The 72,089-nt window shown below is 44.4% G+C and overlaps 1 long non-coding RNA gene across 1 annotated transcript; it reads left to right on the top strand.

Annotated features, from left to right (window-relative positions):
• Window positions 1–18,468: 18,468 nt before the first annotated feature.
• LOC113893657 lies at window positions 18,469–50,294 on the top strand. Its single transcript, XR_003511328.1, has 3 exons — window positions 18,469–18,544; window positions 32,565–32,678; window positions 49,401–50,294. It is a non-coding gene; the product is annotated as an uncharacterized LOC113893657 (long non-coding RNA).
• The last annotated feature ends 21,795 nt before the right edge of the window (window positions 50,295–72,089 follow it).

The raw sequence follows: 72,089 nt of genomic DNA, 5'->3' as shown, positions 1-72,089 counted from the left end.
TGATGGATGAAAATTGGATTACGTTGCTCTCTGAGGGAAATCATCCAAAGGGTACCTGCTACTCTCAGAAGGAAACCCCAAATCCTTCACCTAGTCCACAGAATCTCCCCTCATGTGCCACCTTTCTGTTCTGTGCACCTGTGCTGCCCACTTGCGCTCCTTTCCCACCTGTCAGTCCCTCTCTAGGCGAAGTCCATCTTCATCAGAACCTTTGCTCTACTCCTCGCTCTGCCGGAAGGAGGCTAACTTCTGCAGAATTGGTTGAAATGTCATTTCTTTAGAGAAATCTTTTTACACAGATTTCAGTCAGAGCTCATGTTATAGGCCCCTCTCCCCTCCACTTTTCTTTTTATTGCTCTGATCCCACTTTGTTATTCTTTCTTCCTTTGGGTGATCATTTGCTTACGTCTCTCCCTCCACTCTCTCTTAAGTTCCGTAAGGGCCGAGGATAGTGCAATTTTCCCCCCCAATTTTTAAAAATGTTAAATCCCTGATATCTGGCTCTCTCTCTTTCTATGTATCTGTATTCACTTGTATTTGTAGATGGACAGCCATAGATGGATATAACATGTGTATTTATTAAAATAAAATATACATAAAGTTCACAAATTAATACATTTTTACAAATAGATGGTCTCATGTTGCCAGCACCCAGATCAAGAAGCAGAGCATTCTGAACACCCAGTAGTTTCTCTTCTGCTCTTTCTGGTCACTCCCTTAAGACAATTATTCTTTGCACTCTTCGTTGTGCATTAACTTTGCCTGTTTTTGAGCTTTGTATAACTGAAGCTGATGACATGCACTCTTAAATCTGGGCTTCCTAGGTGGTGCTAGTTGTAAAGAACCTGCCTGCCAATGCAAGGGATGTAAGAGTCGTGAGTTTGATCCCTGGGCCAAAAAGGTCCCCTAGAGGAGGGCATGTCAAATCACTCCAGTACTCTTGCCTGGAGAATCCCATGGACAGAGGAGCCTGGTGGGCTACAGTCCACGGGGCCCACCGTAAAGAGTCGGACACGACTGAAGTGACTTGTGCATGCATGCACTCTTAAATGTGGCTTCTTTTGGTCAAAAGTATGAGTGAGAGATGTATCTATGTCGCATGTGTCCTAGAGACCTTTTTCCTTATTATATCACAGTCTATTGTCTGAATATACCAAAATTTACTTAGCCATTGTGCTATTGATAGACAGCTGGGTTGTTGACTGTTCAGGGTATGACAGTGCTGCTATAAGCATTCTTTGGCCTGTCCTCTGGCAGACATATGCACTGATTTCTCCTGGGTATGTAACCAGGAGTGCAATTTCGGTCACTGCAACAATTTGGCAACGATGGATTTGACAAAACATATGTTTTCTCATACGTTTGTCATATGTTTTGTCAAGTCCATCGTTGCCAAATTAAGGAAAAAATTCAAGAATTTACATAGTATAGGAGGAGCCCTTTCCTCTATTTCTGATGAGGAGTCTGCCAGAGTTCCCAGCTTGACTTTAGTCTCTTTTTCACTAAGTGTTTATGGACTGCAAAGATTCACAAAGATAGATGGATACAAATTGGCTGTCACAGAGCGTGGAAGGAATTTACAGGGAGAAGGGTATCCAGAGGTGCAAGGGTTCTTTGCTGGCAGGGCACTGAGAAGGGCTGATCTCAGCCCCAGAGAGTCTTCTGGGCTGGGACCTGTCCAGCCTGCTCCCACTGTCCACCCCTTTTCGTCTTCTTCTTGGCCCCCTGCCTTTCTGCCTGTCCTCGTATTCTGGAGGGAATAGGTTCCACAGATGAGTTTGCAAACCTCTCCATCATTTGTCTCCCAGGACTGAAGGTTCTCCCCAGATCCTGCTGCACTCAGATCAGCAGGGTTAGAAGGTGAGAGACTCATTCACAGGGGGCTGATTGTTATGTATGATTGAGGGCTAGCAGGGTCACTGGCCTGATTCAGAATTAGGATTTGAGTAGTGGCAGAAAGAGCTATGTCCCCTTTTGGTGGGACAGTGACAAACTCCACTCTGACTTCTCTTCTCTTTCATTAAGCTGCAGCCCTGCTATCACACCAACCCTGGCTGCAAAGGTGTCACTAGCACCAGAGCGTGTAGATCCTAATTGCTCAGAAGCCAGGATGGAAGCCCCTGCAGTGGTCCAGCTGAGGGATGAGCAGCCGTGGAGGGAGGGGTTAAAAGTGATGGACTCTGGGTAGATGTTTAAGCAGGGTGGATGGGATTTGCTGAGGGATTGGATGTAGAAAGGGGTCAGTGATGAGTCCAAAGCTTGGGGTCCACACAAGTGCCTGCATGGTGACCACCTCCTGGGATGAGAACTCAGCTCATTCAGGAGGCTGCTGAGAGATGGTCCAGATGAGGGGGGGCCACTGAGCCAGGGAGGGGGAAGAGGCGGAAGGGATGGATTTGAAGGGAGTCAGAGGTCAATTGGACAGCACTTGGGAGGGGGGCAGATGGACTCAAGGGGAACCAAGTCAGTCCAGCATGGAGCATCATGTTCCCTTCCTGCTGCTGACCCCTCAGCCCCACCTTTATCTCCCCAGATCCCATGTGAGGCTTTGTCTAGCTGTGCTGATGGCTTCCTGGCTTTCCTAGGGCATCTGTAATGTGGCTGCAAGCAGAACCCTGAGGGGCGCTGTGAGCAGATGGCAGGGAGCTTGGCTGGCACCTCATTGCTGAGGGTAGATCTTGTTATTCCATCTACAGATCCAAATGCTTAACCTCCTCCAGAAATATTCTTGTAGAAACACTGGGAAGAATAATTTTATCAGCTATCTGGGCATCCCAGACTCAGTCAAGTACAGACATAAAATGAACCATCTCAGTTGGTAAGGACCTATCCCCCAGGCTCTCACTGCTTCCAAGAGGACACAAGATAAAGACTGGTGGAGCTCCTGTTCAAGCAGATGGATGCCCTTAAAGCACTGCTTGAATTCATTATCTTCCAAAACACTCCTCCATCATGCTTGAGGATTGGTTGGAGTGGTAGGAGAGTCAAATAATGAACATTGGAGATTTAATAATTAAAATTTTAAGTCTGATCTCTTGAAGCATACTTTATATTCAGTAAAATGTACCCTTTTCAGACCTATAGGATGATACATTAGGACAGTTGTATAACCACCACCATAAATGAAATACAGAGCATTTCCTTCTCCCTGAAAAGTACCCTGGGGTCTCAGCACAGACAGTCCCCTCCCCCAGCCTGCAGAAGGCTCTGCCTTAAACAGTGCAAATGCCCCTAAGATGACCACACTGGTGGGTACTGAATGTCTGACTATGAGGACAGTTCTCTTCTAGACGGGAAGCACTGGGTGAGGGCCAGTTGAGGATGGAGTGGTGGGTCCCTGAGATAACTAAGTCCCTGGGATGACTGAGACTGGAGTCTAGAGGGGAAATGGGATGAACCAGAGCTGGGTGTGGATAGGGGATAAGTAGCGGTGGGTGCAAAACCAGAAAGCAAAGGAAAACTCAGCGTCCAACATGGAGTCCCATGGGTTCTTTGGGCTGGGCACTCACTGGCCAAAGTGTCAGCAGTATCTCCTGACTGAAGGAATATGGACTGGGATCACGAAAGAGGGGACACAGTGGGGGTGGTCTGATGGCATTGCCAGCTTGTGGATCCCAGGCAGTGTGTGTGTGTGAGTATACATATGTATTTGGAGACCATGGCAAGGTGCTTGTCCATCTCCAGACATCCTAGCTGACTCACACTCTCAGTTGGTGGAAAGCCTTAAAAGCTCCTCTCTTTGTGCATGTGGGAAACCACCCCCCCCACCCCCAACTGCAGCCCCTGCTGCAGCCCAAGCAGCGGGTGCCGGGGGCTGAGATCCCAGCCGGGAGCTCAGCTCATGCGTCACCCAGGCTGGGGCAGCCGCGCATTCTTAGACACTCTATGTCATGGAAAGAAAGGTGAAATGCTCCGTCTGCTTCACTCGGCAGGCATCACCACTCCAGCAACAAAGGTGGGGGCTTTGCTGGTGGTGAGAGGCTCTTTCTCCTCTTGGGGGGTGGGGAGAGTCTTTCAGATTCCAGAATCGATGGTGGTATTAAGTTCGAGGAATTTTTCTAATCATCGTCCTGCAGAAGCCTCTGCGAACCACCCTGCAGTACACGATTCTTGTAGAGACTTAGTTGGAGGAGAGGGACACACTTTCTTCCCATCGCTGTCTGCTTTAATGGATGAACATGCTCAAACCTCCAGTGTGTGCCAGGTGTGTGTGAGAGAGAAAGAACAGGGGGCACAGCTGGCAAGGTCTCTCCACGTGGGAGCTCACAGCCTCACAGGAGTGGGTTCCCAGGGAGTGAACAGCGGGCTAGGCGCTGGGAGGGGCCCTGGTGGCCAGGACTGATCCCTGCTTCCATGGACCCAATTCCTAATTTCTCTGAGCCTGTGCCCTTTACAAATGACCATCTCAGCCTGTTCAGGCTGCGGTAACAGAAGTTCCATGACTGGAGTGGCTTGTAAACAATAAACATTTCAGTTCTGAAGGCTGGAAGACCAGGGTCACAGAGCCGCAAGGTTGGGTGTCTGGTTAGGTTCAGGGTTGGAAGCAGCTGGGAGGTCTGTGGGACCTCTTTCTATAAGAGCACGAATCTTATGAGGGCAGAGCCTAAACCCCATCTCCTAAAACCGTTGCCTTGGGGGCTTGGTTTCAACATGTGAATTTGGTGGGGAGGACACAAAATTAAGGTCATAGCAATGACTTTGCAATGCTGCCATCAAGAGGCGGAGCCTGCTTGCTTGGATCTGGGCTGACCTTGCAGTTTGCTTTGGCCAATAGAAGGTGAGGAGTTGAGAGAGGCTGTGCCTGTCATGAGGCTGTGTGTACAGCTCTCTTCTTTCTTAGAGCTCCGCTTGTTGGGTGTGAACAAGCCTAATCACACCAAGGCCTAATCTGCTAGAGGATGAGAGTCCAAGTGGAGAAGAGCTCAGCTGTTCAAGCTGAAGCTGTTCTAGACCAGTTAACAGCCAGCCAATCCTGGACACAAGAAGAGTCGATCCCAGATCAGCAGCAGAGCTTCCTGTAACCACAGCTGAGCACGGACTCACGGTTGTGCCCAGCCAAGAGCCACAGGGCCACCTGGCTCACCTGTCTTCCTCCTGAAAGACCAGTCTCACCTTCCCTCACCTTCCTCCAATGGGTCAAGCTTCCCAAAATACCTCATTTCCAGAAACTCTGCCAAAAGCCCCATGATGACAGCCCATCCCCAAAATAAAGCGTGTCTTTTACTTTCTAGTTAGTAATACTGCTATCAGCCAGCGTTATTGCCTCTTGTCCTGTGCCAGGCATTGTTTCAAGTGCTTTCTGTCCATGAACACATTTGTCCTGCACAGCAGCCATACGAGTGCCCATGTCATAGGGAGATTGTCCATGCAGGCCCTGAGTCACATGTTCTGCACTTGAGTCCTGACTCTGTCCATGTCTTGGCTGTATAATCTTTTGCAATTTACTTCCCCTCTCTGTGCCTCAGTGCCCTATGGATAATGAGAGCATCTACTTCAGAGTATTGTTATGAGGAATAAATGAGTTAGTTCATGAAAGTCTTATGCCTGATGCATAAAGCATGCAGTTAAGTGTTGGTATTATCACTCCCATTTTTAAGATGAATTATTAAATAACTGAGGTGCTGAGAGGTTAAGGAACTTTCCCAGGGTTCCACAGCAGGTCAATAATTATGATATTGTTTCTGCAGCATATCACAGTTAAAATCTTGTGTTGATTGGTTCTCACTGCAGCCTGATGAGGTAGATTGTTTCCGTCATTTTATGGGTGAGACACCTGAGGCTCAGAGAAGGGAAGTAACTTTCTCAAGGTCACACAGCTGACTTGAGGGAGAGCTGGCTCTCTTGTCTGACATGGTTTCTTTATACCAAGAGGTTGACCCTACACCTCCCCTCAAAGCTGCTGTTAAGTCAGACTAGTGTAATGACAGAACCCCTGATCATAGCCTTATGTCTGAGCCCTGACCAAGCATTTTCCTTCCTCCCTGCTTTCTCCCCACCTGCCCTGCCCTTCCCCCACTGCCCCCCTCCCCGCCAGGGAACCCTTGGGTGTAGCTCTCATGGGCTGCAGCTCCCCACCTATAGTCTTGGTCCTGTAACTCTAGATTCAGCTCTCTCTCCTCTACACCAAGCAAGGCCTTGCTGGTTGGCTTTCCCATGCCATTTCTGAGTGATTGGCAGTGGCTTCCTAGAGTTCTGTGTTAAGCATTCTGAGGCCATGTGGCAAAGAGGTCTGTGATTGATTTGTTATGTCTGTTGTGCGGGCAAGAAGGGCAGGGGCAGTATGTATGGCATGTGTGCTTGCCACTGATACCCAATCCTCCATGAGTTTATTGTGAGCTACAGAACATCTGTTTTCACTCAGTCTCTTTCTCTAAGTCAAAGCGTTGTTGTCGTATCTTCCAGGAAGCCTTCCTTGGTTACCTGAGTCCAACAAAATCGCCTGCTTCTGTGCTCCTGTAAGTGTCCTCTCCTCTTGCACTTAACCTTGTTGGACTATAACCATCTGGCTGCTCGTCGTGTTTACCATTAACCTCGAGCTCTGTGAGCAGAGACCATCACTAGCTGCTTCACTGTGGTATTCCCAGCACCTCAGAATGATGCATGGTGAACACACAGAGTTAAATAAATATGCAATGGATGAATGCATGCATGAAGGAATGAATATGGTGCTGAATTCAGAATGGCTTTCCATGTCTCTTTCTGAGGCTTGGTTTCTCACTGAGCCAAGATTTCTGTGTTTGTCATTGGCCAGAGCAAGGCTCCTGACTTTCTGGAAACACAAGAAATACTTAATGCCCAAAAGGGCCCCCTTGTAGCAGCTGTTCCTCCCTTCCATCCCCCTGGCCTCAAAGCATCACCTGTTGGAAGCAGCAAGAAATAGTGCAGTGATGTTTATAGCATTTCACTGACCATTTCACGGGGAGAAGCATATAGCCATATCTCTACTGTGGACATTTGTTTCCCTAACACCACTATAAGGGGCTAGTCGTGGAAAGGGCTCGTCTGTTGGGCACCTCTGCAGCTGAGGAAAGGATAAGGCTGCTGAGAAAGATTTGAGGAAGAGAGAGATGCAAGGTGCTTCTCCCATCTTGCAAAGGGGAGGAAAGGCAGTTGGGGAAGAGTGGGTGGCAGGGGAAACGGGGAAGGAAACAAGTCTGTCCAGAGATTAGTGTGTCTGAACCTTTGTTCATTCATTCTCTCATCCATCCACTTGCCTTATCTTTCTTTTTTTTTTTTCATTGACTTTGAAGTTTAATGACTAGCTCAGGGACAATCACTACATTTTCATATTTATAGAAAATCAGTACCAGCTAGATTCATTGTGCATCAAGTAGCAGTTTATTTAACATAATGATTTTTCACTTATTACTTTATCTGGTATTTATCCATTTAAATTTTTAGTGAAGAGGAGATGAGGAATTCATGAATAATGCCCCCCACTCTTTACTCTTCTTTGGTTTTTTAATTGTTTATTTTTAATTGAAGGATAATTGCTTTACACATTGGTTCCATTTCTGCCATACATCAACATGTATTAGCTGTAGGTGTACATAGGTCCCTGACACATCTTTCTTGTGTACTCACTGTGTGCTGGGCACATGCTAAGCATTCCTGTTACCATGGAGAACAAGGTGAACATCATCCCTGCCCCTTGCAGCTTACACTCCATCCAGATGGACATCGCTATGTAAAGATAAATGTGAGAATGCTCCCAGGAGGGTTTGGGTGGGTGGGGTGAGTGCAGGGGGATCAGGTAATGGAGGTAATGCAGGGGATGCAGGAATGCAGAGGAGACAGAAGTTGTGGCTAGTTATGGTTGCTCAGCACTTTTTATTCATTTTCCAGTCTAGCATCCTGCTTCCCTTTAGGGGAGGAATCTCTTTCCACCCTTGTGCAATCATGGTGAATTAAACCAAAGTGCCTGCCCCTCCTCAGCCACTCATTTCCTCCCTCTCTTGGGACTTTGAATTTTGAACCCAGTGATGCAAAAAATATAACCCAGCAGTTGGGTAGCCTTTATGTCAGTGGCAGAGTCCTGCTGATGCTGTGAACCCTTTCTGCTATTTAAACCCATAGAACTCCCCTGGTTACTATGATTGAGAATAAATTGCCAGGTTTTCCTTTGATTCTGTGAATTATCTGATAAGCTTTAAGAACTTCCTTTCTTGTGTAAGCTTAGCCACAGTCAGCTCCTATTGCTTGCCACCAATGACCTCTGATTGCTTCAGTTGCCCTCTTAGGCCCTGTTCATATATTTCCTGGTGCCAAGGTCAATGGTTCTGAAAATGCTGACCCAGAGCAGGGCCTCTAAACATTCTTATTACTTCTCTCCACATGTTTTTAAAAACTCCATACACTCCTCATAGGATTTTTTTTTTTTTTGAATTGTGCTTTAGTGCAAGGATTAGCAAAATTTTTCTGCAAAGGGCCAGATATTATGTATTTGAGTCTGGGAGAGCTGAATGATGTTTTAGCTTTCTATGCTGAGTAATAGCTTATCACAAATGTATTGGCTTTAAACAACACATATTTATTATCTCCCAGTTTCAGTTGACCAGGACCTGGGCATGGCTTAGTTGGGACCTCTGCTGAGGGTCTCATAAGACTGCAGTCAGGTGAATGACTGGGCTTCATTCTTATCTGGGAGTTAAACTTGGAAAGAAGCTACACTCAAGTTCACATGGTTTTTGGCAGAGTTAAGTTCCTTGTGGCTGTAGGACTAAGGCTCTCAGCTCCTAGGATCACCTGCAGTTCCCTGACATGTGGCCCTTGCAATAGGCAATTCACATCATTGTTGTTTTTTCAAGACCAGTAAGAGTCTAAGTGTCTCTCTTTCTCCATTCTGTTTAGACAGAGCTTTACACAGAGTAACATAACCAAGGGAGCAATATCCTGTCACCTTGGCCTTATAATGTAATCAATCAAGGGAGCAGCATCCCATCACCTTTGCTGTAATTGATTGGTCTGGAAGCAAATCACAGGTTCTACCCACATTCAAGGGGAGGGGACTCTACAAGGATGACTCATTGAGGGGCAATGTCTTTGGGTGTCTTGACTTTGTAACATCTATTAAACTCTGCCTTTATAGTACAGAAGCATCCATATACAATATGTAAACAAATGAGCACACCTATGTTCCAATAAAATTTATTTACAAAAACAAGGTGAAGGCCAAGTTTGGCTCATGAATTGAATTACTCTGATTTTTACAGTAATATTGGTGGTCTTCACCAAGAGTTTTTTTTTTATATATAAAAATATTATTCACTATTTCATTTAACATTCTTTTTGTGATAAATCTTTAGTAGCTGTGTTTTTCTGTAGCTGTGTTTTTTCTTTAGTAATTGGCTGGTTTTAATCTTAGGAACACTATGATTTGTAAGAAACAATATTGAAGTAAAATATGATGGCAAAAATATGTGAAACACTGATTTTTGAATTTGATCAGGTTTCCTTCTTCACTGTGGTTGCTAGGAATCTCAGAGCCAAAGTACAACCTTCCATACCAAATATAAAGGACTCCACTATATACATTTTTTTCTATATTTTCCTTGGTCCTAGTGCCATTTATTGTTCTAATCTTGATTTCTCTTCTTTTGCTGACATAATCTGTGTCTTCTTGCTGCGTTGTATATGCAAAAGTCTTAAATCATCTCTGTGTAAGGTGGGGAAAATGTTTTATAAAAGCAAAAAGAATCATCCTTTAGTATACATGTTTCATTTAAATATGAATAATCTCTGTATCCAGACTAGGGTGAATAATAATTCAGTGGAAGGACATTCAGGTTCTCCTCTTATTGATATTAAGCCTGAGGAGAGAGTTGAAAATTTTCTTCTCCAGGGAATATTGCTGGTTTCTTCTTATTTATTCTAAGCCTTGATTTGGAGGAGATTAATACCAGCTCGTGGACAGTGCAGACTGCCCTGTGCTGCACCTGGGTGGGGCTGGGCTGAGGCAGGGATACTGGCTCTGTTTTTCTGGACCCATGAGATCACAAGCTGTATCCTACAAGGGTGCCATTGTACCTGGCGCCTCACTGGTGATTTCACATCTGGGCCGTCTCCCTCCAAGATTTCTTGCAGTCCGGGGAAGGCAGCTGTAGAATGGTTCTCTGGTGAAATCATCAGGCCCAAATGGCAGCTATCAGCCTCAACCTGCACACTCAGGTCCCAGGCTCATCTCCTGGGGTGGAGGTATTGAAGGACAAGACGGCTGCCTCAGTCAGCAGCAGTGATGCTGGGCCTCCTGGCCCAAGAGGCCTGAGGTTACTTAGCTCACATGACCTTCCAGAGAAACCTGGCCCTTAGAACTGGATTATGAGACCAGCTTTCTGAGGCCAAAGGATTTTGGCTTCCCTTCCAAGCCATGAATACCCCAGAATCTTGGGGTTTTTATTGGGGGCAATGTGTGCATCCAGCAAATATGTACTGATTGCTCTAGAGAGGTAGGGTAGCATGATGGTTAGGAGAAAGTGCTCTCAAGTGCTCTCAAGCTGCATGGTTCGAACCTTACCTCTGATCCCAATTAGCTATGAGGTCTGGACACATTTACCTGGCCTCTCTCTGCTTCCTTAAATGGAAAATGGGGATTAAGACAGATCTTGACTCTGTCTTAAGTCCATGCTTTCTCCTCCCATTTGCCCTCCCTGGGAGAAGCTAGCTGACATGCCATGAAGGTACTCAAGCATCCTAATGAACACATGCATGTGGTAGAAAATCTGAGCTTTCTGCCAATGGCCATTGAAGTGAACCAACCTGGAGGTAGGTCCTTGAGCCCCAGGCAAGCCTTCAGATGACTCCAGCCCATGCCTGCATCTGGACCGTAACCTCATGAGAGACCCTGAGTAAGAATCTCATAGTTAACATATTCCCTGTTTCCTGATTCTCAGAAACTGTGCCAGATGATGAATATTGGCTGTGTTAAGCCACCAAGTTTTGGCAATAATTTGATATGTACAGGGCTTCCCTGGTGGCTCAGGTGGTAACGAATCTGCCTGCAATGAGGGAAAACTGAGTTTGATCCCTGGGTCAGGAAGATCCCCTGAAAAAGGGAATGGCAACCCACTCCAGTATTCTTGCCTGGAGAATCCCATGGACAGAGGAGCCTTATGGCCTACAGTCCATGGGATTGCAAAGAATCGAACATGACCGAGCAACTAACACTTACACTTTCACTTGATATGTACTGATAACTAACATGGATTTTTTTTTTTTTTTTCTGTCTTCAAGGCAGACATGGTTTCTGCCATCATGGAGGTTAAGTTCTAGTTCAGTTCAGTTCACTTCAGTCACTCAGTTGTATCTGACTCTTTGCAACCACACGAACCGCAGCACGCCAGGTCTCCCTGTCCATCACCAACTCCTGGAGTCCACCCAAACCCCATGTCCATTGAGTCGGTGATACAATCCAACCATCTCATCCTCTGTTGTTCCCTTCTCCTCCCGCCTTCAATCTTTCCCAGCATCAGGGTCTTTTCAAATGAGTCAGCTCTTCACATCAGGTGGCCAAAGTACTGGAGTTTCAGCTTCAACATCAGTCCTTCCAATGAACACCCAGGACTGATCTCCTTTAGAATGGACTGGTTGGATCTCCTCGCAGTCCAAGGGACTCTCAAGAGTCTTCTCCAACACCACAGGTCAAAAGCATCAATTCTTCGGCACTCAGCCTTCCTCACAGTCCAACTCTCACATCCATACATGACCACTGGAAAAACCATAGCCTTGACTAGACAGACCTTTGTTGGCAAAGTAATGTCTCTGCTTTTTAATATGCTGCTAGTGGGGCATAGAAATGAGAAAGCTAACAACTACATTGCAGAGTGAAAAGTGCTATAAAAGCCTAGGATGGGATAGGAGTATATGGGAGAGCTGGATGTGGTTTGAGGCTGATGGCCATTGTGGGAGGGGCCTACAGCCAGCAACATCTAAGTTGTGTCTTGAAGAAAGAGCAGAGTTAGTCAGGCGAGCAAAGGAAATGGGGAAGGGCATCTAAGGAGAAGGAACAGCATGTGCAAAGGCCTGGAGGTGAGCAATGGCAAGTAAGGGCAGGGGTTGGAAAGGGGCCAGATGACATTGGTTCTGGGCTCCAGGATAATGAAGTTTGGGCTTTGAAGGGTTTTAGTCAGGATAAGATTTGCACTTCTTTCTTTGACTGCACTTGGTCTTAGTTGCAGCACTTGGGATCCTCAGTCTTCGTTGTGCATGTGAAATCTTGAGCTGTGGCACGGGAACTCTTAGCTGCAGCACGTGGGATCTAGTTTCCTGACCAGGGACCAAACCCAGGCCCCCTGCATTGGGAGTGCAGTTAACCACTGGACCACCAGGGGAGTTTCAAGATTTGCATTTTAAGGAATATCAGTGTGACTATGCATGAAGAATAGTTTGGAGTAGGATTAGAAAAAAAAAATGGAACCTAACTGTTATTTCTATTTACTTGTTCTCTGATGGCATTATGAATTACCACACATGTATAGAGTCAAAAAAAAAAAAAATAGAAATCACTCTGAATACATTGAATATGACTGTCTTTATTTAAAATAATTATGTTATTCCAAAAAAAGTCTAATAGGATGGCATGATATATTTGAATGTGCCATAATTGATTTAAACTATCTCCTGTTGATGGGTGGTGAGATTAGTTTTTATTTTTCACTCTTGTACATACTACTAGGGTTGATGTGAAAAGGGTCTCTAAGAATCTTGCAAGGCGAGTTGTATTTTCTGGTGGTCTTGAGTAGGGAATGAAGCTGCATGTCAGAGCCAGAGTATAGAGCAGAGGTGGTAGATAGAGCCCCAACCACCCAGCATATTGGTGACATCATCTCTCGTATTTTCTGAGACATTCCTGATTCGGAACATTCCACCTCATTGGGGCCATATATCCTGAGTTTTTGTTTGGAAAATATCATCAGCCCTCCATGCCATGAACTTCACGCTTCAGCAGCCCTTACTGGCTTCCCACATCCCACACCTGCTCTGTGGGTCTACTTCCCTGCCTTTGCTCATTCAGGGCCGTCTGCTGGGAACGCTTGCCGCTCCTCTTTGTCCATCTACTTCCTTTTCACTGTTCTTCAATATCTCCTCCAAGAAGGTTTTCCTAATCTTCTCCTACCCCAGACTGGGTTGGGATCTTCTCCTTCCTGTAGTTATAGTGTCTTGTGCTTACTTCTTTCACTGAACTTATCCTTTTATGGCTCTCCCACAATCCCTCAAGGGCAAAGGATCATGGATTAAAAAACAAAGTAAAACAAACTCTTATATAGTGGCTGGAATATTTGGGGCATTGAGCAAAATTTTATTGAAAGGATAAATGAATCAATGAGTCCTGGTAGAAAAGATGAGTAGATGAATTGTTCTAGGGCCACCGTTTTGCTGGACAAAACTAGCCTCTCTGGACAAGGAAACTGAAATTGCCAAGAGGGCTGAAGTGGTTGATGAGGGAGTGTGTGCTGGACAGGAAGAAAGTGAAGGCAGAAAGGCTGGTAGATTGAACACAGAGGAACCAAGGACCAGAGGGCTCTGTGGATTTGAAGGACAGGTGTGGTGAGAGTAAAGCCAGCACTGGGTTGATTGGTAGTGGTTCTTAAACTCCTCTGTGCATGAGTATCATCTAGAGAATGTGTAAAAAGTATGGATTTCTGAGTATGTCTCTTAGTGATTCTGAACCAATAGGTATGAGTTGAGGTCTGGGATTTATATGTGTAACAAGCATCCCAAGAAGTTCTCATTTGAATGGTCTGCGTACCACCCTTGTTTAATTTCTGAAATATGAGGCTTTGGGCAGAAAGTGAGTTGTCTGATTTTTGGATTTCAGCTATGGAGCCATCCTTCTGAAGCCTGAGTTCAGGTGTGGCCACAGGAACGTGTGATTGGAGCAGGAATGCAGTGGTGGTAGGTGGAGATGAAAATCAAGGGATGGAATAGATTATCCATGGGACAGTTACCAGGAGGGCTTAGGGAGATGAAGGCCTCAGCACCTTGGACCAAAGTTTTCCATGAATGAAAGGGAGTTTCCAGAGGGATGGGAGATGATCTCCAGGTTGGGGTGGAAACTTGACAAACTAATAACTACAGTTCTTGGCTGTGAAGACCAGTGTGAGCTATGGAGAGGAGCCTGACTAGAGCTGATTGGAAGAGAGGGGGGCTATACTGGAATTGTAATGACTTGTAAAATATATCCCAACCCTGTCTGCTTCTCTGTGTTGTCACTACTTCCACTCTGGTCCATACCACCATCTCCCTTCCGCTGCAGCTGCAGTAGCCACCTAACGGGTCTTCCTGCTTGATCCAGCCCCTCCCAGCCCATCCTTTGCTAGTAACCAAAGAGACTGCACTAAGAGTGAAATCAGATCATAGCCCTTTCCAACTTTAAAACCTTCACATGGCTTCTCATTACTCTTGGAAAAAGATTCCCCACCCCGTCCTGTAGCTTCAGTGGTTCTTGAACCCAGGTCCCCACCTCTCAACTATAGCCCTCTTTTCTGCTCCTCCATTATGTCTGTGTGTTGCTGGAACAGATGGAGCTCTTTCCCATCCCACAGTCTTTGCACTGGCCATTCCGCTGGCCTTAAATACTTTCTCCCATTTTGCCACGTCTTGCTCTCCCCTTATTCAGAGTCCGAGTGACCATGAAATCTGGAGCCAATTTGTCTCCTACCCCAGTTGCTGTCACACAATCCTGCTTTATTTTCCTCAGAGCATGAATGTGAAGTTACATGTACATATTCACATGTTCATTCTCTGTTTATCCCCACAAGAATGTCAACTCCATGGGAGAAGCCTGCTGTCTGCTTTATCCTCTGCACTGAGAATAGTGCCAGGCACTTCACAGGTGCTCAATAAAGATTCACTAATTTGAAAAAACATCAGCAACAAAAGTAGAACATGTCTAAATGAAAATGGTAAGTCCGGGGAGAAGTGGAGAGTCAGGTAATTATGCTCCATGCAACATTTTAAATCCATCGGCTCTTAGAAGAAAGCTATGTTCTCTTCTGATAAAACTAGACTTAGAGGAAAAACTTGTTAAAAGATATGAAGGCTTGATTCAGGATGGGAAGGCCTTAGAGCACACGTCTCCAATCAGGTCTCCATCAGGGAAATTAGAGGGAAGGGACATGACATATGGTGGACACTTACAAAAGGCCCAGGCTGTGCTGGAGTCATGAAATAAAGGCACTTATTGTGGATTTACAGGGTGGCACCATGTGGCTCAGGAGTAAAGAATCCACCTGCTGAGCAGAAGATGCAGGTTTGATCTCTGGGTTGGGAAGATCTCTGGGAGAAGGAAATGGCAACCCACTCCAGTATTCTTGCCTGGGAAATCACATGGACAGAGGAGCCTGGTGGGCGATGTCCACAGAGTTGCAAAGAGTTGGACACAGCTGAGCAGGCACCCATTGTAGGTTTACTGGGTGGAAGCATTCCAGTTACACGGGACATTCTTTCCATCCTCACAGTGACCCTCCAGGGCTGGCTCTGCCATGGACCCATAGTACAGAAGAGGAACCGAGGTCTCAAGATGAGCACCTGCCTGAGAAACCACCACTGGAAATGACTGGAGCTCAGATTTCAATCCTTTTTTCTCCTTGATTTCAAAGCTCTATATTATATAGTCTTACATGTAACATACATAGCTGCCATGAATCGCATGTTCACAAGACCCAGGCCCAGGGCTAAGGCTTTAGGTAAAGGCATGTTTATCAACCAGGACTGAAATCCAAATCCTCAGCCGCTTCTCACCTCAGGCCACATGGCCTACTGAATAGCTTGGCCATCCTCTGCCTTTGCTTTCTGGTTTATTATCTTGGGAGCAGAGATCAATACAGTCGTGTGACTGACTCATCTGTTACCAGCAAAATAAAGGTGCCGGAAGGTTTTTGCTGATTTGAGAGGTGTGATGCTTGTTGCTCGGCATTGGAATGCTATGTTCCGTTTACAAGGATACTTCAGATATTTATGGCTTGCCCACTAATTATTTGATGCTTGCAGTGGAGTTATTTTTGGCTCCTGGAGTCAGAGAAAAATGGGGTCAAATCCTGACTCTATCACTTATTAGCTGGGAGACAAAGCCTTTCGAGGCCTCTTTCACTGTTTCTGCGTGTGGGGAAAACAGAAGTGGCCTGTGTCACACTAGTGGTGCTTGATTGTCATCATGCACTTGAAGTGGTGCCTGTAAAGTGCTCTCAGTATGTGTTAGCTATTGGTAATATTTTTATCATCATTATTGTATCTAAACGAGGGCTGTCCTGGGCCAGACTGTAGGAGAGAGAGGCCTGGGAATAGGATGATGGGGAGGACATTGTGTCAACTGCATTGGAGGCTTTAAACATTTAAGACCAAGGATCCTGACTGCTCACACTTCCTACATCTATAAAATAGCAATGGCAATCCTCTCTCTTGGGTGTGAAATTTAAATGAAAATACCTACAAGGGTAAAGATAATAATGACAAAAATTTATAAACCTTTAATATGTTGTAGGTAGTGTTCTGAGACTTTCTTGTTTGTTGTTGAGTCGCTAAGTCGTGTCTGACTTTTTTGTGACCACATGGACTGTAGCCCGCCAGTCTCCTCTGTCCATGAGATTTCCCAGGCAAGAATACTGGAGTGGGTTGCCATTTCTTCCTCCAGGGGATCTTCCAAACCCAGGGATGGAATCTGCACTTACAGGCAGATTTTTACCACTAAGCCACCAGGGAAGCCTGTTCTAAGACTTTAACATGCATTAACTCAGTAGGTCCACAAGGCAAATAGTCTGAAGTTGATGCTGTTATAGTCTCCATTTTGAAGATGAGGGACTGAAGGGGAATGTTTGTCTGGGATGTCACAGGGATTCATTAAATATTTCTTAGGTATTGAGCACTTTCAGGAGAAAAAACTTTTCTTTATCCTGCCTACCTCCTGGTACAGAATAGGTGCTTGGTATGTTTTTATTGTTGAATAAGTGATATAGATCAGAGGTTGACTGACCTTTTCTGTGAGGGCCCCATAGCAGCTATCTTGGGTTTTGCATTTTAAACACAAACTATGTTGGGTTTTAAGTTCTAACTTCTCAACTCTCTATTGTAGCACAAAAGTGGCCATAGACTGTAGAAATAAATGAGCATGGCTGTGTTTTGATCAAGCTATTTCTAAAAGCAGGTGGCAGGACAGATTTGGCTGTGGCTGTGGTTTGCCCCACCTTGATGTAGATGCTGATAAACAGTACTGTTTATTAAATGCATCATCTTTGCTAGGCTGTTCAAAGTAGCTTCATGCTCTATCTCCTGAGATACCAGTGAGGAAAGGGGACTCACTGGGTTTAAATAACCTGTCCAGGTCTGCCAGACTGCAAATCTTAGATAAAGGAGATCATGTCAAGGATTTTAGAATGTGATCCAGATGAAAGTATAAGTCTAGATCCTTATTACTCAACGTCTGGTCCATGGCCCAAAAGCCGTGGGATCAACTGGGAGCTCCTTCAAAATACACAATGTCAGCTCCTAACTCTAATCTTAACACTACTCCAACCTACTGAGTTAGAACCTACATTTTCCCTGTTTTATGTAGTGGATAATAGGTTTGTCTAAAGTCAAACCATACACTTAAGAAGACTGCTTTTTGGTATGTAAATTATAGCCCAATAAAGTGATGGAGACAAAGAAAAAAAGAATCTACGTTTTCCTAAGCCTCTGAAGTAACTCTAATTCATATTAAAATTTGAGAAGTAAAACAAGGCAAAGATCCAAACACTGTTCAATATCCTGAAATGTTCAGCTTTTGTAAGATAGCAAATCATCATACGGCTAAGGTTTTATTCACCTTGCAGGTGGATGTAAACTGTTGGTGTGTGGCTGATAGAGTAAGAGGCAGAAACGCCTGTGAGGAAAGATACACTTAGACGCTGAATAGGAGCTGTATTGTCTAACAGCTTTTGGAAGCTACTTGGAAAATGTAGCTGATAATTTAATAATCTTTAAGGTAAAGACATTAGAAATACGCAAAGGGAGCTGGCTGGTTTTGCCAAATGGGGTCAGAACAAGGTTGTCTACCCCCCAGAGATGACAATTCAGGTTTAAATTGCTCAGAAGCTCCAAATCAGAGCCAAGTGTGTGGATGATCTATTTGAATTTTTTCTAGTGACGGTGACAGGCCCAGTAGCCCCTGCACGGCCTCTGCTCCCTCTGGCTTAATGTGATTGACAGTCAGGTTAGCACACAAAGGGCGGTGAGGAATCGCTCAGCTAAACAAGCTCCTCGACCTCCAGTCTCTAGAAGAATGTTGACTGACAAGGACACAATTAAAAAGGGATTGATTTATTGAGCTGGAATGCTCCGTCTCGCCTAATCTCAGCATCTCTCTGCTTTGTGTAATCACCATTTCCAAACAAGAGTCAGCCTCTACAAATGAAACCCTTGTGGTCACCAGGGAGCCAAAGATGCTCTTAGTTACCGAAGGTAGCTCAGCCCTAGACGCTCATAAAGAAAAACCACATGAAAGAAGTCCTCTCCTGCACAGGTCCTGGATAAGGATCTGGAATTCAGCAGGGAAGGACGATCTAAACAAAAAGTAAGTGGTGGTCATGAAAACTGCGAATCTTGGCTCCAGGACGGAACCGGGTTAAAAAGAGTAAATGGGCAAGGAGCCTTATTTTCGTCTTTCATATAATGAAACTGTAAATTTCTGTTAGAAATCACAGGGTCATCAAATGTCTGGAATGTTGATGGGGATGCCCATGGGATTCAAGGGGAAAAAATAGTCTGAGGATTTGAATTCATTGTTCCCTTTGAACTGTTTCATTGAACTGATGCAGTTGAATCTCAGTTATGCGTGTGCAAATAATTATTTCTAATTGTTGGGATTTGAGGTTCACCCCATAAATAGCACCTTTCTTTTTCACCAGAGTTATGAACTGGTTGAGGACTAAAACAAAAGTCTTGGCCGCTGGAGATTGAAATACAGCACCATTTTTGTTACTGATGAAGTGGGAAATGTGTGTGTTCTAGGGACGGGTAGATTTCTTGCTACTGAGTCCCCAACCTAAAAAGACTTAACTCCCTCAGGCAGAGCAGCTCTGGACAGGCCCTTGGAAACACCATACAAAGGGCAGAGCATGCCCTTTTGTACCAGATCATGCTCTGGCAGACAGGCTCTCTCCCAAGAGAAAATGTAAAGAAAGGGATGGGCTGTACATTCCTAACTCCTCTCTTCAAACTTAGAATAAAAATATCACTCTTTGCTGGGTCATATGGTAGTTCTACTTTTAGTGTTTTAAGGAACTTCCATACTGTTCTCCATAGTGGCTGTATTAATCTACATTCTCACTAACAATGCAAGAGGGTTCCTTTTCTCCACACCCTCTCTTACTGTTTGTAGATTTTTTGATGATGGCCATTCTGTTCAGTGTGAGGACATGGAAACAACCTAAATGTTCATTGACAGAGCGATGGGTAAAGAAAATGTGGCTCATACATACAATGGAATTTTACTCAGCCATAAAAAGGGATGAAATTGGGTCATTTGTAGAGATGTGGATGGACCTAGAGTCTGTCACACAGAGTAAAATTATGTCAGAAGAGAAAAACAAATATTGTTTATTAACTCATGTATGTGGGATCTAGAAAAGTAGTCAAGATGTACATATTTGTAGAGCTGAAATAGAGACCCAGATGTAGGAAATAGACGTGTGGAAATGGTGGGGAACGGGGGAAGAATTGGGAGATTGGGATTGACATATATATACTACCATGAGTGAAACAGACAGCTGATAGGAAGCTGCCATATAGCACAGGGAGCTCAGCTTGGTGCTCTATGATGACCTAGAGGCCTGGGATGTAGGGGGTGGGAGGGAGGTCCTAGAGGGAGAGGATATCTGTATACTTAGAGCTGATTCACTTCTGTGTGCAGCAGAAACTAACACCATGTTGTAAAGCAACTATACCCCAATTAAAAAAAAAAAAATCATTCTCTCCTGAGAGCCAGTGAAACAGAGAGAAACCAGGAATGAAGTGGGACCTCCCCCATGTGGAAGAAATAGCTTTCAGTGAGGAAGAAGGGCAATTGAGAAAATAGGCTGAGAGGGTTGCACAACTGACCTGGGACACACAGCTAGGATGCAGGGAGGCTTCAGGGCATACCCAGCTTTCCCTGGTTCTGGAGCCTGAAATGTGGACTAGGTTCAGCTCTATTTGTTGAATGAATAAAGTGAATGGTTGAGTGAAGAAGGCGACATTTGAGAATCATAGGTTGAGAAGTATGGTATTGATGGGGGAGTCCGTGGGGCATTGTAGATCTTTCTCCCAACTCAGGGGCTGGCCCAGGGGACGGCTTGCTTGATCTCCTGCCAGGCTAGGCCAAGTGCCTAGCAAGTGGGCTCTGGAACTGGCCCTGCTGGCCCAGGAGCCAACATCAGCTTGGTGTTCTTGGCTTGTCCACTTGGCCACCTCCATCCCCATGGGGTGGTCTCTGATTTTGTTCTAGATTGCCAGGGGATCTGCAGATTGGCCTTCCAGATGGCCAAAGGGACAAAGCCCCACCCTTTCAGGGGTGGGATAAACGTATCTCTGCCCTCTCTAGAAATCTGACTCACAGATTAGGGAAAAGCGTGGCCAAGCGAGGCTGACATTCAACTTCCCCTATCTTGGTGGGGATTTCACAGTCTCTCATACATCTGGTCACCATGGTTCCAGATATACCTTCCACCCTGGGTATGAAACACAAAACAGAGTCCCCAGTGCTTCATTTTCCCTGACTTGCTCTTCATATCTTGCCATTTATTCATCATCATTGTTGGGGCAGTAGGGTTCCCTTTATCAGGGGGTCCTTCCTCCAGGAGGGGCCCTTTCTCCTGGCCCAGAGCTCTGTTTCCAGCTTATCAGCTTTGCCACCTCCTCCTGTCCCCTCTTTCTCTGTCACACCAGCCCTGGTGTGGACTTCTGTGATCTTAATCTCTTTCTTTGGAAACTTCTGTCACTTCCAATCTCCCCCAGTTTTCTCCCTCCACCTCAGCTGTTTCTCCCAGCCCCCCATCGCCTTCTCAGCTTTCTCTTCAAAGAGATTGTGTGTCATTTTCTCCTTATTTGGTCCAATGTGACCTGACAGGGTGGCTGGAGCAGAATATTGGGGGTAGAAATATGTACTTAGTTTTCCACAGATTTTCTTTGCTTTCTTTTCTGAATGGGGCATTTGCAATCAATTTATGTCATTTAGCTGAAAGGTTAAGAATTTTCCACTTAAAAATCAACCTCCCCAAATGAAAAAATTTTTGGCACTTTTTAGTATAGTAGGCAAGTCTCCACATGCCTCTGTGCAGAGAGACTGCTCTGGAGAGGGTTTCCTTAGGAATTCCTGTGGACTGAGCACGGCTTCTGTTCAGGTCTTATGAACATTGATTTTATGGAGTGGACAGGAGGTATTGTTCTATTTCTGTTTTTTTGCCACACCACAGGGCATGTGGGATCTTAGTTCCCTGACCAGGGATTGAACCTGTGCCTGCTGCATTGGAAGAATGAAGTCTTAACCACTGGACCAACAGGGAAGTCCCAGATCTTGTTCTTTTGTCTCCCTTAAGGTACTCTCCCAGAGAAATGACATCACCATTGAGTGCTTCTACAGGTGGGCATGAGACTAAGGCTCACCTGTACCAACCCCTTCCAGGATAGGTTTCAATGGAAAGAAATGGGAACAGAACAAGGCAAAGCAACCCTGAATTATTTGTTAAGACCCTGACTCCAAACCTAGTTACAAACTTCAGTAGACCCAGGCTCCATCTTATGAAGACTTCTTTTTCTTAAGTGGCACCAAGTATGGAATCTAAAATATGACACAAATCAACATATTTACAAAACAAGAACAGACTCACAGACATAGAGAACAGACTTGTGGTGGCCAAGGGTCGGGGAAGAGGGCGGGAAAGAAAGAGTTTGGGATTAGTAGAGGCAAACTACTGTAAATAGGTTGGATAAACAACAAGGTTTTACTCTATAGCATGGGGACTATATTCAATATCCTCTGACAAACTATAATGGAAAAGAACATGAAAAAGAAAATATATTTATATTGAAACACAAAGAAATTAAAACAACATTGTAAATCAACTATACTTAATTATATTTTTAAAAAGTGGCACCAAGGAGTCTTGAGGGGTTGCTGTTCATATTCCCACCCCATCCCTGTTACCAGTCTGGTGCCCCCAGATCCCAGCTGCTCTGTGCGCTGCCTGCTAAAACTTCACAACTGCCCCTTCTCTAGAGGTTTGCCTCCATCCTTGGAGCCTCTTTACTTGGGAGAATGCAAGCTCCCCCATTTGTCTTCTTCAACCTGCATCCAATGAGTAGCCAATAGGGGTTATATGAGATGAGCCCCTGTTTCAAAGGGGGATCAACTCTGACATACAGTTCATGCTCCAGAGCTCCCTGTGGGCATCAGGCTTCAGACAGATCCAAGCTGAGACCCTATCCTGGCTTTGCTCACTTCCTTAGTAAGACACATGTGCCCAAATCCTTGTCTCAGGCTCTGCTTCCAAAGAACCAGATGTAAAACAGACAAGCATGCCAAGTCAGCAAAAGGATTTACCCCATCAGGACCCACACCTGAATCGGGGTCTTACCATGTTGGGGAAAGGGATGGTCATACTCACAGGGAGAAGTGGGGAGACCACATTGCATATTCTTATTCCGGTGCCAGAGCAAAACCAGTCTAGATGGCTTGATTCAGGCTTAAATCAAGTGACAGTGGAGGGAGCGGCAGGCCTACATTGTCCCCACTGACAGGATCAAGAGAGAAAGTTTCCCAAATAGGATGCAGAGTATCCAAGAGAAAGAGATGGCTCTCTCTGAGGGTGGTTGGGCTTCAGGTTCCTAACCGGCTGCTGAGAGATGGAGCGCAGTGGTCTTTCATTGTTGCTCAGTCCCTAAGTCATGTCCGACTCTTTGTGACCCCATGGACTGCAGCACACCAGGTTCCTCTGTCCTCCACTATCTCCCAGAGTATGCTCAAATTCATGTCCATTGAATAACAGGCAAATTTGGCCTTGGAGTACAGAATGAAGCAGGGCAAAAGCTAAAAGAGTTTTGACAAGGGAACACACTGGTCAGAGCAAACACCCTCGTCCAAAACATGGACATCACCAGATGGCCAACACTGAAATCAGATTGATTATATTCTTTGCAGCCAAAGATGAAGAAGCTCTATACAGTCAGAAAAAACAAGACCGGGAGCTGACTGTGGCTCAGATCATGAACTCCTTATTGCCAAATTCAGACTTAAATTGAAGAAAGTAGGGAAAACCACTCGACCATTCAGATATGACCTAAATCAAATCCCTTATGATTATACAGTGGAAGTGAGAAATAGCTTCAAGGGATTAGATCTGATAGAGTGACTGATGACTATGGATGGAGGTTTGGAACACTGTACAGGAGACAGGGATCAAGACCATCCCCAAGAAAAAGAAATGCAAAAAAGCAAAATGACTATCTGAGGAGGCCTTACAAATAGATGTGACAAGGAGAGAGGTGAAAAGCAAAGGAGAAAAGGAAAGATATATCCATTTGAATGCAGAGTTCCAAAGAATAGCATGCAGAGATAAGAAAGCCTTCCTCAGTGATCAGTGCAAGCCTTTCCTCAGTGTTTACAGGAAAACAGTAGAATGGGAAAGACCAGAGGTCTCTTCAAGAAAATTAGAGATAACAAGGGAACATTTCATGCAAAGATGGGCTCAATAAAGGACAGAAATGGTATGGACCTAACAGAAGCAGAAGATATTAAGAAGAGGTGGCAAGAATACACAGAAGAACTGTACAAAAAAGATCTTCATGACCCAGATAATCAGGATGATGTGATCACTCACCCAGAGCCAGACATCCTGGAATGTGAAGTCAAGTGGGCCTTAGGAAGCATCACTACGAACAAAGTTAGATGAGGTGATGGGATTCCAGTTGAGCTATTTCAAATCCTGAAAGATGATGCTGTGAAAGTGCTGCACCACTCAATATGCCAGCAAACTTGGAAAACTCAGCAGTGGCCACAGGACTGGAAAAGGTCAGTTTTCATTCCAATCCTGAAGAAAGGCAATGCCAAAGAATGCTCAAACTACCGCACAATTGTACTCATCTCACACGCTAGTAAGTTCAGTTAAGTTCAGTCGCTCAGTCATGTCTGACTCTTTGTGACCCATAGACTGCAGCATGCCAGGCCTCCTTGTCCATTACCAACTCCCAAACTCATGTCCATGGAGTCAGTGATGCCATCCAACGATCTCATCCTCTGTCGTCCCCTTCTCATCCTGCCCTCAATCTTTCCCAGCATCAGGGTCTCTTCAAATGAGTCAGCTCTTCACATCAGGTGGCCAAAGTACTGGAGTTTCAGCTTCAACATCAGTCCTTCCAGTGAACACCCAGGACTGATCTCCTTTAGGATGGATTGGTTGGATCTCCTTGCTGTCCAAGGGACTCTCAAGAGTCTTCTCCAACACCACAGTTCAAAAGCATCAATTCTTAGGTACTCTGCTTTCTTTATAGTCCAACTCTCACATCCATACATGACCACTGGAAAAACCATACATAGCCTTGACTAGATGGACCTTTGTTGACAAAGTAATGTCTCTGCTTTTTAATATGCTATCTAGGTTGGTCATGACTTTCCTTCCAAGGAGTAAGTGTCTTTTAATTTCATGGCTGCAATCATCATCTGCAGTGATTTTGGAGCCCAGAAAAATAATGTCAGGCACTATTTCCACTGTTTCCCCATCTATTTCCCATGAAGTGATGGGATCATATGCCATGATCTTAGTTTTCGGAATGTTGAGCTTTAAGCCAACTTTTTCACTCTCCTCTTTCACTTTCATCAAGAGGCCCTTTAGTTCTTCTTCATTTTCTGCCATAAGGGTGGTGTCATTTGCATATCTGAGGTTATTGATATTTCTCCTGGCAATCTTGATTCCAGCTTGTGCTTCCTCCAGCCCAGCGTTTCTCATGATGTACTCTGCATATATGTTAAGTAAGCAGGGTGACAATACACAGCCTTGATGTACTCCTTTGCCTATTTGGAACCAGTCTGTTGTTCCATGTCCAGTTCTAACTATTGTTTCCTTATCTGCATACAGATTTCTCAACAGGCAGGTCAGGTGGTCTGGTATGCCCATCTCTTTCAGAATTTTCCACAGTTTATTGTGACCCACACAGTCAAAGGCTTTGGCATAGTCAATAAAGCAGAAATAGATGTTTTTCTGGACTTCTCTTGCTTTTCCGATGATCCAGAGGATGTTGGCAATTTGAACTCTGGTTCCTCTGCCTTTCCTAAAACAAGCTTGAACATCTGGAAGTTCACAGTTTACATATTGCTGAAGCCTGGCTTGCAGAATTCTGAGCATTACTTTATTAGTGTGTGAGGTAAGTGCAATTGTGTTGTAGTTTGAGCATTCTTTGGCATTGCCTTTCTTCAGGATTGGAATGAAAACTGACCTTTTCCAGTCCTGTGGCCACTGCTGAGTTTTCCAAGTTTGCTGGCATATTGAGTGGTGCAGCACTTTCACAGCATCATCTTTCAGGATTTGAAATAGCTCAACTGGAATCCCATCACCTCATCTAACTTTGTTCGTAGTGATGCTTCCTAAGGCCCACTTGACTTCACATTCCAGGATGTCTGGCTCTGGGTGAGTGATCACATCATCCTGATTATCTGGGTCATGAAGATCTTTTTTGTACAGTTCTTCTGTGTATTCTTGCCACCTCTTCTTAATATCTTCTGCTTCTGTTAGGTCCATACCATTTCTGTCCTTTATTGAGCCCATCTTTGCATGAAATGTTCCCTTGCTATCTCTAATTTTCTTGAAGAGACCTCTGGTCTTTCCCCTTTCTACTGTTTTCCTGTAAACACTGAGGAAAGGCTTGCACTGATCACTGAGGAAGGCTTTCTTATCTCTGCATGCTATTCTTTGGAACTCTGCATTCAAATGGATATATCTTTCCTTTTCTCCTTTGCTTTTCACCTCTCTCCTTGTCACATCTATTTGTAAGGCCTCCTCAGATAGTCATTTTGCTTTTTTGCATTTCTTTTTCTTGGGGATGGTCTTGATCCCTGTCTCCTGTACAGTGTTCCAAACCTCCATCCATAGTCATCAGTCACTCTATCAGATCTAATCCCTTGAAGCTATTTCTCACTTCCACTGTATAATCATAAGGGATTTGATTTAGGTCATATCTGAATGGTCGAGTGGTTTTCCCTACTTTCTTCAATTTAAGTCTGAATTTGGCAATAAGGAGTTCATGATCTGAGCCACAGTCAGCTCCCGGTCTTGTTTTTTCTGACTGTATAGAGCTTCTTCATCTTTGGCTGCAAAGAATATAATCAATCTGATTTCAGTGTTGGCCATCTGGTGATATCCATGTGTAGAGTCTTCTCTTGTATTGTTGGATGAGGGTGTTTGCTATGACCAGTGTGTTCTCTTGCCAAAACCCTATTAGCCTTTGCCCTGCTTCATTCTGTACTCCAAGGCCAAATTTCCCTGTTACTCCAGGTGTTTCTTGACTTTCTACTTTTTAAAAATATGTTTATTTATTTAATTGGAGACTAATTACTTTACAATATTGTATTGGTTTTGCCATACATTGACATGAATCTGCCACAGGTGTACATGTGTTCTCCATCTTGAACCCCCCTCTCACCTCCCTCCCCATACTCTCCCTCTGGGTCATCCCAGTGTACCAGCCCCAAGCATCCTGTATGATGCATCAAACCTGGACTGGCAATTCGTTTCACATATGATAATATACATGTTTCAATGCCATTCTCCCAAATCATCCCACTCTTGCCCTCTCCCACAGACTCCAAAAGACTTCTGTACATCTATGTCTCTTTTGCTGTCTCGCATACAGGGTTATCGTTCAGCTCAGTTCAGTTCAGTCACTCAGTCGTGTCCAACTCTTTGCAACCACATGAACTGCAGCACCTCAGGCCTCCCTGTCCATCACCAACTCCCAGAGTTCACTCAAACTCATGTCCATTGAGTCGGTGATGCCATCCAGCCATCTTCATCCTCTGTCGTCCCCTTCTTGTCCTGCCCTCAATCCCTCCCAGGATCAGAGTCTTTCCCAATGAGTCAACTCTTCGCATGAGGTGGCCAAAGTACTGGAGTTTCAGCTTTAGCATCAGTCCTTCCAATGAACACCCAGGACTGATCTCCTTTAGAATGTACTGGTTGGATCTCCTTGCAGTCTAAGGGACTCTCAAGAGTCTTCTCCAACACCACAGTTCAAAAGCATCAATTCTTTGGTGCTCAGCCCTCTTCACAGTCTAACTTTCACATCCATACGTGACCACTGGAAAAACCATAGCCTTGACTAGACAGACCTTTGTTGGCAAAGTAATGTCTCTGCTTTTTAATATGCTGTCTAGGTTGGTCATAACTTTCCTTCCAAGGAGTAAGTGTCTTTTAATTTCATGGCTGCAATCATCATCTGCAGTGATTTTGGAGCCCAGAAAAATAAAGCCAGCCACTATTTCCACTGTTTTCCCATCTATCTGCCATGAAGTGATGGGACCATATGCCATGATCTTAATTTTCGGAATGTTGAGCTTTAAGCCAACTTTTTTGCTCTCCTCTTTCACTTTTCATCAAGAGGCTTTTTAGTTCCTCTTCACTTTCTGCCTTAAGGGTGGTGTCATCTGCATATCTGATGTTATTGATATTTCTCCCGGGAATCTTGATTCCAGCTTGTGCTTCATCCAGCCCAGCATTTCTCATAATGTACTTTGAATGTAAGTTAAATAAGCAGGATGACAATATACAGCCTTGATGTACTCCTTTTCCTATTTGGAACCAGTCTGTTGTTCCATGTCCAGTTCTAACTGTTGCTTCCTGACCTGCATATAGGTTTCTCAAGGGTTATTGTTACCATCTTTCTAAATTCCATATATATGCGTTATTATACATATTATGTATTGATGTTTTTCTTTCTGGCTTACTTCACTCTGTATAATAGGCTCCAGTTTCATCCATCTCATTAGAACTGATTCAAATGTATTGTTTTTAATGGCTGAGTAATACTCCATTGAGTATGTGTACCACAGCTTTCTTATCCATTCGTCTGCTATGGACACCTAGGTTGCTTCCATGTCCTGGCTATTATAAACAGTGCTGCAATGAACACTGGGGTACACGTGTCTCTTTAGATTCTGGTTTCCTCAGTGCGTGTGCCCAGCAGTGGGATTGTTGGATCGTATGGCAGTTCTATTTCCAGTTTTTAAAGGAATCTCCACACTGTTCTCCACAGTGGCTGTACTAGTTTTCATTCCCACCAACAGTGTAAGAGGGTTCCCTTTTCTCCACACCCTCTCCAGCATTTATTGCTTGTAGACTTTTGGATCGCAGCCATTCTGACTGGCGTGAAATGGTACCTCATTGTGGTTTTGATTTGCATTTCTCTGATAATGAGTGATGTTGAGCATCTTTTCATGTGTTTGTTAGCCATCTATATGTCTTCTTTGGAGAAATGTCTGTTTAGTTCTTTGGCCCATTTTTTGATTGGGTCGTTTATTTTTCTGGAATTGAGCTGCAGGAGTTACTTGTATATTTTTGAGATTAATTCTTTGTCAGTTGCTTCATTTGCTATTATTTTCTCCCATTCTGAAGGCTGTCTTTTCACGATGCTTATAGTTTCCTTTGTTGTGCAGAATCTCTTAATTTTAATTAGGTACCATTTGTTTATTTTTGCTTTTATTTCCAATATTTTGGAAGGTGGGTCAAGGAGGATCCTGCTGTGATTTATGTTGGAGAGTGTTTTGCCTATGTTCTCCTCTAGGAGTTTTATAGTTTCTGGTCTTACATTTAGATCTTTAATCCATTTTGAGTTTATTTTTGTGTATGGTGTTAGAAAGTGTTCTAGTTTCATTCTTTTACAGGTGGTTGACCAGTTTTCCCAGCACCACTTGTTAAAGAGATTGTCTTTCTCCATTGTATATTCTTGCCTCCTTTGTCAAAGATAAAGGTGTCCATAGGTACATGGATTTATCTCTTCTACTTTGTTCCATTGATCTGTATTTCTGTCTTTGTGCCAGTACCATACTGTCTTGATGACTGTGGCTTTGTAGTAGAGCCTGAAGTCAGGCAGGCTGATTCCTCCAGTTCCATTGTTCTTTCTCAAGACTGCTTTGGCTATTCGAGGTTTTTAGTATTTCCATATAGATTGTGAAATTATTTGTCCAGCTCTGTGAAAAATACCATTGGTAGCTTGATAGGGATTGCGTTGAATCTATAGATTGCTTTGGGTAGTATACTCATTTTCACTCTATTTATTCTTCCAATCCATGAACATGGTATATTTCTCCATGTACTAGTGTCATCTTTGATTTCTTTCACCAGTGTTTTATAGTTTTCTATATATAGGTCTTTTGTTTCTTTAGGTAGATATATTCCTAAGTATTTTATTCTTTTCGTTGCAATGGTCAATGCAATTGTTTCCTTAATTTCTGTTTTTTCATTGTGAGTGTATAGGAATGCAAGAGATTTCTGAGTGTTAATTTTATATCCTGCAACTTTACTATATTCATTGATTAGCTCTAGTAATTTTCTGGTGGATTGACTTCCTACTTTTGCATTCCAGTCTCCTATAATGAAAAGGACATCTTTTTGGAGTGTTAATTCTAAAAGGTCTTGTAGGTCTTCATAGAACCGTTCAACTTCAGCTTCTTCAGTGTTACTGGTCGGGACACAGACTTGGATTATCGTGATACTGAATGGTTTGCCTTGGAAACAGAGATCATTCTGTCGTTTTTGAGATTGCATCCAAATACTGCATTTTGGACTCTTGTTGACTATGATGGCTATTCCAATTCTTCCAAGGGATTCCTGCCCACAGTAGTAGATATAATGGTCATCTGAGTTAAATTCACCCATTCCAGTCCATTTTCATTCTCTGATTCCTAGAATGTTGACGTTCACTCTTGATATCTTCTGTTTGACCACTTCCAATTTGCCTTGATTCATGGACCTAACATTCCAGGTTCCTATGCAATATTGCTCTTTACAGCGTCATACCTTGCTTCTATTACCAGTCACATCCACAACTGGGTGTTGTTTTTGCTTTTGCTCCATCCCTTCATTCTTTCTGGAATTATTTCTCCACCGATCTCCAGTAGCATATTGGGCACCTACTGACCTGGGGATTTCATCTTTCAGTGTCCTATCTTTTTGCCTTTTCATACTGTTCATGGGGTTCTCAAGGCAAGAATACTGAAGTGGTTTGCCATTCTCTTCTCCAGTGGACCACATTTTGTCAGACATGCTAGTAAAGTAATACTCAAAATTCTCCAAGCCAGGCTTCAACAGTACCATGAACTTCCAGATGTTCAATCTGGTTTTAGAAAAGGCAGAGGAAACAGAGATCAAATTGGCAACATCTGTTAGACTATTAAAAAAGGACTAGAGTTCCAGAAAAACATCTATTTCTGACTTATTGACTATGCCAAAGCCTTTGACTGTGTGGGTCACAATAAACTGTGAAAATTCTGAAAGAGATGGGAATACCAGACCACCTGACCTGCCTCTTGAGAAACCTGTATGCAGGTCAGGAAGCAACAGTTAGAACTGGACATGGAACAACAGACTGGTTCCAAATAGGCAAAGGAGTACATCAAAGCTGTATATTGTCACCCTGCTTATTTAACTTACATGCAGAGTACACCATGAGAAATGCTGGGCTGGATGAAGCACAAGTTGGAATCAAGATTTCCAGGAGAAATATCAATAACATCAGATATGCAGATGACACCACCCTTATGACAGAAAGTGAAGAAGGACTAAAGAGCTTCTTGATGAAAGTGAAAGAGGAGAGTGAAAAAGTTGGCTTAAAACTCAACATTCAGAAAACTAAGATCATGGCATATGGTCCCATCACTTCATGGCAGATAGATGGGAAAACAGTGGAAACAGTGGCAGAATTTAATTTTGGGGGCTCCAAAATCACTGCAGATGGTGATTGCAGCCATGAAATTAAAAGATGCTTACTCCTTGGAAGGAAAGTTATGACTAACCTAGACAGCACATTAAAAGGCAGAGACATTACTTTGCCAACAAAGGTCTGTTAGTCAAAGGTATGGTTTTTCCAGTGGTCATGTATGGATGTGAGAGTTGGACTATAAAGAAAGCTGAGCACTGAAGAATTGGTGCTTTTGAACTGTGGTATTGGAGAAGACTCTTGAAAGTCCCTTGGACTGCAAGGAGATCCAACCAATCCATCCTAAAGGAAAGCAGTCCTGAATATTCATCAGAAGTACTCATGTTGAAGCTGAAACTCCAATACTTTGGCCACCTGATGAGAAGAACTGACTCATGCTGACCCTCATGCTGGGAAAGATTGAAGGCAGGAGGAGAAGTGGATGACAGAAGATGAGATGGTTGGATGGCATCACTGACTCAATGGACATGAGTTTGAGTAAAACTCTGGGAGTTGGTGATGGACAGGGAGGCCTTGCATGCTGCAGTCCATGGGGTCACAAAGAGTCAGACACGACTGAGCTGACCTGATGTCCACTGAGTCGGTAATGCCATGCAACCATCTCATCCTGTGCTGCTCCTGTCTTCTTTTTCCTTCAATCTTTTCCAGGTATCTCTTGATTTCCTACTTTTGTATTCCAATCCCCTATGATGGAAAGGACATCTTTTTTGGTGTTAGCTGTTTCATCTGTTTTGGAGATAAAGGAGGGAATGGATCTGGGGTTGGTGAGAAGGGACAGGGGCAGGTGTGCTAGGATGAGAAGGGGAAAGGTGAAGAGCAATGATGCTCTCCTCCTCAATATCTATATTTACCTACATCTTTCTCTCTTCTCGCTTACATCCTGAACTTCAAATCCTTCTTACTCTTCCTTACTGTGAAGTCTCTGTTGTTCACTCAGTTGTGTCTGATTGTTCGCAACCACATTGACAGCAGCACACCAGGTTCCTCCATCCTCCACGATCTCCCAGATTTTGCTCAAACTCATGTCCACTGAGTCGACAATACCATCCAAGCATCTCATCCTCTGTCGCCTGCTTCTCATCCGGCCTTCAATCTTTCCCAGCATCAGTGAAGTCTTAAGACCATCTTTTGCTCCTCTCAGCTTCACTTCCACTTTCCTGCCTGGCCACATGCTTGGTGTTCATTTAACAAATATTAATATTTACAAAGTGCCAGCTAGGTTTCAGGCACTTTTCTAGACACTGGGGAGTCACCAGAAACAGCTGCTCTTGGTCATTGCCAATGCAGGAAGACACTCAGTAAACACACAGTTAGCTAAGAAGGGTAAATTCAGTTAGAGGTAAGTGCCGTGAAGTAAACACAAGGAGAGGCTCATTTACTCATTCTGCTAGCATGTTTGTTTTGGCTGGGAGTCTTGTCTGATTCAGGAAGCTGCAGGTGTTTGAGGGAGGAGGTCTCAACTGACATTTTGCTTCCTCCAAGATGCTGGACCCAGTGTCTCACTCACTATAAGGAGCCACCACCACCATGTTCATTTCAGGACAATGATTGTACTTGAGCTTTTGGCCTTTGGACAGACTTGGGTTTCAATCTTCTCACCCTTGGGTTTTCTCCTCTGTGTGATCTGTGTGCAGTGGAGCAGATGTGGCCTCCAAGGGCCTGCATTGGAGCCTCAAGCTGCTTGCTGGTGTGGGACCTACACGTCTGGATACTCACAGACTCAGTTCCTTCTGTGTGAGACAGGGGAGGTGAGTGTGCCCACTTCACAGTGTTATGGAGGGTGGAATGAGACCATCTACATGAAATGCTCCCTCAAGGGAAGGTGTTGGGTGATGGGTCAAGTCCTCATTCAGCATCACTGGTGGGACCAGCCTCAAGAGGAGCCAGAAAGAACTCAGGACCCAAGGTTCTTGCAACCTGGATGGCTTCAAGGTAGTCTTGGCCATTGCTTTTGTGTTTGATTGAGGTCCTGAGAATAGGTTTTTAGGGATGGGAGAGGAAAGAGGCAGGAGAAGGGTCTCCCCTAGCCTTCCCACTGCCCCAGACTCAGGGTGCATCTTTTTTGTCCTCAAACTGATATGCTCCAGCTGGTCTTCTGTCGCTCCTTCCTTAGGCTTGAAATCCCAGTTTCGTCTTGGTTTGTTTTCTTTCTCTCATCCTGCTCCTCTACTTAGAATGTGAATCTCCCACATCCTGTGGTTCATTTTCTCCAACCCTCATCATTTCATTTCCTTTGCCCTGTCCCTGCTTCCAGCCCCGGATCCTCCTTTCAAATTTCTGGTGGCTGGTGTAACTTCCTCATGGGCATCTCCCACCCCTGCTTCTGCTTACAACAGCCCATGAATCACACTTTGAGACCTAAAAGAAGAGGAGTTCCTACCCCTTATATTGGAATTTGGAGGCTCCCCCACGTGACTCTGCTCTGCTTCCCCATCTCGATACCCCAAGAGCCAGCCTGCTGCTCCCTGAACAAATGCTGTGTTTCCCCTGTATTTCCCCTGAGCATCTCTTCCTGCTGCTCCCACTGTAAGGTCACCACATTGGCCCCGTCCTTCAAAGCCGGGTTCAGACATTGCCCCTGATGCCACGACTGGTGGGGAACTCGCCCTCGCCATGCATATTCACACCTTTCATAGAACATTCCTAACCTGCTGCTGCTCCTGGAATTGGTGCACTTTGCTGCTAGAGAGGAAACAGTATTATTGGTGGGGTATAATCGTCCCTACTGTCAGGCACTATATAATGGCCCACATCTGATATGTGAGGTTCCTCCAATGACAAATGAGGCTCAGGTGAAATCACCTGCCTGCATTCATGCAGTTGGAGAGAGGCAGAATACAAATCCATAGTATTTCTTAATCCAAACTCACAGGCACCATGCTCTCATGCCTCCAAGCAGATGTTTGCTGATTGAATGGTGTTGAATAGCACCACCTGAGTGCGTCGGGCTGAGGGCCAAGTGCCCAGTACAGAGAGCATCACCATAGGAATAGAGAAATCTGGACCCTCTGTGAAACCATTGGGCTGTTAGGTGGCCCCCACCACCCGGTCATGCCAGCAGCTGCAAGTGGGGAGGCCTCGCTGGGCAGCCAGAGAAGGATGCAACCTCATAGGAAAATTGATTTAGGATGATCCCTGCCAGAAAAGGCCCCTCGGTCACCAGCCCCCTCTTAGGTCATATTTCAAAGCCTGGCTCAGGGCCACCGGCTGTGAGATCATGGCTGAACCATCTGACTCTTGAAATTCTAAGGACCAACTTGGGAGTTTTATCGCATTTCTGCCGCCCAGGCATGAAGTCAGCTGGACGGCGCGTGACGGGGAGCGTTTCTCTTGTAATTAGCCAGGGTGTGCGGTTTTTCTTTCTTTCTTTCTTTTCATGTTCTGCCTAGATTTAGCGTGCTGTGAGCGTGCGCTCCCTTGAGCAACCCCGCCGCAGTAGTGGAGGTGCGTCATGGCTGTAAAATCTGCAAAACTCATGAGGGGATGGAGGGTGGTGGAGAAATAGAAATTATTGTTATCATCTTTCAGGCGCGCTCTACCTCATTACTGCACGTTCACCAGCTGCAGTGCCTTCCGAGCCCTGAGCCAGAAGTGATGGCTTGAGTATGGAAAGGATCGCTTCTTTATGGGGGCAGGGGCTCAGTATGCCCCTGATTCTTTTGAGGGACGATGGGGAAGGTTGGATGCTTAATACGGCTGCTCACCAGCTGGAACCCAGGAGGATTTGCTCTGAAACACTTGGGTGTGAGCGGCCACACGTTTTCTTTATTTTTCTAAAGCATTTAAATCGGGCTTCGTCCCCCACCTGCCACGGCTGGCAGGAAACTTATTCTTAGTTAATGTGTTTTGGGGAGGTGTGGTGCTAAGGGTGCTTTCTCTCATTCTTGGGAACATAGGAAACCCTGGGAATTAGGGAACTCAGCAAGACAGGGGCAAGTTTGAGGTGTTGGGTCCATGGCTGAGAAATTCTGGCTCGTGGTCTGCACCATTTTGAAGGTAGCCACCATGTTCCTCCATCACAAGCCTGGTCTGGGGTCTTGGCAGGGCTCTCCGGAGGCAAGTGGGCTGACATTTTCCTGGGCACACCTCTCAGTCATTCTCACCCCCCACCATTCCAGGCTGAAGGTCTCCAACCTCAGGGGCATGCAAACTACTGATCCTTTCCCGTCTCAGTCTCAGGGAAGACATGTAGCCCCTTAGGCTGAGTCACCTCTCGTCTGTCTTCCTACCCTTATTAAAACAGGTTCCCTCAGCACAGTTTTCTCATCTCTTTAAGCCTTTTTTTTTTAATTAAAATTTAAAAATTTATAATTTTATATTGGACTATAGTTGATTCACAATGTTGTGTTGGTTTTCCAGTGTACAGCAAACTGATTCAGGTATACATACATATATTCATTCTTTCTCAGATTCTTTTCCTATACAGGGGTTATTATAAAATATTGAGTAGGGTTCCATGTGCTGTACAGTAGGTCCTTGTTGATTATCTATTTTAAATATAGCAATGTGAATGTGTTAATCCCAACCTTTGAATTTATCCCTCTCCACCTTTCCCTTTTGGTAACTAAGTTCTTTAAGCCTTTCTTAAAAGCCAAACAAACCAACCAATCAGCCAGAAAAGCAGAAAACCAAAGTAAACAAAAATTATGTTAGATTTTTTTTCCCCTTGGTTGGTTGTTCAGAAAAAGAGAAAAATGAGCTTTTCATTCTTTGAGTCTTCTAGCAAGAACAAGATGGAACCACTTCTCTGAATTTGTCATCACTTTAGCTCTGTGATCTTGGGTTACCTACAGTCTCTGAGGGTGACTTTCTCCTTTAAAGGTGGGGTATATGGCCCCTTGTAGCAGGGATGTTGTGAGGATGACATGACATAAGTCAAGAATTTAGGGTAGAGTCTGGAGGGGAGTTGGGCTTCCCAGGTGGTGAGTGGTAAAGAACCCCCCTACCAATGAGACAAAAGAGACTCGGGTTTGATTCTTGGGTCAGGAAGATCCCCTAGAGTAGGAAATGGCAACTCACTCCGGTATTCTTGCCTGGAAAATCCCATGGATGGAGGAGCCTGATAGGCTACAGTCCATGGGGCCACAGTCAGACATGGCTGAGTGACTGAGCACATCTTTCCCCATTGCCCAGCTTTCCCTAAGGTTTACTTCTGGGACTTTTCTACCCTACCTACTCTTGGCTTCAGTGGGGTTTACATGTGAGCCAGCTTGTTAAAAAAATAGGAGTATGCTACAAGGAAAGTTTGGGGCTCAGGTAAATCTGAGGTCACAGGCAAGTGACTTTCTCCTGGGTGATCAATAGATGACTTGTAGGCCCCACACTGACACAGTAGCTAAGGTGGCTCCTCTGTCCTGTCCACACGGGATGCTCACTTCCATGGTGGCCTATTGTCTGTGGGCACCGTACTTCTGAGCATGGCCCAGAGACTCCAGTGCCTCCCTTTTCTTGACCCAGTTTTGGTCCTTTCCATTTCTGCACTCCCCACTCACCCTCATCTCCTGCAGTATCAATCCTGAGATCTAGTCATTCTCTTACGAACCAGGTGACCCTCATGTAGGGGTAGGCCTACCTTGTCTCCCATCTTCTTTGCAGTTTTACAGCTATAGCTTCAACTCTGCATTCTTCCTCCCTTAGGTCTTCCTTTTGGAACCCTGAGAACCTGTGTGTTGGTGGTGTCTCATTTGACCTAATGGTAAACTGATGAGTTAGGTTGGCCCTGTTTCTGAGAATCCCCCAGGGTTTCTGAACCTCTTCTCTCCACTCTTATCTATACCTTCCTTCTTTGACAGTTGCTTCCTCCATTCCCAGTGGAGGTTCCAGTGTGTCAATGCCTGGTATCTAGATGCAGCTTTGTTTATTGAGACCCAGATGACTGTGGAGTGGCCTGTGGCAAAGACAGCAAGTGGGGAGGGTCAGCCTGGAAGATTGTGGAAGCCTCCATTCTGCGTGTGCGGTTTCCTGTCTGCACATTCCTCCCTTCCTTTGTTCGTGAGGACTTCCTCAAGTCATTTCTCCAGCCCTAGGCTGTGTGTTCATGTCTCTTGAGAGACTTCTGCGGCACCCTGGAAACTCATCGCTTTTTAGCGATGAGCCATGTGGAACTGCCCGTTTTGTGGTCACAGATGATTGCTGACCATTACACATGCTGCAGCCCAGTACATGTCAGATATCTGGTCTTGTGCATCCATCTACCATTAGAATGAGAGCTCCCAGTGTGTAGAGACTGGGATTTGCACCTGGGGGCATCCCCAGTAGCTAACACTGTCATCTAAGTGTTTGTGAAATAAATGGATGATTCAGCCTGAAGGGAAGATTCACCCAGATGCCCCTGCTCAGAGAGCAAAGGTTCTCAAGCTTGAAAAGGCATCCAAATTTCTCAGAGGACTTGTTAGAGCACAGATCACTGGGCCCCACCTCAGAGTTCTGATTCTAGAGGCCGGATAATAGCATTTCTAATATGGTCGCAGACAAGGTAAATTCTGGATACCATGCTTTGAGAACCATTGTTCTGTTTTCTAATTTAAAGGTTTATTTATTTATTTATTTTATGGTTTGGCTGTAGTGGGTCTTTGCTACTGCACGGGGACTTTCTCTAGTGGTGAGCTGGGGCTACTCTTGGTTGTGTGTGTGGGCTTCTCATTGCAGTAGCTTCTCTTGCTCTTGGAGAATCGGCTGTAGGCAAGCGGGCTGCAGTAGTTGTGGCACACAGGCTCAGCTGCACCTTGGAGTGTGGGAGCCTCCTAGACCAGGGATTGAACTGGTGTCCCTTGCACTGCGAGGTGGTTTCTTAACCACTGGACCACCAGGTTAGCCCTGAGAACCATTGTTTTAGGTTAATAGTTTCCCCCTGGATGGGAGGAAGGTTAGATGTAGGTATTTGAAACAAACAAAACATCACACAGCCATACTAGATTGAACAGTGCCCCTTGCTAATTCATGTCTATCTGTAGCCTGTGAATGCAATGTTGTTTAGAAATAGGGTCTTCACAGGTGTAATCAAGTTAAGATGTCATACTAGATTAGGGAGGGCCCTACATTCATTATGGCTAGTGTCCTAAGAACAGGACAACTTAGATTTATTGACACAAAGACAGAGACACACAGGGGAGAATGCCAGTGAAGATGAAGAGAGAGGCTGGAGTGATATGCTGCTGCTACTGCTGCTAAGTCGCTTCAGTCGTGTCCGACTCTGTGTGACCCCATAGACAGCAGCCCACCAGGCTCCCCCGTCCCTGGGATTCTCCAGGCAAGAACACTGGAGTGGGTTTCCATTTCCTTCTCCAATGCATGAAAGTGAAAATGAAGTCGCTCAGTTGTGTCTGACTCTAGCGACCCCATGGACTGCAGCCTAGCAGGCTCCTCCGTCCATGGGATTTTCTAGGCAAAAGTACTAGAGTGGGGTGCCATTGCCTTCTCCGTGGAGTGATCTATCTACCAGCTAAGGAAGACCAAGGATTTCTAGCAACCACCAGAAACTAGCAGAGAAGCATGGAACAGGCTCTCCTTCAGAAACTTTAGTAGGCACCAATCCTGCAGACACCTCGACTTTGGACTTGCGCCTCCAGAACTGTGAGAGAATAAATACATTTCTATTGTTTTAAGCCATCTTAGTTTGTGATAATGTCTTATGGCAGCCCCGAGAAACAAAAATCCCCTAAAATGCAAGAAAAAAGGCACAAAATAAAAACCAACCCCACAATCCACCCCCTCAAAAAAAAGCTAGTGCCAAAAAACCCCACAAACCAACACAAAAAGCAATGACTTATCCTTTCTTCCTCACTGAGATACTTTAGTGAGTACTGGAAATCACCTGGAGGATAAAATCCCCAGGTGAAGCCCTGTAGACTTTTCCTACTTGCACAAGGTTGGGGGTGGGTGTCCAGCCCACCCCAAGGGACCACATCCATGAAGGGGCATCATACAGGGCACCTATCCTGTGTGTGCATGGGTGCCCAGTCATCTCTGACTCTTTGCAGCCCCCTGGATTGTAGTCTGCCAGGCTCCTCTGTCCATGAAATTTTCCAGGCATGAATACTAGAGTGGGTTGCCATTCTCTTCTCTGGAGGATCTTCCCAATCCAGGCATCAAACCCACATCTGCATTGACTGGCAGATTTGTTTTTGTTTTGTTTTGTTTTTGTTGCTGTTGTTTTTACCACTGAGCCAACTGGGAAGCACCTCTACTGGTGAATGGGTTGAAGCAGATTCCCAGTTTCCAATTTTCAGATTCTGTTTTTGTACTTTGGATGTGTGTCCTGGAAATCTACATTTTAGCAAACCTCCTAGGTAATTAATTCATGGCCAGAGTTCATTTAATGAAACATAGGTGGGAAGGGGTGGAGTGGATAAAGTTTTAAAGTAGGAAAACCATATCTTAGACCTCCCCAACCAGGAGTTCTTGATTTTTCTTGCCATTGATCTTTGGCAATTTGTTGAAGCCCATAGACCGTCCTCAAAATAGTATATATTGCTACTTCCTAAATGACTAAAGCAAAATACATAGGGTTACAGAGGAAGCCAAATATATTGAAATATACAATAAGACAATTAAAAAACACCAAACTTCTAAAATTAGTACTATAAGTGGTTCCTTATTAATAACCTACTATGTTTAAGAATTAGCAGCGGGGCTGATAGCTACTATAATTTCAAGGTGGTGATGAGTCTAAAATCATATCTTGAAAAACTGTGAGAACTATAAAGCGATTAAAAAATCTGTGATTTCTATTCATGCAAAGTCACAGGAACTGCTTATGCTCCTGTGGTTTGTGGTCCACATTCATAACTGAATACATTTCAGTTTCAATTAGTAGAAAAAACATGAAAAGTTCCCACAAGTTCATGGGCCCCCTGAACTCTGTCCACAGATCCTCTGAAAATTCATGACCTTTCTCTGGAGTCCTGTTCTTCATCTTTTTCCTTTCTTGCTGGTCCCACCCCAAAGCCCCTTGCCCCACAGCCCAGCACCTGTCACCCTGCAAGCCCACAGCAAACCCAGACTCCCTCCTTTTAGCCCACATTAAAACCTGCCCTTCGTGGCTACACAGTATGGTAGGCCAAACACGGGCGTGGGGGCCAGAAGGTCCACTGGTTCAAGTACTTCCCTCCCAGTTTATTAGCTGCATGACCAACACTCTGAGCCTTGGTGGCTGCGTTTATAGTACCTGCTTTGTGAGGCTATAGTGAGGATTAAACAAGATGTATATAACGTGTTTGGAACATGGTAGGTGCCTAATAAATATTAAATGTCATTTGAATAAAAAAAACTTTTAAGTGTTTCCCCAGTTAGGAGATATTTAAGCTTTAATGAGGATTTGTAGCATTTCATCATGTGTTGGAGAAAGAGGATTGGGTGGGAGAGAGTGAGCATTCTTCAAGTCACTCCTGGTTGGAGCTGGACAGACTCATTCATGGAACAGTATTTCAAAGAAATGGCTGAGCATGGCTTCTCCTGGTGCAGTGCTGGAGCCAGGGGAGCTCTGGGAAGACCCTGCTGGAATCTGGGCTGAGCATCAGGCATTCAGGCCTCCCAGGCCTACCCGGATGGCCATTGCCATGGTGATGACGGCTAGTGGGAGGTAGGTGGGCATTTGCAGTGGCTTGGCCACTCCTGAGACATGGCCAGTGCCTTGCCTGGTGTGAGGCCGGGGTGTTGAGAGGACAGGCAGATGGGCGGGTGAACGTTCCACTATAGTGTCCTGCCTGCTCATGCCTGGGCCTGTTCCTAATAAAGCCTGAGTGTGTGTGAGGGCCGGTGACAGATATAATGGGGCCTCTGCTTGCCAAGTTGGCTCCTCTGGCTGCTCTGGCCTGTTGGGTGGAGGTGGGGGGAGGGTTGTCTGCAGAGCTCCAGGACAAGCCCTCCTGCACCCCTTCTTCCCATCTCCAAAAACAGACACAAGAGAGCTACAGCAGGAGATCTCTGTGGAGCAGGAGCTTGTACCGAGGGAATGTGTGTGTGTGGGGGGCATTTACTGAAGTCCTCCAGAGTTTGTGTTAACAGCCAGGGCAAACCATAGTGGTGTCTCCTGTGGTGGGGGGGATGGTGAGTGGTCATTTGTTCTGGGCCGTGCAGTCCAAAAGTCAGGCTCAGGCCCATCTTCCTCCTGTCAGTGCTAACAGTGTTCTTTGTGCAGGAACCTCGATATGCAAGGGAAGCAAGGGATTTAAGGTCAAGTGTATAGCTTGAGTTTAGAATCTTTTTCTGCCAACTGCTACCTGTGTGACTTTGGACAAGGTCCTTAACCTCTCTGGGCCTCGGTTTCTTCACAGAAAAGACCCAGCTAGAAACTTAGGAACATTCTGTCAGAAAGAAAGTGGAAAAGGAGATACTTCCCTGGTGGCTCAGATGGTAAAGAACCTTCCCCGCTATGTGGGAGATCCGAGATAGATCACTGGGTCGGGAAGATCCCCTGGAGAAGGAAATGGCAACTCATTCCAGTATTCTTGTCTGGAGAATTCCATAGACAGAAGAGCCTGGTGGACTACAGTCCATGGGGTTATAAAGAATCAGACATGACTAAGTGATTAACACTTTCACATACCTCTCCCCTCTCCTACCACAGCTCATAAAAATCTCCTGAATGTCTGAATTCTGGGCTCCAGCTTCCTTATATGTGGTCTCTGTTCTGTGTCATGTGGACCCAGTATGGAGCCTGGTCCTTCTGGGAAGTTCCAGAACAGCCTGCTTGCAGAGCAGCAAGAATAAGAGGAGTAAAATTGACCAGAGTGTCTTGTTGCTGTTTTTTTTTATTTTTCATCTTGGTTTTGGCAGGGGAAAAAGACATGAGGGTTTGCATGATAGAAATCTGATCAGCTTCAAAAGGGTGGTACGCATTATACCATCCCTAAAATGTCCCTCAGCCACCCTCCCCACATGAGAGGGTCTCACTGGCTCCTTGCATCACTCATCGTTTAATTAAGTCCTTCTCTCTCTTTGCTCTGGAGAAGAGAGTGGCAACCCACTCCAGTATTCTTGCCTGGAAAATCCCATGGACAGAGGATCCTGGCAAGCTACAGTCCATGAGCTTGCAAAAGAATTGGATGCAACTGAGCAACTAACATTTTCACTTTTCTCTCTGAGTCTTTTCTTTGTATCATCTGTTTTCTCTTCTCTTAATTGATCTCAGCATATTCACTGCCTTACATCTTACCCAAAGTCAAGATTCTTTGTTCTTCTCTGTTGTCTGGGTCAACATCTCTGGCCCTGTGGTTCTCACCTACCTCCACCATCTTGAAGTGTTTTCCCATACAACTGTTACACCTCCAAGTGGAAGTTTTGTACTTGAGGTTACTAAAAGTAATAACTCACTAAGTCACATGAAGATTGCATGAAATAATGTAACCAAAAGTATTTTTTGAAATGGAGGGTTCATATGAAGTCATTCATCCAATTATTCATTTATGCCATGAATCTTTGTGAAGACTATCTCAGCATCCCCAGCATCCAGTAAACAAGATGCTGTCAAGGAAGTCATGGTCTAATGAACTGTTAGAAAACAATTGCCATCATGAATAGTAAGTGCCATGATTGTGCCACATCTCATGTGTTATGGTGGGACAAAGAAAGCAGGGATAGATTTATGTTGCCATAGATAGAATGGAGTAGAGATTTGAAGTGTCATATAGACAAAGCAAGCTCAAGGTGGCCTTCTGAGCATTTCAGAGAGGAAGAGCTTCCTATTTGATGGATCAGGACCTTGGGTTCGTATCAACTATCTGCATGTTCTCTGTGTGTCCATCTGTGTTCAAAGTCTGAAACATCATCCATGGGATAGGGTATTTGACTATTAGAGTCAGCTTTCTCATCTGTCAAATCTGTATGATAATCCCCCATAGGGTTTCTGTATAGACTGAAAGAGATTCATTAACTTATTCATCTAACAAATAGTTATTAAACAACTACTATGTACTAGACAATGATTTGGACTATAGAGTTTTACAGAGAATGAGATAGCAAATGGGTTCTCTTCCTCTCAGGTAGCACTAGTGGTAAAGAACCCACCTGCCAATGCAGGAGACATGAGAGACCCGGGTTCTATCCCTGGGTCAGGAAGATCCCTTGGAGGAGGGCATGACAACCCACTCCAGTAGTCTTGCCTGGAGAATCCCATAGATAGAGGAGCCCAGTGGGCTATAGTACATAGGATTGTAGAGTTGGACATGGCTGAAGTGACTTAGCATGCCTGCATACCTCTCAGAGTGAACATCCTGTTGAGGAGATAACATCTACTGGTGCCCAGCCCTGTTAACTGGCCCCTAGAAGCTATGCAGCATCTTCACTCCAGCCTTTTCTTTAGATCCCCTTCCTTATTCACTGTCGCCTGCATGTTGCATCAAAATTCCATTGCCTTAAAGTCCTTCAGCTAGAACTCCTGGGCGTCTGGGAGAAGTGGGCAGGCTTTAGGCCCATAGGCTAGCAAGCAGCTATGACAAAATACCATAGCCTGGGTGGCTTAAACAGCAAATATTTGTTTCTTACAGTTCTAGAAGTTGGGAAGTCCAAGGTGAAGGGGCTCCAGATTCAGTAAATGGTAAAAGCCTGACTTTATGTCCTCACATGCCAGAGAGAGATCTGCTTGCTTGTCTTTTCTTTTAGGGATCCCATTCATGAAGCTCCACCCTCATGACCTGATGACCTCCCAAAGGCCCCACCTCCAAATACTCTCATATTGGGGGTTAGGCTTCAACTTGTGAGTTTTGAGGACACAAAGAGTCCATAGCAGGGAGGAAAAGTGGAGAGCAAACTAAAGATACTGAAACCAATGAGCAAATCTCTCTTTCTCTTTGCTCTCTTCTGCCAAAGGCACTGGGGAGAAACCCAATTTTTTAATGACTTCTTTTTTTGGTTCAGGATTTATTACAAATATGCTTCCTTTGTTTCTCCTATAATCATGTCATTGAGTGGGCCCGGAGAGAAATGTCAACAACGCAGCCCCTAAGGAGCCCTGGTGGTGGGGAGAGTGGAGGGCTGGCAGGCTCAGCAGAGGATACATTCATTAGACGATGGGAGGGTTGGGGTGAGCTGTCCCAGCCCTGAGTCTGGCAGAGTTCACAACCAAGTGGTAGAGAGCAGAGTGCTCTTGTGGCTCAGGGAAGTTTCCCCTCAGCCATTGGGCTGGTTTTCCCTGCTCCTTTGTCAAACCTGGGCTCTTCAGTTTTGACATTTTTTTTCCCCTTTTGGATTTTTTGTCGTATTACAAGTAAGTATAGTGAATTTAATGCCTTGGGAAACACTGTTGCATTTGAGGCATGGAGTTGTAGGGGTCCATGGGACCTGTGGTAGGAACCCAATACCTGGACTCTTAGAGGCAAGGCTTGAGGCTTTGTGGTATGTGCAGTGGGATGGGTTGGGATAGTGATGCCCACAGGTCAGCCATGCAGGAATGGGACTGGGTTTCTTGACTCCCAAGCTGGGTGGCAGTCCACATAACTCCAAGTTCTCGTCTGACAAAGATACAACGTCCATGGTGCCCTTGAGAAGCACACAGCACAGCTGTCGACTCTTCTTTATACTCCTCTCTCTCTGTCTTCCTCATTTTTAAGTACTTGGACTAAAGTGCCAATTTCCTTAAGAGCTAGGACTGGATCCAAGGAATGCACTCTGGGCGAGGGGGGTGGGGAAGGGGAGCGGATTTCATCAGGAATTCTGCTGTGGAGACAGACACAGGGGAGTCAGATGGTCACTGCAAGGCTGGAAGGAGGACTCTGCTCCTAAGGGCCTGGGTGGGGACCTTTTAGGAGTGGGTGGGGAAATGGAGGGAGACCTTGCTGCTATGGATAGAGGGTCCCTTTATTTACTTATCCCCTTTCCTTACCCCCTCCCCACTCCCTGGGTTGCTCCTTCTAGTGCCTGTGTTAGGCTTACAAGGATGAATAATGATGGGATTTTGGAGTAAGACTTAGGTACCCGAACCTCACCATCCTCTCATTTGTGCCTGTTAGTTTCCCCATGAAGAGATTGGAACTCCTTGGGGACAAACACTGGAAGGAAAAAAAAATCCTCCTCTAGTAATATTTGGGCAAGTACCTGATACCCCCTTCCTCCATATACTGTACCCCCATCCCTGGCAATAGCTATAGAAGGGCTTTCTGTGTTGGGGTACAAGGCTGAGGCCTGGAAGCTTAAGCAAGCTTCCTATTGCCTCCACCCAAAGTCAGGTTAGATCTGTCAATAGTACGTTTGTGTGTCTATCCAGTGGCAGACACGGTGATGCTGGAGCAGAGTGCATGAGATGCACTGAGGCTTGGTCTAGCACGTAGGCAGTGCCGGAGAACCTGTCTGTCATCAACACTGTCCTTGAGCAGACGTGGTGGCCCTGCCCACAGGAAATCATGGCCCAGGGAATGTCTCACCCCCAGTGTCACAAGCTGGGAGCTGACCTTGAATCCTTTCTATTTCAATCTGGTACTAAATCATCACCACCCAACTAGTTACCAAGTCCCATTGATTCTACTTCTAAAATATCGTTCGGATCCATCGCTTCTCCTAATCCCGTGAGCCACCTTCCTAGTCCAGGTCACTGTCACCTCACTTCCAGTACAGCAACTGCATCTTTCTACATCCCCCCACATCCCCTCCACCCCACCCATCATCCATGCATCCGTGTCCACATTGAGCCCAGGAAATTTCCATTGGTTAATTCCCCTACTGAAACTCTTCAATGTCACCATATTACCTTTGGGTGGGGGGGAAATAAAGTTCAAAATGTTTTTGATTGGTGACTTTTCTGGTAGTCCAGTGGCTAAGACTCCATGCTCCTAATGCAGGGGCCCCGGTTTGATCCCTGGTCACAGAACTAGATCCCATATGCCACAACGAAGCCCCAGCACAGCCAAGTAAATAAATATTAAGAAATATATGTTTCTGATCATTCTCAGAACTCCTGTTAACATTTATGTTCTCATCTTTTGCCTCATCTATTCCAGACATAGTGAACTGCCTTCTTTTTCTCCAAACGAACAGTGTTCTTGTCTTTTTTCATGCTGTTTCCTTTGTTAAGGAACTTTTTCCGTACCCCTACCCTTTTCAACTCCTACATGATCTTCACTCAGCTCTCACTTTCTCCAGGAAGCCCTCCTTCCTGTTGTCTGAGTGGGTGGTCCTCTCACGTTTTTGTAGCCACCTATCCCTTTCTGAATATGTTTTGTCACTGCTTATTTACTTGAAATCTTCCCTGGCTATTGAGAGCATCCTCTGCCATCAACAGGCACCTCTTGTCTTCTGCTCAGCTAAAGACTTGGGTCTCTCTCCCATTCCATACCATGTGGATTCACTTCATCTCTTTATGAGTTTGCCTAAAGCAAAAGAAAAGGGACACTGGACATCATAATGGATGATGTCCACAATAGCAATTATTTCTTTTAACATGGAGACATTCCACACATTATTGGTTGTTTTATTGGCTCTCAACAAAGCCAGGGGTGAAATGAGATGTCAACTCTTCTAGAGTCTTCAAGCAATGAATCTAGCAGGGGTGGGGGTCAAGAGTGTTAGGGACTGCTTTTTTTTAAAGAAAACTATATCTGAAAACTCTGGAATGGAATACCATTTTACCTCCTTTCTTCTTTGTTATGGTGGGAACCTTGGGAAAATCCTGGCTAATGGTTTTCTCTCTCTGGAGCACTGATAGTTCAGCCAGGCTTTCAATAGGAGCCATTTATCAGATTATTCACAGTGGAGCCAGTTGGGAGAGTCTGAAATGTTGTGTTGTTGATTAGGCGAGAATCTGCACATTGTAGATAGAAAGATGCTTCTCTTAGGCAATCAACACTCCCCGAGCACCTGTCCCATGTTAGCCTGTCCTGGGTGCTGGGATACAAAGTGATTCAGTTCTATCCCTGCCCTTGAAAGTCTTACCAGCCCCTAAATTCCATAGGTATGGCACAAAGAAAATAGCAAAACTTGAGACAAAGGAGAGAGCACAGAGACACATGCAATAAACAGAAATGGGCAAGAATGGTGGTTCCCATGTACTCAGACAAACTGAATGACAGGATGTAATTGCCTTGAATAAAGTTCCCCTGGCAGGGGCGATGCCGTAGCATAATGTCAACTTAAAAAGTACACACAACCTAAAAGTTGAGTTATATTTTATTCGGCAGAAATTCTTAGGACTTCAAGTCTGGGAGACAGCATCTCAAGTAACTCTGAGAGAACCACTCTGAAGAGGTGAAAAGAGGATCTGTGTTATACAGAAGTTTTGCAACAAAGGGCAGGTAGCCTGAACATCAAAAGATTATTGTTAATTAAAGAAAACCAGATAACCCAAGTCAAAGGATTTAGCGCTTTTCTATGTATGGGAAGATGCAAGAGTCTGGGCTCACTGAAATCATTCCTTTGATATATACCTCAGCTATTTGGGGCCTGTATCCTGTATTTTTCATATCCTGAGCTTCTCAGGGCTCACTGTAGGGAGTGGCTATAGTCTCATGGTTGCTGGAGGACAGGTATTCTTCTCCTTCTTGAGTTCCCTTAGGGCTCACATTCAGTTCAGTTCAGTTCAGTTGCTCAATCGTGTCTGACTCTTTGCGACCCCATGAATCACAGCACGCCAGGCCTCCCTGTCCATCACTAACTTCTGGGGTTCACTCAAACTCATGTCCATTGAGTCGGTGATGCCATCCAGCCATCTCATCCTCTGTTGTCCCCTTCTCCTCCTGCCCCCAATCCCTCCCAGCATCAGAGTCTTTTCCAATGAGTCCACTCTTTGCACGAGGTGGCCAAAGTATTGGAGTTTCAGCTTTAGCATCAGTCCTTCCAATGAACACCCAGGACTGATCTCTTTTAGAATGGACTGGTTGGATCTCCTTGTAGTCCAAGGGACTCTCAAGAGTCTTCTCCAACACCACAGTTCAAAAGCATCAATTCTTTGGCGCTCAGCTTTCTTCACAGTCCAACTCACATCCATACATGACCACTGGAAAAATCATAGCCTTGACTAGTTGGACCTTTGTTGGCAAAGTAATGTCTCTACTTTTATAATATGCTATCTAGGTTGGTCATAACTTTCCTTCCAAGGAGTAAGTGTCTTTTAATTTCATGGCTGCCATCACCATCTGCAGTGATTTTGGAGCCCCCAAAAATAAAGTCTGACACTGTTTCCCCATCTATTTCCCATGAAGTGATGGGACTGGATGCCATGATCTTAGTTTTCTGAATGTTGAGCTTTAAGCCAACTTTTTCACTCTCCTCTTTCACTTTCATCAAGAGGCTTTTAGTTCCTCTTCACTTTCTGCCATAAGGGTGGTGTCATCTGCATATCTGAGGTTATTGGTATTTCTCCCGGCAATCTTAATTCCAGCTTGTGCTGAGCTGTAATCGCTGATAACTGTGACATCCTTGTTTACTGACATGGCAGGAAATATTTTCTCAGTGGGGAAGCTTGAGGATTCCCCCATAATCTCCATCAGCACCCCGATTCTTTGTACAGTCACCTCTTCCTTTTTAAATATTTTTATTTATTTATTTGGCTGTGCCAGGTCTTAGCTGGGGCACATGGGATCTTTAGTTGCAGCATGTGAAATCTTAGTTGCAGCATATGGGATCTAGTTCCAGGGATTAAACCTAGACCAGGGATTGAACCCAGGCTCCCTGCTTTGGGAGTGCAGAGTCTTAGCCACTTGACCACCAGAGAAGTCCCCAGTCACCTCTTCCTTAATGTGAAATAAAGTGTTAAATAAACACATTCTCAAGTCCCCCAATCCCCAGTTTGTCTACCAAGCACAATGTAAGCCATTCTGTAGCAAGCACTTCCTCCCCCCCTTTCTTTGCTAATTTACAAGTTGCCAACTGTTGGATCTTAGTTAGAAACTGAAGGACACTGGGCTTGTCAGAGGCCTGGGCACAGACAGACTCAGATGCCTGGGTTCCTGCCAACACACAGGCACTTGTGTGCATGCACACACAATCCCATACACCCTGTGGCACTGTATTGCTGTCTAGTCCCCTTACATCAGTGGATAGGAATGTCTGCAAACCCTCCAGGGACTGCACAGGCCCACGGGTAAGACCCTTCCTCCTCCTAAATGCTTGGCAGGCTTTTGCAAAACTGATTTAACAAGGGCCTCATCCAAGACAGTGGGACAATGGGGATCTCAACATTCTTTCTGGCGGCCTCTTTTGCATGGTAAGTGACCTTGGATTGTAAGTGCCCTGTTACTGAGCGAAGAGTTTATGTGCTAAGAAGACAGGAAACTATGTGGGTGCGGAGTGATGGATGGGGTGTTTGTGGGTGAGGAGTACAGAGGGGTTGCTGTGAGGGGATGAGTGCTGAGCTTGAGGCCGTTTGCAGGGATACTGGGATGTGTTTGAATAAACCAGTGGAGACGGAAATCCCAAGTTTGTGTTGTTGATAAATTTGCCTCAGAAACAAGGAAATGATAATATTAATCATCACAGCTCTCATTTTTGCTAGCTGGGGTTTTGAGGGGGCAAAATTAATATCTCTTCTTTCCCTTTGGGTTCAGAGCCAAGGCAAAGGCATGAGGTGGATGGGGCTGAACCGTCACCATTATGACTGGAGCACTTTTGAGTGACCGCCCACATGGGCTTGTTGACTCCCCAAACCCAGACTGGACTTCGGAGGAACCAACCTGCGAGCACACTGGGGTCTGCAAACAGCACATTCTGTTAGGGTGAAGAGGACGCAGAAGAGAGACCAACTAATCTTTGCTAGTCTTTGACACACCAGCACCACCCACTTAAGGAACAGACAGAAGGCTCTCGTTTGCCCACCAACTAACTCATGGTCTCCCCAGGGAATAATGAGAGGTGGAACAAGAGGCCAGGTGTGGTCAGGGGAACCCCTCTCACCACAGTGAACACACAGAGTGGGGAAAACATGTCTCCTCTGAATGCTCCCCCGTTTTTGTCATAGTCAACCTGAGGCAGGAGGCAGGTGGGCCCCCCAGAGTAAAACAGTTGGAAATTTATTCTCTATTGATCAAAACTCCAAGACAAGAATAGCAGGACAATTAAGGGATGAGGCTGGACCCTGCACAGACCCACAAAGTCAAGAGACCTCCTCAACCACACAGGTGCAGAAAAGGCACCTTGGAGGCCAAAGGGGAGTCATGTCAAGGGATGTTCTACTCAGACGCCTTTTCGGTAGGATCCGTCTTGGCTAAGAGATGCGTGTGCACACACGGGAGGATCCGGAGATATATTAAATATGGCCTGTGAACCAGGCAAATCAGAATGATTGGCCAAAGGAGACTCGGAAGAAACATCCCATAAAAGTAATTCAAACTGCCATGAGGGCTCAACCTAGCAACTCAGGGACTCTCCTTCTGAGCCTGCCCGTGTGTCTCTCCAGATGTACTGTATTGTACTCTTTTTCCTCCTAATAAATACTTAAATTGCTTCACTACTTTCTGTCTTTGTGGAAATTCTTTTCTGCAAGGGCCAGGCCCCTTGTCACTGACCACTGGTCTAGTAGCTAGGATCTGGTGCTCTCACTGCCACGACCCAGCCCAGTCTCTGATTGGGAACCCAGGCCCTGCTCCAAGCTGCTGCAGGCTGAGACTACTCGAGACATAGCCATAGTCAGGGTAGGGTGCTGCTGTCTCCTCATGGGAGCTGAATCCTTTCAACTCCCGCTTCAGGGGGCTGCTCTTCCCATATGGTCTCTGCTCCTCTGGTGTTCTGATTAGGTTGCTGGGGGCAGGGTCAACTTGACTCTCAGAAATTTCTGAGTTGAAGCAACTCATGTGAATTAAATCACTAAAAAATACTCCCTTTCTTACTTCTTGTCCCAAATTCCATCTAGTACAGCTTCAAATACAGCTCCAAAGAGGTTCTTGTCCAGTGGAGAAGCAAGACTGATGAAGGAATCTGTCAGGATGGAGCCTTGACACAGAGCCTCTGAGGTGGGAGAGAGAGTTGGTACTGTGAGGGGCTTATTGAAGGGGCAGTGACTGCTTCTGGAGAGGAGCTGCTGTCTTGGATTTGAGGGGTGTGAACTCCATGCAAGGCAGAAATGTGGCTATGCATGACAGCAAAGCCCCTCTTTCTTTCTCTCCTTTTCCCTCTCCCCTCTTTTTTCTCCTTCCCTACCCCTCAACCTCTCTCTTCCTTACCCTTCCTGAATTAATAACCCCACTAGGACATCCTGAGACAAACAGCCAAGTCAGAAATCACTTCGCCTCTCTGACAGCCCATCCCATCCCAACAAACTCATATCTCATGGGCAGCTACTCCTGTGTGTCACCAGGGCCACCAAGAGACTTCCTATCTATTCCACTGCCAGAGACATTAGTTGTTAGCCTTTTTGGCAAAGGAGCTTGACAATCACCTTGGGAAGGAAAACGGTGTGGGGGGCTAGTGGAAAGAATGTGACTTTTGGAGCCAGGCAGACCCTGGGCTCTCCTCCAGCTCTACCACTTAATACTTGGGTAACCCTGGGCGAATCACTTAACCTCCTTGACTTTTGGTTTCCTCATTTGTAAAATAAACAGTGCAAAGAGGATAATAGTCATCTTACAGAATTATTTGGAAAAGGTAAGCAAGTTGATGCGTGGAAGCATGCCTGCAAGACACATGGTAGATAGATTTTGACATTTGGGGAAGATTGCATTGTAGGCTAATTGCAGAGTTTTATGGGTCTCTTCCTCTTGAATACCCTGAAATAACACAAATCAGGCAGCATTTGCTGTACAGAAGGAAGTTCTTAAATAGTCTTCATTAGGATTTCTAATAAGTTAACCTTTCTTTTTGCTCCAAGTCAGTGCCTGTTTTATTCTTGGTGGTAGCTTCTCACTAAGGTCATTTTGTAAAACACTCTCTCACAGGATCTTTTCAGTAATTCACTTACTACACTGGCCCTGGTCTGTAATGCATTTCTGTTGTATTGAGGTTGCCTTTTTGTGGCCGTGAGGTTTATAATGTGTACAGAAATACAGAGAATTCAGGAACCTGGCCAGCCCATGTACCTGGCCAGCCCATGTGACTTTTGTTGTGGACCTGCTCTGTAGATGGCTCAAAGTCCCTTTGTCCTTCCATTTTTGAGTTGGATAGAGCTCAAGCTGGGCCAGTCTATCCATAAATCCTTCTTTGAGGCCAAGTGTGTTAGAGAGAACATCTCAGTATTTCCTGTCGATGTTTCCCTTAGGGTATCATTCAAGGTTATGGGGTGTAAGCCACAGATTTGGACATAAAATGCATGTATTGAGGAGATATTGAGTAGCTTCCAAAATTGGTGGAAAACCAGAGAACCAAGTGTATTCCAGGGAAGTTATTGAAGCAAGAACACTGGAGTGGTTTGCCTTTCCCTTTTCCAGGAGGAGAAGGGGGCTAAAGAGGATGAGATGGTTGGATGGCATCACCGATTCAATGGACAGGAGTTTGAGCAAACTTCAAGAGACAGTGAAGGACAGGGAAACCTGGCGTGCTGCAGTCCATGGGGTTGGAAAGAGTCGGACATTATTTAGCGACTGGACAACAACAACAGGGGGTTAGGCCACAGCTGAAGCCTCTTGTTAGCACCCTGCCACTATGTCACCACTGCTGCTACTCCTGGACCCTGAGGTTTCTGGCACTGAACCTCAATGTAGCCGGATAAAAATCCTCAGCTATCTCCATGTCATTGGATTGCTTGCTCAGTATTCACAGGCCTGAATTGGAACAACCCAATGACTGATCCCAGGTTCTGTGCCTGGTTCCAGAGAGGGCAGAGGGGCTTCTTTGGCTTTCCTTGTGGGATCGCATAGTAGCGGGGTTTCTCTAAAAGTAGGAAGGTGGTTTAAAGATGAATGTCTGGTATGCTTGAAAACTAGATAGCTTTAACTTACTGTCACAGCTTTTGGTTCAAAAGACAAAGAACCTAAGTGAAACGCTCTGCCCATCCTTAAAACTTGAGTGTAACTGAAAAAGCACTGACTTAGATTCAACTTCTCTGATCCTCTCAGTTTCTTCTTTTATGGAATGGGAATTAAAATAACTATCCTGCATACCTATCTCAAGGTTGTTGTGAGAATCAACAACATAGCAGACTATTAAATACTATATCAAAGGAGCATATATCTGACTATTTTTCCCTGTTAGCTGATAAACCACTTACAAACAACCTCTACAGTATGGGCTATTTGTTGTCTGGAGTGTGGTGATATGCCCAGGGGCATAAGAGATCTCATTCTACAATTAAAGTGTCCAAAGCTCAAAAACAGGAAATATGGAGCAAGTTCCCTGAGGCTATACACTAATAAGGGGCAGAGACAGGATTTACACCCAGATCTGTCTGACTGTGGGCTTCCCAAGTTGCTCAGTGGTAAAGAATCCACCTGCCAATGCAGGAGACATGGGTTCAATCCCTAGGTCGGGAAGATCCCTTGGAGAAGGAAATGGTAACCCACTCTTGTATTCTTGCCTGGTGAGCTATAGTCCACGGGGTCGCAAAGAAACGGACACGTCTGCACACACGTGCATGCATGCATGCCTGCCTGTCTGTCTTTAAATTCTACCTTCTTTCTAAGAGGCCTGGTTTTAATTTCCAAAACTGGATGAATTAACTAAAAGCTCAGGAAGGAGATTCTCGTCTAAGAAAGAAGTGGGAGGAACCATAGATGGAGGGGAAATGGAAGCCCAGTCCTTGAGTTCTTAGAATGATGCTTATTCCATAAGAGCACATGGAGATATCAAAACTGAAAAGCCCTGATGAAAATCACAATCAATCTACCCAAGAAGCCCATGAACTATTGCACTAAATGGCTTTCATTTTGTAGATGAGGAAACAAGCTGAAAGAAGTTAGATAATTTGCCCAGAGATACTCAGCTTAGTTGGAAACAGAACTCAATATTGGTTTGTTTAAACAAGAAGTTGATTTCATAAAAGATATTGACTGGCCCTAAAGAAGCAGGCATGGAACAACATTCAACATTCAGCAGCTTTTCCTGCTAATGTCACAGTTGGGTTGCTCATGCCAGAACTTCTCCTATTGTTGCCTCTGGGAGCTGGATGTATCTGGCACTATTCTTTAAGCAGATTCTCCCTGGTGCCAATTTCCTTGCAACATACAATTTACAGAGGCTTCTGATAGTCTGAGCCCAGGTTAATGCCTGCAACTTAGCTGCAAGGGAGTTCAAAAAAGTAAGTTATAGAGACAAGAAATTTCTTATTCCCATCAAGATGAGTTATCTCCCAGACATAGGAAGTGTTTCAAGATGCTGGGGGTGCAGAGGCACTGCTCATTCTTAGCTAAACTCCTAGTTCCTAGGATAGGACTCAGCACATAGTAGGTGTTGTGGACTGAAAGTTTCTGTCCTCAACAGAAACAATGCCTCCGGTTGAAGCCTTAATTCCCAAATGTGCTGGCATTTTGAAAGGACCAGGGAGGTAAATAGGTTTAGATGAAATCATAATGGGATCAGTGCTTATCTAAAAGGAAGAGATTTTTGGACTCCAAAAGCACTGCAGATGGTGACTGCAGCAATGAAATTAAAAGACGCTTGCTCCTTGGAAGAAAAGCTATGACCAACCTAGACAGAATATTAAAAAGCAGAGACATTACTTTGCTAACAAAGGTCCATCTAGTCAAAGCTATGGTTTTTCCAGTAGTCATGTATAGATGTGAGAGCTGGACTATAAAGAAAGCTGAGCGCCAAAGAATTGATACTTTTGAACTGTGGTGTTGAAGAAGACTCTTGAGAGTCCCTTGGACAGCAAGGAGATCTAACTATTCCATCCTAAAGGAAATCAGTTCTGAATATTCATTGGAAGGACTGATGCTGAAGCTGAAACTCCAATACTTTGGCCACCTGATGCGAAGAACAGACTCATTGGAAAAGACCCTGATGCTGGGAAAGATTGAAGGTGGGAGGAGAAGGGGACAACAGAGGATGAGATGGTTGGATGGCATCACTGACTCGATGGACATGAGTTTGAGTAAGCTCTGGGAGTTGGTGATGGACAGGGAAGCCTGGCATGCTGCAGTCCATGGGCATGCAAAGAGTTGGACATAGCTGAGTGACTGAACTGAAGAGGAAGAGATCCAGGGCTCTTGCTCTTTCCCTAACATGTAAGGATATAGCAAGACATCAACCATTTGCAGACCAAGAAGGGGGCTCTCACCAGGAGCTGAATCAACTGGCACCTTGATCTTGGACTTTCAAACTTCCATGACTATGAGAAAGAAAAGTCTGTTGTTTTAGCCACTCAGTCTATTTTGGCCATCTGATACAAAGAGCTGACTCATTGGAAAAGATCCTGATGCTGGGAAAGATTGAAGGCAAAAGGAGAAGGGGCAGCAGATGATGAGATGGTTAGATAGCATCACCAACCCAATGGACATGAATTTGAGAGATAGTGAAGGACGAAGCCTGGTGTACTACAGTCCACAGGCTTGTAAAGAGTTGGACACAACTTATTGACTGAACAACAACAAGCTATTTTGTAATAGCAGCCTGGGCAGACTAAGAAAATAGGTGTGTCATAAGTATTTAATAACTGATTGACCAAATAATTCTGTCTGTGACTTTAAAGTCCATGCCCTCAGCCCTTACACTCTCTCTATAGATGGTCCTTGACAAGATTTAGTGGAAAATATGCAATTGCACATTGGTGAAATTATATAACTTTTCTGTCCTGTATAAACCATCTTTCTGTATGCATATTATTCACTCATTCAACAAAATGTGCAGTTGTGGTTTACGACTACGAATTCTGAGAAGGAAGGACCATAACCATCTTATTCACCATTGTATCACCCATTTTTCATAGAGTGCTGCGGAATAAGGAATTGTAACATAGATGAGTAGATTGATGAATGAATGACTAAGAGGCAGAGCTGTCCAGACATGGAAAGAATGGATCTGGTAGGTAGGGAGAGATGGTGTTAAGGATGGCTTCCAGGGTTTTTGGCTTGGACACATGGTTGGATGGTTCCTGCTACTTCCTGAGATAAGGAGCATGGGAGGATGAACACGCTCTGGAAGGAAGATCAGGAGTTTTGTTTGGGGCTTGCTGAGCTTGTGCATCTGTGAGACATGAAAGTGGGGATGTTGAGTGGGCTGCTGGATATATGGGTCTGGAACTTAGAAGCAATGTCTGGAATGAAGATATAAATTTGGGAGTTGTCAGCATGTAGCTAGTAACTGAAGTTACAAGCATAGACATGAAAACATATGATAGGACAATATATAAAACTATATATGACTCTATAAATATTTAAGTAGAAGGTTATATACATGTGCAACTGTGCAGACAATGGAATGAAGTTATTGGTAGTATTCAGGAATGAAGAAGATGTAATATCAGCCTGAGAAGTTAATTACTAATCAATGTTCAGTGGATGCCAAATGGCAGAAACCATACATTGGAGGTCGATATAGTTTAATTTCAAGTTGGTCTGTCTGCAAGGACAATATAAACAGATCAGTGGTGTGCCCATGTCTCCTGGCCCCTCCTGCAAAGTTACTGGAATGTTAGATATTTTGGGTAGATGTTAGCCATGGCATAGGCACTTCCTTTGTGTCAAGCCTAAGAACATTCTGGAGAAGGAGCACAAAATCAAGGCATGGAAAAGTCAGGCTGAGAAGGTCTGGGGCTTGCAGAAGAACTCTGCAGGGACTGAGTCTTAGGAACAGGAGGCTGTGACAGAAGAGAACACCCCATACACCTCCTCTCTGTTCTGTGAAAGGTATTTTCAAGGACAAGGCAATCAAGAGATTAACATCGACCTTTCCCAGGCTCCCAGCCTGGGAATAGGCAGAGGGCACCTGGGTTATAAGTTCTTACACTCTATAGTTCAGCAATTACAGGCCAGCCATCCATCACTGAGATTAAGAGGAAGAGGTTTGGATTCAGCATTCAACAACCCCCACCCACCCAATTAACGTGCTGGGTAACCTCTGGCAAGTTCCTTATTCTCTCTGAACCTTCTTGAACCTCAGTTTCCTTTCCCTGCTAAAAGGACAATGATGGTACAGTTGACCTTTGAGCAACTAAGAGGTTAGAGGTGCAATAGAAAACCCGGGTGTAACTTTAGAGTAAGCCCTTCATATGCCATCCACAACTCAACCAACTGTGGATCATGTAGTACTGAAATATTTATCTAGTGGGGAAAAAAAATCCACTTATAAGTGGACCTGCACAATTCAAATCCCTGTTGTTCTCTGGTCAACTGGATAAGACACAAGGTGTTTGGACATAGTGGATATCTAAACAAATTTTCATTGATGACAAATTTGAAACTCCACTCTGCCACCCTGTTAGAGGGGTGGCCACTGGTGGGTTAAATAGAGAGGTGATGAAATTTGATTTACCATTAAGAAAAGATACCCTTAATGCCATATGAGGAATAAGAGTGGATACTGGGGGACTAGATAAGTGGCTATTGTACTAGTGCCAGCATGGAGTGATGGTGGTTTGGATCAGGGTGGTAGTGAAGCAGGGTGATAGGTTTCCAGATTGCTATAAAGATTTGTATTTAGTAGAAGCTTTATAAATGATATACTTAAGGGTTATTACTTTCATTCTTAACACTAGTCAATTACAAAAACATATTTGGAGCTATGGCAAAGCATGTACCTTTTAGTTATTTATTGTTTATGTGTGTGTGTTTAGTTACTCAGTCATGCCCAACTCTTTGCAACCCCATGGACTGTAGCTCACCAGGCTCCTCTGTCCATGAGATTTTCCAGGTAAGAATACTGGAGCGGGTTGCCATTTCTTCCTCCAGGGGATCTTCCTGACCCAGGGATCGAATCCATGTCTTCTACGTCTCCTTCATTGGAAGGCGGGTTCTTTACCATTATGTAGTTAATATTCACTCCTATGTGGTATTTACTATGTACCTGGCGTTGCACTAAGCACTTCATATACATTAGTGTATTTATTAGTCCTAACACTTCTATGGGCTTCCCTGGTGGCTCAGATGGTAAAGAATCCTTCTGCAATGTGGGACACCTGGCTTTGATCCCTGGGTTAGGAAGATCCTCTGGAGGAAGGCATGGCAACCCACTCCAGTATTCTTGCCTGGAGAGTCCCTATAGACAGAGGAGCCTGGTGGGCTACAGTCCATGGAGTCACAAAGAGTTGGACACACCTGAGCGACTAAGCACAGCACAACACTTCTATTATCCCCATTTTACAGAAGAAGGAACTGAGGCTCAGAAATGCTACACAGCTAGTAAGTTGTAAAGCCAACTGGATTAACACCCCCACCCCATGTAGTCTGGACTAGTATTAGATTTGGAATAAAAGAAAGAAGATGATTCTTAGAATTAGTTTGGGACAACTCTTGCTTTTATGTCTCCGGCAGTAACTGACTTGAAATATCTTGCCTGGGGATTGAATACAGCTCCTTCACAGAATTCAACTGTCTCCCTGCTACACTCCAGGGCCATTTAGGACACATCCTTTTTGATGATGGTTATATGAACACTTGAACTAGTGGGCATTTGGGTTGAAAGTCTCTTGGAAAACTTCTTGTAGTTCTCTAGGGTATATGCTTTCACCGCCAATCAAAAAAAAAAATAATGAACAAAATTAAAAGACTTAAAAAAATTGCCTGACTGTTCAACTGCCAAGAGCCCAATTAGTCAGTGCAGACCTTACAATAATACCAAATCAGGGAGGAAGTCTGATAAGAAAACACCACCTAAGAAGATTTTTAATTGGCAGCGAAAAAGAGCTTGAGAACAATAGCTCGACATTGCCAATTCCCTTCACATTACTCACTAAATCAATGTCTTTTCCCATATGGAATACTCTACCCTCCTCTTGACCCACCCGTTTATATAATTACCTTTTGGCACTTGGCTGAAATGTTAGCTCCTGCAAAATACCTTTCCCACTCAGGCTCAGTTTGTTAGGATTTGATGGATTGAATCATTAATTCTTCACTCACTCAGTGCAGGCCTTTTGAGTACTAGATACTCAGCTGGTCACTGAGAACCCAGTGCACCATTCCTGGCCTCTCATTTCAGCACCTCCTGTGATGATGGAAACAGCCTGTGTTTGTGTTCTCCAACATGGTAGCCACTAGCTATGTGGCGCTACTGAGTGCTTGAGAAGTGCTAAGTGCAACTAAAGAAACGAATTCTAAAATGCTATTTCAATTGGATTAGTTTCAATGTAAACAGCCTCATGTGACAGCACAAGTCTAAACTGAATGATGGATCATGAAGAAAGGGTTGTAGCCAAGTCTTTGGGGGCTGTGATGGACATCTGTAAGAGGTGGAGGGAGACAGCCAAGGCTGATCAGCTCTCTGGACCAGAGTCAGGGTTGTTCAGGGGGACAATGATGTACAGCTTTTGGGTCAGTTGTCTGGGTTCAAGTTCAGGTGTTTTCACCTGTTATCTCCATGAGTTGTTGTTATTTAGTCACTAAGTCATGTTCGACTCTTTTCGACTCCATGGATGTAGCCTGCCAGGCTCCTCTGTCCATGGGCTTCTCCAGGCAAGAATACTAGAATAGGTTGCCATCCCTTCCTCCAGGGGATCTTCCTGACCCAGGGATCGAACCCGAGTCTCCTGCATTGTAGGTGGATTCTTTACCACTGAGCCACCAGGGAAGCCCAACTCCATAATTACAGGCAAGTTACTAAAATTTTGTTTAACAGATGAGGAATCTGAGGCTGAACTAGGGCAGAGGTAGGTGGGAGCTGGAGAACAGGCAGATTCAAGGTCTGGCCAGTCTCTCGAGCAGTCCTCTCCTTAGCAAGCATGACAAGGCTCGTGCACCATCGCTTTGCAGGACCATTCTCATTGGAAATCACATTCCAGTTATGTTTCTTGCCTGTGTCATTTCCTGTTACTCACTTGCTCACTCCAAAATAAAATCATTTTTTTCCATCCGATTACAAAACATTTTTGTTCATTACCCAAAAAAGTACAGAATCATGGAAAATTATAAAGAAGAATCACAAATCCCCTCACCCAGATTTTTAGGAATTGGATGGATCTGCAAATATTCCTAAAGAGTCACAAACTTACTTTAGTGGGATGTACTGTACATTATGCTCTGTAATTGCTGTTTCACCCAATAATTTACTGTGAACATTTTAATATGTTAATGTAGAACTTCATAAACACATTAATGACTACACACTACTCCACCAAACCATTGTGATGGACACAGAGTGTTTTTAATTTCTTTCCATTCTAAAACATGGGTATGATCATACGTCTTTATGTGCTTTGTGATTATTTTTATAGGATAAAAATGAACTATAGGATAAAGATAAAATGAATTAAAATTTTGATACATAATGGGGATTACATTGATTCTGTACAACAGTTTGGGTAGTATGCACATTTTAAATGTTAAATCTTCTAATCCACAAACACACGTATTTCCATTCATTTGTGCCTTTAATTTCTTTCAACATTTTTAGTTGTCAATGTACATGAGTTTTACCTCTTTAGTCAAGTTTATTCCTAAGTATTTTACTCTTTTTAATGATATTGTAAATGAAATTGTCCTCAATTTCTTTTTTTGGATAGTTTTTAATTAGTGTAAAGAAGTGAAACTGATTTTTATATGTTGATTTTGTATTCTGCAACTTTATTGAATTTATTAGTAAATTTTGCCTCTAGATAGAGAGCTGATATTAGCTGGGTGGGGAATGGAGGGAGCTTTTCTGGGATGGCAGGGAGAATGGGTCATGTAAGTATATGTTCTCTTCAAAATTTATCAGTCTGTACTCTTGAGATTTATGTTTCACTGTGTATATATTTTAACTAAAAATCAATATACTTGTATACATACAAAATAGAAATACTAGTATAATAATAAACCTGATGCTTCTATTAGCTTGAAATATTATTAAAACATGGCAAATTTTGTCTCATCTATTCTCTTCCTTACCTTTTGGATTGTTCTGAAGCAAATATTTCAGTATATATTTCTGAAGATAAGAGTCAGAATTTTCCTTGGTTACTGTCTGTTTATTTTTTCTGTCTGTCTCTGTGACCAAATCCACCATCAGAACCACTACCATCTCTTGCATCTTATTGCACTCTTGCTTTCAAATTCATTCTTCATATAAGAACCTAAGGAATCTTCAGAAACCCAAGGAGACTATGTCAACCCCTCCAAGCCCCTCTTTAAAATTCCCCAATGATTTCCTAATGTTCTAAAGGTAAATACAAACATCTTTAAACAGCTGTATTAGTGTCTGTCACAACACAACCAATTACAACAATCAAACACACACACTCAAGGACTTTGAGAGACCCATTTGTTGTCTCATAGTTTCTATGGGTCAGAATTCTGAGTGTAGCAGGCCAAGTTCTCCGCTCAGTCTCACAAGGCTGAAATCTAGGTGTTGACTGAGGCTGTGTTCTCACCTGGGGCTCAGGATCGTCTTAGACTGAATCAGGTGGTTGGCGGATTTCATTTGCTTGTTTCCACAGGACAGAGGTTCCCATTTTCTTGCTGGCTGTTGCCCAGGGGTTCCTCTCAGCTCCTAGAGGCTGCCCTCAGGACACAGTCACAAGCCCCCACCACAGGCAGCTCATAAAGATGGCCAGTTCTTTTTTTCCAGGTCAGCAGAGGAGTGTCTGCTGCTGCTGCTGCTGATCTTGATTAGATCAGGCCTTCCCATGATAATTATCTTTTAACTGTTTTGCTGCTGCTGCTAAGTCACGTCAGTCGTGTCTGACTCTGTGCGACCCCATAGACGGCAGCCCACCAGGCTCCCCCGTCCCTGGGATTCTCCAGGCAAGAACACTGGAGTGGGTTGCCATTTCTTTCTCCAATGTGTGAAAATGAAAAGTGAAAGTGAAGTCGCTCAGTCGTGTCCGACTTTTAGCGACCCCATAGACTGCAGCCCACCAGGCTCCCCCGTCCATGGGATTTTCCAGGCAAGAGTACTGGAGTAGGATGCCATTGCCTACTCCAATCCTTTAATTTTACTCAAAGGCAATTTATTGGGAACCTTAGTTATATCTGGAGAAGGCAATGGCACCCCACTCCAGTACTCTTGCCTGGAAAATCCCATGGATGGAGGAGCCTGGTAGGCTCCAGTCCATGGGGTAGCTAAGAGTCGGACACGACTGAGTGACTTCCCTTTCACTTTTCACTTTCACGCATTGGAGAAGGAAATGGCAATCCATTCCAGTGTTCTTGCTTGGAGAATCCCAGGGAGGGGGGAGCCTGGTGGGCTTCCGTCTATGGGGTTGCACAGAGTCGAACATGACTGAAGTGACTTAGCTGTAGTTACATCTACAAAACTCTTTTGCTCTTTAATGTAGCATAACTTTAGGAGTAACATTCCATCATATTCATAGGTCCTGCCTACCTAGACTCAAAAGAGAGGGATTACAGGACACTGGGGGCATCCCCTGTGGATAAGTGGTAACGAATCTTCTTGCAATGTGCAGTGCAGGAGGTGCAGTAGATGCAGATTTGATCCCTCCTCCAAGATCCCCTGGAGGAGGCATGGCAACCCACTCCAGTATTCTTGTCTGGAGAATCCCATGGACAGAGGAGCCTGGTGGGCTACCGTCCATGGGGTCTCAAAGAGTTGGACACAACTGAGCACATCAAGAACAAGAGGGCCTTGAAGTGTTACAAACCATCTTAGAATTTTACCCACCACACAACCCCTTCATACTATGTCTTGGAGGGTGTCTCTGCCTCCCACTCTGGTCTCATCTTGCCCCACTCTCTGCCTATCTTTCTCTGTTCTAGCCCCTCACCCCCTGGCAGTTTTCAGAATCCTAAAAGTCCCCCTGCTCTCTATGGCCTCAGGGCCTTTGCATATGCTTTTTCTCTGTCTCTTCTTCCCCACCACTCCCTCAACTAGTCAAAGCCTATCATTCCTTCAGGTCTCAGATCTAAAAGAACTTCCCTACAGGACTAATGTCACTGGGCCTGAAATGTGTTCTTAGTATACTGAATTCCTTTTCACAGAGCTCAGCTTGTGGTAGGCTTTCATACCTGTGATTATTCAATCAATGTCTCTCTCTTGCCCCCCACCCCCACTGTACTGTAAGCACCTCGAGGGAAGGGACTGTGTATTTTTTTGCTCACTAGTTTATCTCTAGCATCTAACACTTCACCTGACACTCAGTTAAGCTCAAGAAATGTGCTTATTATATGAAACCAGCCTCAATTTACTCAGCTGTCGTATGAGGGGGTTGGTTTAGCTCGCCAGTCATTCTCTAGTATTCTGCAATTCCAAGGTCTGGTCCAACCATCTCAACTTACAGTCAGAAAAGTAGCTTCAAATATGAAGTGATTTCCCACATTCGGTGGAGCAGAGGAACTGTAGTCTCCACCCATTGTACACAATGGCTCTCGGGCACTCGGGCAGTCAATTAAACATCCATGGCTTCCTTTTCTTCTCCAAACTGCAGGACGCCTGAGCGAGATTCCCTATTTACACACTGATTGGCCCCTCTACCATGATGACTGTCCATGTGTGGACACAGCCTTTGGGTGGTTTCTGTTGGTCAACTCGATGTGACCTACTCGGTGAAAAAAAGACTGTCCCTCCTCCTTGTTGGCAGCCCACTGGGGGATGCCTGGGGCAGAAGGGTGGGGAGGGCTGGCTCGTCGCTGTCTGCATTGGGCATGCACTGGCCTCCTTGCCAGACAGCTGTTTATGGCTCCCTGGCCTGTGATGGACACTGAGCGGCAGACCACCCGGACAGAGGCCTGTTTCCTATTTGCTTGTCGCCGTGCAGCCTGTCCACCTCGGCTGCCTGAGGATCACCAGATGCCTGGAGGGAGTCTGGAGACAGAAGCGTTTGTCCCCTGGATTATTTCCCTTGGCTCTGGATTACTGATAGAACTCGGAGAGTGAAAAAGTTGGCTTAAAGCTCAACATTCAGAAAACTAAGATGATGGCATCCAGTCCCATCACTTCATGGCAGATACATGGGGAAATGGAAACAGTGAGAGACTTTATTTTTGGGGGTTCCAAAATCACTGCAGACGGTGACTGCAGCCATGAAATTATTATACCTGTGGTGGATTCATGTTGATATATGGCAAAAGCAATACAATACTGTAAAGTTAAAAAATAAAATAAAATTAAAAAAAAAAAAGATTGGGTCATTTATTTTTCTGGAATTGAGCTGTAGGAGTTGCTTGTATATTTTTGAGATTAGTTGTTTGTCTGTTGCTTCATTTTCTATTATTTTCTCCCATTCTGAAGGCTGTCTTTTCACCTTGCTTATAGTTTCCTTTGTTGTGCAGAAGCTTTTAAGTTTAATTAGGTCCCATTTGTTTATTTTTGCTTTTATTTCCAATATTCTAGGAGGTGGGTCATAGAGGATCCTGCTGTGATTGATGTATGTTGGAGAGTGTTTTGCCTATGTTCTCCTCTAGGAGTTTTATAGTTTCTGGTCTTACGTTTAGATCTTTAATCCATTTTGAATTTATTTTTGTGTATGGTGTTAGAAAGTGCTCTAGTTTCATTCTTTTACAAGTGGTTGACCAGTTTTCCCAGCACCACTTGTTAAAGAAATTGTCTACTCTTATATTTCTGTTATTATTGAGTTTTGAAGATAATAAAATAAAGATCTCAATTCCACAAGAGTGGAATCAACACATCAAAAAAAAAAAAAAAGAAAGAAATCTTCCTACCATAAAGCTTTCGATCTGTAAAATAAAATAAAAAAAATTAAAAAAGACACTTACTCCTTGGAAGAAAAGTTATGACCAACCTAGACAGCATATTAAAAAGCAGAGACATTACTTTGCCAACAAATGTCCATCTAGTCAAAGTTATGGTTTTTCCAGGAGTCATTTATGGATGTGAGAGTTGTACTACAAAGAAAGCTGAGCACAGAAGAACTGATGCTTTTGAACTGTGGTGTTGGAGAAGACTCTTGAGAGTCCCTTGGACAGCAAGGAGATCCAACTAGTCCATCCTAAAGGAGATCAGTCCTGAGTGTTCATTGGAAGGACTGATGTTGAAGCTGAAGCTCCAGTACTTTGGCCACCTGATGTGAAGAGCTGATTCATTTGAAAAGACCCTGATGCTGGGAAAGATTGGGGGCAGGAGGAGAAGTGGATAACAGAGGATGAGATGGTTGGATGGCACCACCGACTCAGTGGAGATGAGTTTGAGTAGACTCCGGAAGTTGGTGATGGACAGGGAGGCCTGGCGTACTGTGGTCCATGAGGTCGCGAAGAGTCGGATACGACTGAGCGACTGAACTGAAGAATTTCAGGTATGTCTCCCTGGATGCCATTTGGTGTTCTAAGAAAAGGAGGTGAACCGGGCCTTTCCATGCAAAGTGGGTACTTAGTCTGACTTCCAATAGCTCTGAAATCTTTAGGCTGGAAGCTAGAACAAACCAATAGTATAAAGCTGCCACTAGCCAGTCCATGGGCCAAACTTTGCATAGTTTGTTGTACAGGCTTCTGCATTTTATATGTATATTTATTGTTCTAGATAGATATCTGCCTATATATGTATTTATGCATATATATGGGGCTTCCCAGGTGGTGCTCGTGCTAGAGAACCCACCTGCCAGTGCAGGTAGATATAAGAGACATGGGTTCGATCCCTGGGTCGGGAAGATCCCCTGGGGAAGGGGATGACAACCCACTCCAGTATTCTTGCCTGGAGAATCCCATGGACAGAGGAGCCTGGAGGGGCTACAGTCCATAGGGTGGCAGAGTTGGACATGACTGAAATGACCTAGCATGCATGCATGCATATATATAATATATCCATGTATGTATATATCGTGTGCTTATTGTTAATTGTTAATTTTGTGATTCCAAATACAAAGAGAAATTAAAAAAAAGAAACTGGAAAGAAATTTAAAAAGAATAAAGCTGTCACCAGTTATTTTCCCTGTAACGGTAGAAGAAGAATTCATCTTTGGAGTAAGGCTGGCCTTTTATTTTGTGAAAAACATAACATACTGCAGTACACAATGGTCAAATTAAAATCCTAGTCTATAGTGGAGAAATTTGAGACAAAATAGCTCAACTACTCTGCGTGACAATGTAGCATAATATAACAAATTGCAGCTGTGGAAAGTATTACATATCTGAGGGGAATTGGGGGCTTGGATTTCAGGACACTGGTGATTGCAGGAGGTGGACTGGTCCTCAACATGATGGAGGGCAGAGGAGCACGCCAGTATCCAGTGGGATGCTGGCAGAAGGGCATGAGTGATGGACCTCAGGAGCAATGATATCGGATGTCCACTTTTAGATGTCCTCTTTCTGACTCCACGTGATTAAGAAAAACATTCTGGAAAAAGATGTTGGGCTGCTCCTATGATTGGAGGAATAGACAATCCAGAATTAAAAGAGCAGAAACAAGCACATTCCCTGAAATACAGAAGCAGATGTTTAGGTTCCTTCTCATTTGGGTGGGCTCTTTGTGTGACCTAGTGCCCTCATTTTCAGTCTGTCTCTCAGTACAAGCTTCAAATTTCAGGTAGGACAGAAGCTGATTGCTTCAGCTTGTAAGGTACTTTTCCTTGATCAGTTGGCTGTGCTGGGGATAAAGAGTGGTATAGATTTGGTGGTTGGGGTGTTGTCAAAAGGGCTTCCCAGGTGGTGCTAGTGGTAAAGAACCTGCCTGCCAACGCAGGAGACTTAAGAGACGTGGTTTCCATCCCTGGGTCAGGAAGATCCCCTGGAGGAGGGCATGGCAACCTATTCTAATATTCTTGCCTGGAGAAGCCCATGGACAGAGGAGCCTGGAGAGCTATAGTTTCTAGCGTCGGAAAGAGTGAGACACGACTAGACTTAGCATGCATGCAAGTGTGGTCAAAAACTTGGCAGCTGCTTCAACTTGGTTTCCCTATAGCAAATTAGAAATTTTGTTTAGAAACTACCCTCCTCCAGTACGTGTGAGAAAATGAGAGCAGGTACCTACTGACAAGAACTCTTCATATCTTTAAAATTATATTGTTTAGTTGTTCTTTAGGTTGGCACTTACAGAATGAAACTGAATTTTAAAAAGCATTTCTAGGAACTTCCCTGATAGTCCAGTGGTTAAGACTCCATGCTTCCAACACAGAGGACACGGGTTTTATCCCTGATTAGAGAACTAAGATCACAGCATGCTGCACAGTATGGCCAAAAATTAAAAAAAATTTTTCTAAATTCATCCACTTTTATAGTGAATAGTACAGGCACGTGCTTTATGTTCTGTGGTAAATATTAATACACTGGTTGTATCTATTGTTATCTCATCCTAACCAATTAAAATTAAATATCAAGTTTATTTTGTATGTATTCTATACCAAATAGTGTGCGGTCCTGGATATATTTTATCTCATGAAGGCTACTATTTTTACATTATTCAGAACTTTTTTGGATATAAGTGCATAATCTAAGGTTTGGTTCAAGCCAAAATCAGGATTTGTTGGCACATGTGAGTGAAAAGGTTAGAGGTTGTAAGGTTAGAGGTTGTTGGCTTCAGGCAATGCTTGATCCAGAAACTTAGAAATTATTGGAGATCTTTTTTCTTTATTTCCTTCTGATGTGTGTGTGTGTGTTAGTTTTATTTTTTTAAAACACTCTAATAAAAGATTGCCACTAAGAGGCTACCATATACATCCTTCTACCGTAAGAACCCCAGTGGGCGGGGAAACAGCTTCTGTGTTTCAATATGCATATATAAGGAAAGGGGAAAATCTAGAACGGGTCTTCTTCCTATCTCTGATCAATCACTGTTGTAGGAGGGTGAATCAGTAGGGTCTAACCTGATTTCCTGCCCCATTTCTGTGGTGGTGAAAGTTGAGGGGTGGGTGCCATGATCATCAGAACCATAGCCAATGGAAGAAGCTACATTCCCCATGGAAAATGTGGTTCTGGGAAGTAAAACAACAGGTTTTCACTTCACTACATTCATAACTCCTGAATTATAGATATGAAAGTGATCTTAGAAATCACTTGATTGCCACCTTAATTTAAAAAACAAGGAAACAGAACAACAGAGTTGAAGAGACTCTAGTTATTTATTCAACAGTGCTATGCTTTGCAGATGTAATTGTGACCAAGAAAATTCTAGTCCCTACCTCCAAGAAACATTTTGTCAGTAGGAAAAAATGTCAGACAAGAGCCTATTACAACAGCATGGTAGATGTTACTGAAATTAGAAAGAATGAGTGTGTTATGGGAGCACATAAGAGGGGTCACTAACCCAATTTGAGGGACTCTCTATGAGGAGGATATGTCAAAGACTCAAAGAACGCACATATTATCTAAAATAATGCTAGCTGCTATAACAAGCAAACCCTCACCTTTCACTGCCATGATAGAAGTTTCCTTCTCCCTTATGTAACTGACAATGTGATTGGTCTGTGGGTGGCCTTCCTTACAGTGATTCAGGGTTCCAGATTCCTTCCAGCTTACAGTTCCACCATCCCTTAAGACCTGGGGTCCTTATGTATGGTTGTCAGATGAGGATATAGGGGGGAGAAGATATACCTACTTGTTAACCACTTTGGCCCAGAAGTGACATGCATGCTCATTGCTCATATTCTACTGGTGAGATCTAGTCATATGGCCCCACCTAGATGCAGGGGGCTTAGAAATATAGTTGCTGAGTTTGTAGCCACCAGTGATAACTTTATACTATGGAAGGTGAACATGAAGCTTTGGTGTCCCCGACTTAGTAAGTTAGCTAAGCAATGATAGGGAAAAGGCTTGATGGTCTAGCAAACGTGGTGCATTTTTAAAAGGCCCAGAGGTGAGGAAATATCAAGGTCTAATTGAGTAAAGCTGCCAGATTTAGCAGATAAATAAACCCTCAGTCAATTTGAATGTCAGATAGAAAACATCAGATAATGTCAGATAACATTCCAAATATTCCATGGTACATACTTACACTAAAGATTACTCATTGTCACTCTGAAATTTATGCTTAACTCAGCACTGTGTATTTTATCTGACAAACCATTTGTAGAGAGAGCAGAGTATTCAGGAAGACTGGCATATAGAGTTTGGATGGGTGGAAACAGGGATTATGAACCTGGAGATGAAAGCACAGGTCAGGTTTGTGAAAGTCCTTGTGAGCCATGTTACAGATTTATCCAGATAGCAGAGAATAGTTCTTACAGGGTTTTAAACAGGGGACAGAGGGTGAGACAGGCTCGGATTTGCATTTTAGGAAATTCCACTGGTGCTGAATGATATGAATTACAACGAGGTGACAGAGGGGGTGACCAGAGGCCAGGAGACAGTGGCAAAAGCAGGATCAAACCCAAGTTTATGTCTGAGTCCATCAATTCATTATGCTGCAGGGTTCTTAACAGTTGAGAATAGTGGAAATGTAACCGAGCAGGACCCTATGGGGCCTTCCCAGGGCAGACTACCCCCCTCCCCCATGTCTGTCTGCCTCTTCTTTGTAGTAAAACTTTATCTTCCTAGGCCTTCCCAGAGTTCCAATGAATAAATTTAAATCAGAGAAGTGAGAAAGTGCATAAACACAGGAAAAGAGTCAAGAAAGACAAAATAATTTAGCTACTAAACAAAGTCAAGGACTTTTAGTTCCTCAAGGTCTATAGATAATATTCTCAGCTATATATTCTTAGTCCTTTGAGCTGTTTTGCAGATACTGAAACTCTGCACAATTGCACTCATCTCACACTCTAGTAAAGTAATGCTCAAAATTCTCCAAGCCAGGCTTCAGCTTTACATGAATCGTGAACTTTCAGATGTTCAAGCTGGTTTTAGAAAAGGCAGAGGAACCAGAGATCAAATTGCCAACATCCGCTGGATCATGGAAAAAGCAAGAGAGTTCCAGAAAAACATCTATTTCTACTTTATTGACTATGCCAAGGACTTTGACTGTGTGGATCACAATAAACTGTGGAAAATTCTGAAAGAGATGGGAATACCAGACCACCTGATCTGCCTCTTGAGAAACCTGTATTCGGGTCATGAAGCAATAGTTAGAACTGGACATGGAACAACAGACTGGTTCCAAATAGGAAAAGGAGAACATCAAGCCTGTATATTGTCACCCTGCTTATTTAACTTATATGCAGAGTACATCATGAGAAACGCTGGGCTGGAGGAAGCACAAGCTGGAATTAAGATTGCCGGGAGAAATATCAATAACCTCAGATATGCAGATGACACCACCCTTATGGCAGAAAGTGAAGAAGAACTAAAGAGCTTCTTGATGAAAGTGAAAGAGGAGAGTGAAAAAGTTGGCTTAAAGCTCAACATTCAGAAAACTAAGATCATGGCATCTGGTCCCATCACTTCATGGCAGATAGATGGGAAAACAGTGGAAACAGTGGCTGACTTTATTTTTGGGGGCTCCAAAATCACTACAGATGGTGATTGCAGCCATGAAATTAAAAGACGCTTCCTCCTTGGAAGGAAAGTTATGACCAATCTAGATAGCATATTTAAAAGCAGAGACATTGCTTTGCCAATAAAGGTCCATCTAGTCAAGGCTACGATTTTTCCAGTGGTCATGTATGGGTGTGACTATAAAGAAAGCTGAGTGCCAAAGAATTGATGCTTTTGAACTGTGGTTGGAGAAGACTCTTGAGAGTCCCTTGGACTGCAAGGAGATCCAACCAGTCCATTCTAAAGGAGATAAGTCCTGAGTGTTCATTGGAAGGACTGACGCTGAGGCTGAAACTCCAATACTTTGGCCACCTGATGTGAAGAGCTGACTCATTGGAAAAGACCCTGATGCTGGGAAAGATTGAGGGCAGGAGGAGAAGGGGACAACAGAGGATAAGATGGTTGGATGGCATCACCGACTCAATGGACATGGATTTGGGTGGACTCCAGAAGTTGGTGATGGACAGGGAGGCCTGGCGTGCTGTGGTTCATGGGGTTGCAAAGAGTCGGACACGACTGAGCGACTGAACTGAACTGAACTGAAACTCTCACAAGGTAGAAGGAGTTAACTATAAGTTGCTCACATGCATGTAGACCCCAGATGGTTGGAACCAAAAAGTTGATGATGTTGGCTCCTGATTACCTTGTTGTCATCATTCAGTCACTCAGTCGTGACCGACTCTTTGCAACCCTATGGACTTCAGCATGCCAGGCTTCCCTGTCCTTCATCATCTCCTGGAGCTTTCTCAAACTGATGTCCATTGAATCGGTGATGTCATCCAACCATCTCATCCTCTGTCATGCCCTTCTTCTCCTGCCTTCAATCTTTCCCAGCATCAGGGTCTTTTCTAACGATTTGGCTCTTCACATCAGGTGGCCAAAGTATTGGAGCTTCAGCTTCAGCATCAATCCTTCCAATGAATATTCAGGATTGATTTCCTTTAGGATTTACTTGTTTGATCTCCTTGTTGTCCAAGGGACTCTCAAGAGTCTTTTCCAACACCACAGTTCAAAAGCATCAACTCTTCTGCCATTAGCTTTCTTTATGGTCCACCTCTCACATCCATACATGACTATTGGAAAAACCATAGCTTTGACTATACAGATCTTTGTTGGCAAAGTAATGTCTTTGATTACCTCACCACCCACCATTCAGAAGAATGTCCTTGAGCTGATCATGCAGCACACAACCCCCTTCCCTCACCTTATCTTTAAAAACCTTTCCCTGAAAGCTATCTGGAGTTGGGGTCTTTTAAGCTCTAGCTGTCTGGACTGACTCCTTGCTTGGTGCCCTGCCATAGACACGGCACTTTCCTTCAGCACAAACTGGTGTCAGTAAGTTGGTTTCACTGCCTGCAGGTGACGCAAGTTTGGTAACAGAAGCAGAATAGGCTGGGAGACCTGGGGGCCAATTCTGAACAGCTGTATGGTCACTAGACGTTTCTAGGTCTTCCTGTCCCCATCTCTAATTTCCTCTGGAGTTTGAGGATTCCACCTACTCTATAGAATGAAGCTATCTCTGCTTTCTGGCTCCATCCACATTCCCAAACCCTGAAAGTCTGCATGCCTCACAGTCAAACAGCAGACCCAGGCTGGCTCTGGCAATTCTATAATTGTCAGAATCTTCACCATGCTTTTCCTCCATCAACAGTTTGGTGCTATCAGCTCCAGCTGCCCCTGGCGAATCCATCACATTAAGCTGCAAGAAGTCACACCTGTCAGGCTCACACTGTTTATCTCAATAATTTCCCCACATAAAGCACAAACAGCGGACTATTTATTTTCCTTCCTGACATACATAAGGCTGTTAAAAGTCTGAGCCTGCTGGCAGTTTACATGAAGCTAACCTTAATTGCATACTAGAGCGCCATAAAAGGATGATCAGGCCTCATTAGCTCGGGACCAATTTTACATTTTTCTCCTCTGACC

The sequence above is a fragment of the Bos indicus x Bos taurus genome, chromosome 5, assembly GCF_003369695.1.
Source record: "Bos indicus x Bos taurus breed Angus x Brahman F1 hybrid chromosome 5, Bos_hybrid_MaternalHap_v2.0, whole genome shotgun sequence".
NCBI lineage: Eukaryota > Metazoa > Chordata > Mammalia > Artiodactyla > Bovidae > Bos > Bos indicus x Bos taurus.
This window is presented reverse-complemented; position numbering and strand designations above follow the sequence as displayed.